The sequence below is a fragment of the Crotalus tigris genome, unplaced genomic scaffold, assembly GCF_016545835.1.
Source record: "Crotalus tigris isolate CLP2741 ecotype Arizona unplaced genomic scaffold, ASM1654583v1 scf7180000018504.2861643, whole genome shotgun sequence".
In the NCBI taxonomy this organism is placed as follows: domain Eukaryota; kingdom Metazoa; phylum Chordata; class Lepidosauria; order Squamata; family Viperidae; genus Crotalus; species Crotalus tigris.
This window is the reverse complement of record NW_024097043.1, coordinates 455,659-527,747: the sequence shown is the minus strand read 5'-3', so window position 1 is coordinate 527,747 and position 72,089 is coordinate 455,659. Positions and strand designations below refer to the sequence as shown.

Here is a 72,089-nt window from a genome sequence, read left to right as displayed (position 1 = left end):
TCTTGGAAGTTTTGGCTGGTGATTGTTTATTCAAAACTAGACAACAAATCCCATACTGATCATGCTATGAGAAATGTAATCAAAGAAAACCCTCTGTGGCCTGAAAACCAGCTTGATATATTTGGATGGCTCACTTCTTGGCTTCCAAATTTTGTATGGTTGAAAATACTCTTTTTAGCCATTCTTTTTATTGTTATAGCTATCCTAATAACTTGCCATTTGGTACATGATATGAGCCCTTCCTGTGGTATTTTCTCACAGAAAGACTCAAATTATATTGTGTGAACAGACTGCTACTTGCTTTTTAGAAGTTTAAAACCATAATTCCAGAAAATCAAAATGATGCTACATATACTCAGATGCTTTCAGCATATTCAACTAAGTAGCAAAGGGGGGAATGAAGGAAATGTCAAAAAGAACCCTTCCCCTACAAAAAAAAAATAGTATCTGTAAATATTTCTTATTTTAGTTTTGCAGACATCAGTTTTGCACATAATCATTAAAATATAAGGAGTAATGAAAATAGCTTGGGCAGTAAAACCCTCAGAAATGCTTGCTCTGGTGAAATGTAGTCATGGGATAAGATGACCACATAGAAAAAGAAGATCTGGGAGTAGCAAATGCTGGGGCAAGACCAGCTTTCTGAGATAACAGTCCTGCCCTCAAGTGCTTTGGAGGATAGGTAGATTGTCTTTTTTTTTGTGACAGCCCCTCAAGCATTGGAAGACTGCCATCATGTCCACCCCTAGTCCTTCTCTTTGCTAGGCCAGATATAGCTAATTCCTCCAACCATTCATCATACAGATTAGCCTCCAAATCATCTTCATTGCTCTTTTCTGCACTCTTTCTAGAGCGTCAACATCTTTTTGTATTGTGGTGATCAGAACTGGATGCAATATTCCAACTGTGGTCTTACTAATGTGGTATAAAACAGTACTATCACGTTGATATTATCCTTCTGTTGATGCAGCCTAGCACTGTATTGGCTTTTCTGCTGGCTCATACTTAACAGTTGCCTACTAGGACACCTAAATCCCTCTCAGAATTACTGCTGTTGAGCCAGGCACCACCTATTTTATACCTGAGCATTTGGTTTTTCTTGCCTAAGTGTAAGATCTTACTTTTCTCACCACTAAATTGCACTTTGTTGGATAGAGTCCAGGGTTCAAATCTATCGAGATCCTTCTGTATCTTCAGCCTATCTTGTAAAGTTTGGTTATTCCCCCCAAGTTGTTATCATCTACTAATTTGATTTAATGTTTTTATCTTGTTTTTACTTGATTGTAACCACCTAGAATCGCCACGTGGCAAGATGGGCAACATACAAATTTAATAAATAAATAAATAAATCTGAGAGAAGCATTGTGGCACTAGATAAATAATCCCCTGGATGTTACTAAGTAATAATTTCTGTCAATTATCTCACATTTTTTTATGAAGCAAACTAGACCTATGGAGTCAGTTTGATGTAATGGTTTTAAGGCATCAAGCTAGAAACCAAGAATCTGGGGGTCCAATCCCACTTTAGACACAAAGTCAGCTGAATAACCTTGGACTAGTCACTCTCTCTCAGCCCTTGGAAGGAGACAATGGCAAACCAGTTCTGAAAAACTGCAAGGACCTGTCCAGGCAGTCTTCAAGAATTGGACATGATTGACTGGAAGAAAAAAAGACATACATACATACTGTACATTTATTTATGATTCCTTCAAGTCATTGTTAACTCCTGGCAACTGCAGTTTTCTAAGCAAGACTTTGGAAAATATTTGCCATTCTCTGCTTCTTAAGAACTGAAAGAGAATGACTGTCCTGAGGTCATCCAGCTGGCTTTGTGTCTAAGATGGAACTAGAACCCACTGTCTGCCACGGTTTCTGTGCAAAACTATGAAAAATGAGAGCAGCTCTAAGACCAGACAGCTTTCTTTGTAGACAAAACCCTTTTATCCAACAAATCTATTTGTATTTTTATTTAATTTTGCCTCTGAGCCTTGTTATGTCTTTTGTCTGTTTCATGAAATTATCCTTGGATAAAGATTGATTAATAGTTATAGTTACAAAATAATCCCTCTTCAACCCTAAATTATGCAGCAGGGCAGAACAAATTTCCTGGGTTCAGAATTCTTTAGCTCTTACAGGTATTCATTAGCATCAGGCTCTGATTAATGGTTTCAAATCTTCTGTGTTGCAATAAAAATAAAATAAATTTGGCAATCTGAATGTTTATCCAGCCCAGCCCTATTTGCTAAGTTCTCCTAGTTGTGTCAGAGCCTTTGAACTCTGAGCAATTTTCATGTGGTTGGAAGAACATTTAATTATCAAGCCACAGGGGAGTTGTTAACCCTGAAGTTTTAAAACTTACAGTTCTCTAACTAGTACAAATAGAAACCAAATATATGCATTAATCTGAATCAGATTCTAGAACAGAATAGAATAACAGAGTTGGAAGGGACCTTGTAGGTCATCTAGTTCAACCCCCCATTCAAGGAGGAGACCCTACACCATTTCTGACAAATGGCAGTCCAGCCTCTTCTTGAAAGCTTCCAGTGATGAAGCTCGCAATCTGTTCCATTGGTTGATTATTCCCACTGTCAAAAAACTTCTCCTTATTTCTAGTCTGAATCTCTCCTTGATCGGTTTCCATCTATTATTCCTTGTCTGGCCTTCAGGTGCTTTGGAAAATAGGTTGATCCCCTCCTGTCTGTGGCAGCCCCTCAAATATTGTAACACTGCTATCATGTCTCCTCTGCACCTTCTGTTCACTAGACTAGCTATGCCCAATTCCTGTAACCGTTCTTCATATGTTTTCGCCTGCAGTCCCCTAATTGTCTTTGTTGCTCTTCTCTGCACTTTTTCTAGAGTCTCAATGTCTTTTTTATAGTGTGGTGACCAAAACTGGTTACAGTGTTCTAGGTATGGCCTTACTAAGATTTTGTAGAGTGGTATTAGTACCTCATGCGATCTTGATTGAATTCCTCTGTTAATGCAACTTAGGATTGCATTGGCTTTTTTGGCTGCTGCCACACACTGTTGGCTCATATTTAATTGATTGTCCACTAAGACTCCAAGATCCCTCTTACAGTTACTGCTATTAAGCCTGGTTCCACCCAATCTATATGTGTACTTTTGGTTTTTCTTGCCTAAGTATAAGACTTTACTTTTCTCTACATTGAATTTCATTTTGTTAGACAGGACCCAGTGTTCAAGTCTGTCAAGACCCATCTGGATCTTGAGCCTATCATCCAGGGTGTTGGCTATTCCTGCCAGCTTAATATCATCTGCAAATGTGATAAGTTCCCCTTCTATTCCCTCATCTAAGTTGTTTATGAAAATATGAAGAGTACTGGGCCTAAGACAGAACCTTGTGGCACCCCATTGCTTACTTCCCTCCGTGTAGATGTAGTACCCTTAAGGACTACTCATTGAGTACAGTTTATCAGCCAATTACAAATCCATCTGATGGTGATGCAATTTATCCCACTTTTTTCTAGCTTAGCAAGAAGTAGATTATGATCTACTTTATTGAATGCCTTGCTGAAGTCTAAGTATATTATGTCCAAAGCATTTCTCTGGTCTACTAATTTAGTCACTTTATTACAGAATGAAATAACATTGGTTTGGCCTGATCTGTTTTTTTTATTTTAATTCTATTCAAATACAAATAATACAAACTTAATACATATAAGTCTAAATAAAAAACAGTATAAAAATACAAATACTATAGTGGACCCACCCCCCTGGAGACCATTTTTATTACCTATATTTCTTCTCATATAACAACTAACAATATACAATATATTTCAATTGTGTCCTTATCCCCTCCAAAACAGTATATATTCTTGAGCAGGTTTATTCCCTTTACCTTCCAAGACTGTTTTTATAAAATCATCCCATATTTCATTATAATTATTTACTTTAATCATCCCTTTTCTAAATTTAATTTCTGTTGTTATCATTTATTGCCATATTCCATATTTCATTATACCACTCATTTCTTTGAATAACCCAATTCCATCTCCAATATTTAACCATCACTAATCTAGCTGCCATTATCAAATTTACAATCAATTCCTTTTTTGCTTCATTTATATCTTGTTTTTCTGTCAGTAATAGTAATGCAATCCTCAGTCACATATCTAAATTTACCTTCAAAAGTTCTCTAATTTCCCTTAACACCGTCCCATATCTTTTGTGCACAATCCCACCACATATGTTTATATGTTCCAATCGCTTTCTCGCACCTCCAACAAATATTTGTATATTTAACATCTATTTAATTTAATTTACGTGGTGTTAGGTACCACCTCCATATCACTTTATATCCATTTTCTTTAACTCTAACTGACATATTCTTATATACTCTTCTGTTCCAAATATTTTTCCAATCTTTATCGTTTATTTCTCCTAAATCTGTTTTCCAGATTAATTTTAAACCTTTTGCCTGAACTTCTAGTTCACTTAATATTCTGTATATTTTCCCAGTTCTTCCTTTACCTATATATTCTTCATTTTCCTCACTTTCTTTTATAATCATTTCAAATTTTGTTAACTGTCTAACTTTCACCTTGAATTTTTCTTCCATTTTTATCCATTTCTCTAATTCAACCAATTTAATTTAGTATCTGATAAAACATTCTTTAATTGAATTATATTATTTATCTTTAACGAAGAGAAGGACAAGGGGGGACATGATAGCAGTGTTCCAATATCTCAGGGGCTGCCATAAAGAAGAGGGAATTAAGCTATTCTCCAAAGCACCTGAAGGCAGGACAAGAAGCAACGGGTGGAAACTAATCAAGGAGAGAAGCAACCTAGAACTAAGGAGAAACTTCCTGACAGTGAGAACAATTAATCAGTGGAACAGCTTGCCTCCAGAAGCAGTAAATGCTCCAACACTGGAAGTTTTTAAGAAGAGACTGGACAGCCACTTGTCCGAAATGGTGTAGGGTTTCCTGCCCGAGCAGGGGGTTGGACTAGATGACCTCCAAGGTCCCTTCCAACTTTACTACTATTATTATTATTATATCTTGTTCTTCCAGTCTTCCCATTTATATATCTGACTTTTTTTTTTAATTTACTAATCCATTCTTTCAATTCAATCTTAGGGAATTTCTCCATTTCCACCACTGGTGTTAAAGGAGAAATCCCTGGCATTAACCGATATCTCCATTTATTCCATAGTTCTATCAAATTTTTTAAAAAGGGATTTTGAATTCTCTTAACAATTTTTTAATATTCTTTTTAAACCAATATGTTTCTAAAGGATCGCCTATTTCTCTTAATTCCTTCAACTCTATATCGCTCCATAATAAATCTCTATTTACTGCTATAATATCTGGGACCACCCTTAACTGATTAGCTACCCAATAATTTCTAACATTTGGAAGACCCAGCCTACCCTTTTTTAATGGTTCATACCATAATGCTTTACTTACGGTATTCTTGCTCTCCATTACAGTACACCTCCAGCAATTTCTGTATTTACTTTAATTCTTGATCTGAAAACTTAATTAGGATCATCCAAAACAAAAAAATAATTTTTAATAAAACTTTCATTTTTAATGCTGCAATTCTTCTGAACCATGATAATTTTACTTTTCCATATTTATCCATTTTATCTTTTATATCTTTCTTTAACTTTTCATAATTTATCTTCTTTAATTCTTGAATATATTTTTGGGATGTCAATACCTAAATTTTTGATACTATCTACTATTTTTAATTTATAGTTTTCTTTCAATACATCCATTTCTTCTTTACTATGGTTATATAACATCATTTCTGATTTTTCCCAGTTTATTTGCAATCCACTATATTTCCCAAATTCATTTAAATGTGAATATACCCTCTCTATAGTAGCTATGGGATTTTGAAATGTAAGTAATGTATCATCTGCAAATAAATTTATTTTAGTTTTCTTATATACACCAATTCCTTCAATCAATGAATCTTTTCTGATTGCATTTGCCAAAACCTCCATCAATAATGCAAATAGAACTGGGGATAACTGTCTCATTCCCCGGCTTAAGATTATTGTCTCTGTAACACCATCATTTATAACTATTCTTGCCTTATTCTCTGAGTATAGTTGATTTATCACCTTTCTAAAAAAATTTCCAAAGCCTAACTTCTCTATTAATATCTTCAGTGTAGGCCATTCCTAAGGTGACCAACTGTCCTCCTTTAGGGAGGACAGTCCTCCTTTTGTAAGTTCTGTCCTCCCTCAAAAAGTGTCCTCCTACATGTCCTCCTTTTCGATATTTGAAGACTAATCTGCAGGGCTTTTTTTTCCCTCATAGAACGCTCAGAACGGTGTTCCGGCACCTTTTTTTGATGGTTTTTTTTTTTTCAACTTTTGCATGAGCTGTGCTATTCCCACTATTGGCTTTCGAAAGCCAATAGGAATTGCTGCTGAGCGTGCCAAAACACCCGGCTGGCAAACTTTGCACATGCAAGCCATCTGTATTATTGTTGCAATGAATAAAATGTTTCTTTTATTTACGATATTTTTTTCTTCAATTTATTTGTGTCCTCCTTTTCATTGTAAAAAAGTTGGTCACCTTACCATTCCACACAACCAAAGGCCTTAAATACATCTAATGCTAATAAACCAGCCTTTAAATTTTTTTATTCTTTATGTAATAACCTATATTTAATACCCTTCTTATTACATCTGACATTTGTTAGCCTCTTATAAATCCACATTGATCATTTTTAATATAATTCTCCATAAATGTATTCAATCTATTTGTCAATATTGCTGTAAAAATCTTAGCATCCTGATTAATAAGGGATATTGGTCTATATGATCCTGGGTTTGTAAGATCTTTATTAAGTTTTGCTATCAATACTATCAGAGATTGCTTCCAGGAACTTGAAATAATTTCCTCTTCCATTATTTTATTAAAATTAACCTCATATTTGGCACCATTAATCCTTTAAAATCTTTATAATATTCTGCGCCTAGTCTATCTAAATCTAGTACTTTACCTACTTTCAATTTATTAATAACTTCCAGTATCTCCGTCTCTTCTATTTGTGATTCCATTATTTCTTTATTATATTCTCAAATTTTACAGTTTAAATTCTTTTCTATTGAGGGAAGTTAGCCCAGAGAAGGAAATATTAAAAAGGTAGAAAAATATTTTTTTTTCCTCAAAAGGACTTTTTAAAACCAAACCTGGCCCCAAATCTATCTCTCTGCCCCAAGCAAGACTTTAGCCCCATACAAATGCAGATGTAAAACCATCAGAAAGTTGGAGCCAGAGCAATCAAGAAGACAAAAGAGAAGATCTGCATACCCCACCCAAACTCTAGCAGTCAGCCCCATCACCTGGGAAGCAGGATATGATAATAGAATTAAACCACAGATATCAAGGCCTAGACAAACATTCAGAAGGTTCATGCCACAGCAACAGGAAACTATTCCAAACAAAAGGCTAGAGGGGGTATAAAAACCTACTACATCATGTGCTCAGCCCTTCTCTCCTATGCACTTTCCTGAAGAACCATCTTTCTGCAATAAACTGTAACCTTCTTCCCAAAGCAGTCGCCATGTTTGCTTATTTATTCCCGGCTTGGATGAACCAGGATGAAGACTTTACTTCTCACACTATATATGCCTGACTTTCATTCACATTTATTTCCTTTCCCTTAAATAACTTTTCAAAAAACTTCTGAAATATCAACAATTTTTCTCTCATCATGTTATATCTTTCTCCCTTATCGTGTTCTTTCTTGCTCCAATCAGGCTTTTTGCCTTTTTAACTTGTGTGGCTCTAGCCAACATTCTAAAATTTTTATTACTATTTTCATAAAATTCCCTATTTAAATAAACTAGATTTCTTTGAACCTGTTCTAACTCAATATTTTGCAACTCTTTTCTTTTAGCTGATAATTCTAACATAATCCTATTCTCTTTACTTTCTATATATTTATTCTCTAGTTCTTTAATTTCCTCCTCCAATCTTTTTATGTTTCTCTTTTTGTTTTTTTATATTATAAGAATATTTTATCCCTCAACCTCTTACCACTGCTTTCATTGCATCCCATATTACACCTATATAATTACCTCTTTCTTCATTTATAGTCCATATGTCTTTTAATTCTCTTTCCATTTTCTCTAAAATCTCTTTATTTTTAAAAATTCTCGAATCCATTCTCCATCTACTTCCCTGTTTATAATCACAATCTGTTTCCATTTCCATAGTTATCATTGCATGATCTGATATTTTAATTATTTTTATCTCTGCTTTCATTATTTTAGATAATGTTTCTGATGTTACAAATCTATTCTTGTAAAATTTTTATGTCTACTAGAAAAATATGTATAACTCTTTTGATTGCCAAGTAATTCTCTCCAAACATCTTTTAATCTATTTCTATCAATAAATTTTCTTAAATCTGTATTATTATACTTTATTTCCGCTTTTGATTAATTAGATTTATCAATTCCTGTATCCATAACCATATTATAATCACCTATCATTATCACATAACCTTTTTTATTTCTTCTATTTCTTTATATACCCTATTATAAAATTATCTTTGATTTGTATTAGGTGCATACAAATTTGCTAAAGTGACCTCTTGTCCATAAATCAAGCCTTGAATTATAAGAAATCTTCCCATATCATCCCTTTTTATGGCTTTTATCTTAAATTCACATCTTTTAGCTACCATGATTGCTACCCCTCTTGCTTTTGATGTACCAAATGCCTTTTATATACATCAGGCCAATATAACCTAAGTTCATTCACCTCTTCTTTCTTTTGATATGTTTCTTGTAAAAATATAATATCTATTTTCTCTTTGTTAATTGATATTTCAATTCTTGCTTGTTTATATTTCCCACCCCCCCAAGCTATGTATATTCCATGTAGCTACCTTCAATGATTTCCCCATCTATTCCTTATATTACATATTCCCTCTGATCTCCATATGTGCTCTAACATAAATCTTACAAAACTAAAACTACAAAGTAAGCATATTGTCCCAAAACATAAATAACCTCTTACCCATCCATATACATATATATTGTCCCCCTTCCCTTCTTCAACAGATCTTCCATTTCTCCGCCACTTCAGGCCTCTAGGGCGGAGGGGGGGGGGAAGAGGAGCCATCCCTGAATGACTTTGGTCGCCCATTCCACTTCCCTTGACCATCTTTATCCTTAATTTTTACACCCAAACATATATTATAACATTACAAATACTTATATACTATCTCTACAAAAAACTTGTAACTCCTGTTGCTTCATCCAGCTTCCCTTTCTCCTGTAGTTCTTCTTTACTGATGATTCCGTGCTCCCTTAATTTCTCCATCGCCTCCTCCTTTGTTTCAACTCTGAAAAACCTTCCACCGTAAGAAAATCTCAAAAAAACTGGATATCCCCAGCTGTAGCTAATGTTATTTTTCTTCAATATTTGACAAACCTGATGCATCTCTTTCCTCCATTGCAAAGTCTCATTACATAAATCTGGAAAAACGTGTATCTGATGCCCCCCAAACATTATAGATGACATGTTTCGCAATTTGCGCATCACCACAATATCTCTCGGCAATTTTCTTCCCAACCTTTTTGGGCCGGCTCTATGTATTGCATCAATATCATATCTTGTAAAGGGGACATCTGGGAGGATCGAGGTAGCCCAATCCAGTACTGCTTGAATCAATTTTGCTTCATTTTCTTCACTTTTCTCCGGATATCCATGTATACGTAAATGTGATCGGCGTTGACGATCACATATCTCAATCAAATCCTTTTTCACCTGATGCATCATAGTTGTCTGGCTTTTTAACACCTTAATATGTTCTCCCATCTGAGTCTTCGTTTCTGTAATATTTCGTGTCATATCCTGACTTTGTTTCGCCAGATCTGTTATTCTTACATCCATATTATCCATATTATCTTTTATTTGCTTCAAATCCTCCTTTATATTTGTCTTCATTTCTTTTATATTTATCTTCATTTCTCTTAACTCTTTTAAGACAATATCAAGTTTATCTGGTTGAGTCAGTGACTTCTCAGGTGATTTTTTTCCTCATATCCATTTCTAAGGCTTTTTTTCACTCAAATCAGATGTAAATCTGAAGGTCTAAGGCCTGCTTTGGGTCTTTGCCAAACACTTTTTGCACTTTGGCTGCATTTTGACATCCAACCACCAAAAAGAGCTCTTAACCTTCTAAGAATTTTTACACAGTCTATAGTCCATACACATCACTTCCTCCCTTTATCTTGTTCTTATCAACTTATCTCTGTGAAAACAACCTGATGAAAATAAATAAATCCAAAGGCAGCAACTATCTTTATTACACACGCCTTATCAAGGCTCTGTCTTAAAGGTGTTTAATATTTTCATTTTCTCCAGATCTCAACACTTCGACTGAAAGGAAGGAGTAACGGGCCTTCACACTGTACACTTATAAATCACCTATTATCTTTTCAGCTGTACTCCTTTAAACTCTCTCCAAATTTTTTCTCCTATCAATCTTCAATCGTAGGGCTCCTCCTCTCCCTATCAGCCTTCAAAGGCTTCTCAAGTCTCTTAGCCAAACATCCAAATTCAAAGCTTCTCTGAGAGAATATCCAAAAACAAATCAAATACAATCCAAATTTCAGGAGGAAAGCAAGGGAAGTAACTCACGTTTCATAATCTCTTAAATTTTCATAGTTCTTAATTGGGTGTTATATTTTCTAATCAATTCTCTGTGATGGCCCGGTGGAGGCAGAAATTCAGAGTCCCTGTCATCCATCCAAGCTAGCTCTGCCCCCAGTGTAATGTATTGAGTTGAATTTATGAAACAGGTTACTGAAGAACTGTGCAGGAACTGTTAGCATATCAGTGGCCTGCTAGCCAGACTTGCTGTCTACAAGACCAATTAATATGCATTTGAGCGGGAGAATACTATACTCTCATTGGCTGATGCTGCCCAAAGCTGAATGTATAAATAGGGGTGGAGTAATGCTTGTTAGTTTCTGTTTTGACCTTCAATAAAGAAGTACTTGTTTCTATTGCTGCCTCTTCAATGTTGGACCAAGCAGAAAACAGAACACCCAGCATGATCTGTTTTTAAAAAGCCCATGCTGACTTTTGGTTATTACTTAACTCGTTTCTAGATGTTCACAGATCTGTTTTTTTATTATTTTTTTCCAGTATCTTCCTGGGTATTGATGTTAGGCTGATGGGTCTGTAATTTCTTGGGTCTGTTTTTCTCTCTTTTTTGAAGATGGGAACCACATCAGCTCTTTTTCAGTCCTCTGGTAAGTTCCCCAGTGCTCCAGGATTTTTGAAACATATGGTACAATGGTTCAGAGATGACATTTGCAAACTCCTTTAGAACTCTGGGAGGTAATCTGTCAGGTCCCAGTGATTTATATTCATTAAGATCAGATAGGAGTTCTGCTTGGTTGGGTGGCCTGTAGTATATATCTATGGAAATTCCATTCTTTTTTTCTTTTATGTTGACCCATATGCATTTTAGGAGATTTTTGTCTTTGGTCTCATGGCATTTCTGTAGCAATATACTTGTCTTTTACATATAATGCAACTCCACCTCCTCTTTTATGGGGTCTGGGGTTTTTTGAACAGTTTGTATCCTTCTATCAGTATGTTGAGTCATGGTTTCATCCCACCAAGTTTTAGTAATTCCAATTATATCATATCTACCTTCTGTATTAGTAATTCAAGTTCACCCTGTTTGTTCCCCAAACTCTGGGCATTTGTAGGCATTTGAGATCTTTATGTTTGACTCTGGGTATGCTACCTATGTCTCCTATTTGGTGTTTGAGTTTGTCTTCCTTCCCATCCCTCCTTACCTCATTATTTGACTTGTTTTCTAGGGATTTTTGCTTGGTATTAGGTCCTGGAGTTCCTAAAGATTTGTCACCCTCCCCCCTCAATTTTAGTTTAAAGCCCTCCTGATAAGTTGAGCCAGTCATTTTCTGAAAACATTCTTCCCAGTTTTTGTGAGGTACGACCCATCCTTTTCCAAATGTCCATCATGGAGGTAGTGCAGATCATGGTCCAGGAATCCAAAATTCTTTTGGTGAAACCAACCTTTTATCCAGAAGTTCATTTCTAGAATCCTTTGTTCTCTTACTGCAGGGATGTCAAACTGCCAGCCTGTGGGCCAGGTGCGTCATGATGAAACCACGCCCACCCCATTGCCGACAATGGAAAAAAAGTTACGATACGTCGCAACAAGTCACATGACGTTGTGAGTTTGACACCCCTGTCTTATTGGATGTTGACCTTTCATTGGCAGTACAGATGAAAAAAACTACTTGTGCACCTAACTCCTTGACTTTTTTTTCCTAGTTGCTCATAATCACTCAATATTGTTTTCAGGTCCATTTTTGTGTCATTCGTTGCTATGTGTAGTAATAGAAAAGAATAGTGATCTGTGGGTTTTATAATTTTGGTTAAGTTCTCAGCCACATCTTTGATTTTTGCTCCAAGGAGACAATATACCTCTCTGGATGACTATCTAGTCTATAGATGGCTGGTTCTGTTCCCTTGAGAATTGAATTTCCCGTCATCAACACTCACCTTTTGTTTCCTAGGGAGTTTGGGAGTATGTTTCTATCTATCACAGAAGCACTTGGTGTTGCTACTATTTTAGGGACATTTGATGATGCTTCTTTTCTAGGTGTCTGCATGTCTTCTTCCAGGGACAGTCTATGAAATCGATTACTCAGCACCAGTAGGGTTGGGTTGGACAGGGGTTTTGTTCTAGGTTTGTGTTTTTTTCTATGAATGACATGTTTCCATCTCTCTTCTTCTTCTAAGGCAGGGGTGTCAAACTTGCAATGTCACGTGACATGTCGTGACATATCGTGACTTTTCCATTGCTGTCAATGGGCGCGATTTCACCATGACACATCCAGCCTCTGGGCCAGCAGTTTGTCACCCCTGTTCTATGGGGTCAATTCTTTTAGAAGTTGTTTGATCATTATTATGTTCAATTTGGGCACATTCTTCTTGCAAGGTTTGGGGTTTCTCATTTTGTAGGTTGAGTTTCAAAGTAGTTACAGTTTCTTCTAGATCTTTTACTTTTTCTTCTAATAACACCATTTGTTTACATTTGGTACATATATAGTTTGAGTGTTCTACGGGCATAAGCATATACATGGAACATGTTTTGCAGATCACAATAGTATCAGTTTCTTTTTCCCTGAGTGGATTAAAAAAAGTGAAAATGAGAATGTAGAAGGTTTTACCACCAATTTTTAAAAGGGAAAATGTCCAATTTAGAAATTTGATATTCTAACAAATCATTTAAAAATTTAAATATTTAGGGGAAAATGTCTAGTTTAAAAATTTAAAGTCCTAACAATTCATTCTGCCTGAATCAGCTTCTGTTTGCCTAAACACAAAGCTCAAGTACTTATCAAATCAAAGTACTACTTTATTAATGAAATGTATGTCAATAATTTATTCAACTTTCTATACAATCCAGATGGGATGTGGACAATACTTTGTGTTTTCCCTGGAGCCTTCAGAAAGCATAGCAGCATCTGCTTAAGATTGGCATGGGAGACAATTAGATATAGACAGTGGAAAGTTTAAAAAAAACCCAGAAGAAAGCATGCGCAAACCACTTCCATGATATTGCTAAGAAAACTTCACGGATGTGTCCGTATAATCACCAACACTCAAATCTGACCCTTGGAAACTTCAACAAGTGTTTATACATTTTGTCAAATTTAAGCCACGTTTTAAATGTCATCAAAATCCCAATAAGATGAAAAAATGCCTTCAAACCTTTCAGCCCTTCATATGCCATAGAGGCTTCCTGAGCTGTAAATGGATGCTGAAGTTCCATTTCTGATCTTTATACCGTAGTGAACATTAATTACCAGACAGCAATTGTGGGAGATGTTAAGCTATTTTTCATATCTGTTGCAATTTGCGAAACCTGCTTAGGACAGCTGCTCCTCTTTTTAAAAATGTGTTTCAAGTACCCATGTGTCCCCGAAAATAAGACCCAGTCTTATTTTTTTTCCTCCAAAAGAGGAACCAGGTCTTATTTTTGGGGGGTGGTATCTTTTTCACTTACCTCATGGCAGCAGCACTGACAGTCCTGCCCAGCTGGCTCACATCTTCTGTGGCCGAAGGAGCAGCTTCATTCTGCAGCTGAGAACAGAGCCCCGGCCTGAATTTTGCCATCAGAGGCCTTATAGAAAGGCCTCTGCAGCCAAGAACTGAGCTGCAAAATGCAGGCCAGGGGAACACAGTAGAAGAAGTGGGCCAACGAGGCGAGGCAAGTGTCAATCCGTGGGAGGCCTGGCTTCAATGGTAAGTGGGTGTGGGGAGGGCAGTTCCAACCCCCCACCCCTGCCCTAGATTGATTTTTAGGCATGCGCCTCGCCCCAAAACTAGGGCTTATTTTTGGGGTAGGGCTTATAGGCTCACCCCAAAAATCAAGGTAGGGCTTATTTTTGGGATAGGTCTTACTTTCAGGGAAACATGGTAATAATGAGTTGGTCCTCCTATGCAATGTCTGCTGAATCCCAAAAGAAGTTAGAGCTTCTTCCAGATAAAAATAAATAATTCCAAATTTATTTTAGATTAACTCTTTGTTAAGAGTTACTATCTAATAAACAACCATGGTTTTACTGCTTCTTTTATTCATTCTAATCTTTCTACACTTCTCGTCCACTCTCAAATGATTCCCAGAACTCAATCTTTTGAACACAGCCTTGCTTGCTTTCCATTCACAAATTGGAAGGAGTATTGGTAAATAATTTGTCTGTCATAACTGGATACATCTCTGTTTTCTGTCCCTGTCTGCTCCTTTTGAAACTATTTTCCAGGTGAGTCCAGCTGGATATGAAATTTGGACTAGATGTAGGATAAACTTAACTCACTACAACCTTAATCCAGCTAAAAACTACCATTTATGAACCTAGAATATCTCTTAACTTTGCTCCAACTATTCCTCAGGTGATACTGGATTGGATACTGGTAGCTGTTGCATTTGTCATTTCCTGGTTTCTGAGCAAAAACAAAACTTGGAAAAAGCTATAATGATGTATTTCATGCTATCTCTTTTTCAGATGTGTGAGTTTGTAAATTCAAGAAAAAAATTAAAGGAAACATTAATTTACGTATACTAGAAAATGAAGTGCATTTATGGATAGTTCTTTAGGTAAATCCTTTTCAGATTTTTTTTCTGGAAGAATTTTAGTAGTGTTCAAAATAATGAATGCCATATGCAGGAAGAGGAATAGACCTTCAATGAATGTGAGGGCATCTTATCCTTTTTTAGATGGTTGTGGGCGTTAACCATTGTCAGAAATCTTACTATTGCATTTGTGTAGGACCAAACAGACGATATGTTCACAAGTATTCAAGCTCTCACTAGAACTGAATCCTTTTCTCTGACTAGCAAACCTTTTTCATTCTCTTATATGCTGACAATGCTGTTATTCTATCTTTATCCACACATAAAGAAACCCATGCTGTTACACCCATGTATTAATAGTGTAGTGTATTTTTTAAAAATTCTCCTCAGTAAATGAATAAATAAAACCACTATTATTGGAAGAAAGAGATGGTCCTGATCAGTTTACTGTTTACCCCAATTAATGACTATACTGGGCCTGGACAAAGTCTGGAGAGAGCTCAACAGAGAATCTGGAGGGAGGGAGGGAGGGAGACAGAAACAGAAATAGAGACAGAGTGTTTTACTTTACTATTATAAAACACAAAGAATATATTATATTATTTGGGTTATTGTATTATTATAAAACAGAAGTAATGCAATATATTATTTGGATTCAGTGGTTTTTGTACAGTGCTGACTGGAGATTACTAACGCTCTCATGTTTAGATATTTAAACTTTTAAAGCTAAAGAAAAAGAAGCTTATATCATTATAAACTATGATTTCTAAACTATCAATGTTGATCAGCATAAACTTGTTTAAATTTTACATATAAAGCTAAGTGTGGCACTAATAAACTGTACTGTACATTACATTATTTGTTATATAATGAAAGTTTCTGTCTTAAGCTTAATATTTAATACTAAGGTCTCCACTCTACTGTTACATATTGATTGTATATATTTAAAAAAGGAAGAAAACAAAAGAAACAAAACAAAATAATAACAAAAAGAAAGACTAAGAAATAGTACTTGATTTCTAACTTCCCCTTTTGATTTTGATATATAATGAAACAAAATTAATATCAGATATCTCTGTTACAACAAACTTTCACCCTCTGCCTTGCTATTTCAACATCTACTTATCCCATCACATAGGAGAGTTTTCATACAATATATTTTTCAATAATTACCTTGTTTTTTTTCAACAGTGGTACAGGTATACTTTCAACAATGGTACTGTTGGAATCTATGTACCAAATATATCCCAATTCCTTCTTTAGAGTATTTTGCAAATTTGCTGTTTTTTTTAACAGTTTTGGAAGTTATTTTATTTTGTATACACACACACACACAAATATGGACGCATATGGTTAACAATGGGCACTCATTCAATTTCAAGGGAGCAGAAGCCATCGCCCAGGATGCCTCCAAAGGAGGACACCTGCTGAAGGAGGTCTGGCTCTCCAACATGGATTCAATCAATCGATGCATAGAATTGCCCCCGGCATACCAGACATTAAAAATACACAAGGAGCAAGTCAGGATGCAGATGGCGCTTACCAGAGGCAGAACCAGAACCGGGGAAGGCAGTCATCGCATAGCTAGGCAAAGAAAGGATTTGGAGGGAATAGGGATGATAGCGATGGATGGATGGATGGGGTGAAAAGGAGGGAGAAAGTGAGCGTGGTGAAGGGGCGCAGGGGGGAGGTGACAATGAGTGGGCATTGGGAATGCCGGACCTGACCGTACGACCCAAAACACATAAGATAGGGATACCAAACAAGACAGGGTTAGCCAAGAGGGGGAAGGAGGGGGAAAGGGATAAAAAAGGAGGGGAGGTTGGACTTAAAGAGGAGCCAGTGGATAGTCCAACTGACCATAGGCAGACGGGGCAGAGAGATGGGACACGATTGTGCGCACGCACAGCCAGGTGTGAAAGGAAATTGGGGGAGATAAGGCTAACGAGGATGAGAGGGGCTAAGCCCAAGAGCAAGCAGATTGGCATCTCCACTGGTTGTGGGCAGACAGAGCAGAAGGATGAAGCACAATGGAGTATGCGCACACCTGGGGGTGGAGGGAAATCGGAGAAAAAAAGACTGACAGGAATGGATGGCGGCAGGCAGGAACAGCGTGCAGACCAACGGGCCAGAAAGGAAGGGAGCCCTGATGGCAAGCCTTTTGGAACACTGGGTCTGAATGCGCAGCCTGGAATGACTAGGAGGGAGCGGTTAGAGAGCACACCGGCAGCAATAGTGCTGAGAGGGAGGAGATTGACAAGGATGAGAGAGGGGAAAAGTGTGGAATTGGAGTGCAAAAAAGAGAAGGCGGGGCAACCAAGGCAATTACAGTTAATCAGGAAGGATGGCCCTATCACATGGGCAATGAGTAAACCGTTAGACCAGCAAGGTGTATAAAAAGAATCTCCCCACCCCCTGAGCCCCACTCTGAGGATGCTGGCAGGGGACCAGCGAAAGCTAAGTTGTTTCTTTTAACATTGTAAATAGTTGTTTTTATTGTTTTTAAATAGCTTTTTAGCAATAAACAATTGGTTTATACCTCTCCCAGAGATCAAAGATTGTGTTGAACAAATATGCCCGGGATTCGCATTTTTGCAGCTATCAAACACATACATACAAAAATTTGTTTTCTGAGGTTTTCGCGGGTGTTTGTGTGTGTGTGTGTGTATGTGTTTGTGTGTGTGTGTGTGTTTGGTTTTGAGTATATATATATACTCAAAACCAAACAAACGTGAGCACCAGGGAATACTATAAAATTTTAATAAAATTTAGTAAAACACCAATAAAATTTCAATAAAATTTCAATAAAACGCCTAGCTTTCGTCGGCATTTGCCGACAAATGCAGTGTTGACGCATTCGGGTAGGCACTGTTGAATGGGGTGATCGAGTTGTCACAGTCAATAAGATCAGGGAGGTTACTCCCTCCCCTCCCAAATGCAGCGGGGAGTTTAGTGTTCCAGTCGATGAAGTTCCAAGTACTGGTCTCTCAACTTGATCACCCCATTCAACAGTGCCGACCCGAATGCATCAACGGGAAGCGTGGAGTGGCTCCGATGAAGACTCACGGGCAAGGAGTATTAAGAATGGAGGAGAGAGAGCAATGAAAGCCAGTACTCCCGATCGCCATACAGAGAATATCCGAAATGACTTAGTCAAAGTTGGGATGGAACTTGTAAAGATCGGAGACGTTAAAGAGAGGAGACGCCCGGGAGCAACAACTACTCGGTCATATTCAAGAAGGGGAGAAACAGCCTGAGTAACATGTTTGGCGGAGATGGTCTGCCCACCCCACCTTGTAACACCAATCCGCCCGTATCAGCGGGCAACACAGAAGAACCCCCAAGACGGCAACATACAAGCAGGAAATGAGAAGGAAATAGGGGGTATGATAGAAATCAAGTGGGATAATACCCGCGGTGACCATGATTGTGGGAGTGGGAAATATAAAGAGGAAAGGGGGCAGTGTATCGTAACGGAGCAACCTGAATGGAGCAGGGGAGGGGATGATGGAAATACACAACTAAATAAAGTGGGGGATGCAATGAAGCAAAAAAAGGGGGAAAATATTCCATCGGACCCCGAATCTATCAAAGAGAAAACACCTGATGCCATTTACATAGGCAGGAAATGCAAGAAAGGAATAATTGCTAATAAGAAACCGGCAATCGGAAAGCAGCCTATTCCATCAGGCCCGATGACGAGATCTAAGAGCCAGGTGCAGACCCTGGCCAACCTATAAAGGGGACTCTCTTACTGACCGGCATCTTCAGCCCTGATGATGTCGGCAGTCGCCGACAAAAGCTAGGTGTTTTATTGAAATTTTATTGAAATTTTATTGGTGTTTGATTTTCTAAAATCAATTTAGAAAATCAAGGAGTATATGAAATCCCATGCACCGCTTATCCCACCACATACATTGGACAAACCAACAGAAGAATAAGTGCACGCACTGAAGAACATAAGAACTCAGTCAAAAAAGAGGAATCAACATCTTCCCTGGTCCAACACCTTAAAGCCACAGGACATGAAATTGACTTTAAAAATACCAGAACTATCGCCAAAACTGAACATTTTAATAACAGAATAATCAGAGAAGCCATCGAGATAGAAAAACGCCCACACAGCATGAACAAAGGAGATGATACCTCCCGCCTACCAGCCATTTGGAAACCCGCCCTTATTGACAAACGACTCCCTAACACAAAAAATGACACCAGACCCATACTCACAAAAACCACACAGGATGTCACCACCACACATCCACGCAAAAAGCAAACCCAAAGCCACATCGGTGATGAGGCATGACCACAAACCAGAAGCCAGACCACAGCTGCATCATTAGCCACTTTAAACCACTCCAATCCATACATGAAGCAAACTGACACCCTCCATGAAGATGAGGCATGACCACGAACGCGAAGCCAAAAAATAGCAAGGCAGCCCACCATCTTAAACCCCCCTGCAACTCAGACTAACCTGAGCACAACAAAGGCCCCACCCAAACAGAACACTCCCCCATCCAATCAGAGCACAGCCAACCCCCCATCCAATCAGAGCACAGCTAAACCCCTAACCAATCAGAACACACCTCCACCCAATCAGAACACAGCCAAGCTCCCACCCAATCAGTTCATACCCCCACTGGCAGTTAAAAGGAAGAAACAGCTAAGACCACACATTGCTCCTCGAAGCACGAAGCTGAAAACACTATCCCGAAGATGACGAATGGGACTTCATCGAAACGTCGCCAAGACACTTCCAATTTTACGCAGGAGAAAACCCGAATAACCAAAGACCTACATACAAATAAATAAACATATATATATATGTGTGTGTGTGTATATATATACACACAAGTGCTAAGCTTTCGTCAGCCAACACTGCCAACATCGTCAGAGCATAAAAGCAAGGTTACAGGGAGTTCTCTTATATTACTGGTCGATTCTGCATTCGGCTTTTCGACCTGGTCATTGGTCCATTCGTCGTCTCTAGTTGTTTTATTTTTAAAGAGCACACGTTTTCTGCTATGCTAACAGTTTCCAACGTTGCTGTTCTCTTTTCCCCTTTTCTCCCCCCAAACCCTTTCCTCATTGGTGTCCGGCTGTCAAGTTGTACAGGGCACTTTCGCTCATTCTCCCCCCACGCCCAGTGGGGCTGTCGGGGGAATGCACATTTGATGTAATTCCCTTGCTCCTCTGTCTTGCTGCTCCTGCATATGTGTGAGCATCCAGGAACCAGTCCGTCAAGCGGTTCGTCCAAGGGGTCTCTGATGATCATGCTCCCGTGTGCACTCCTACACTCGGGAGTGCTGTCCCTTTTTGGGGATGTACACGGGCGTGTCGAGGATCTCCCTCTAACCACTCAATGTTTGGAAACCTCAACAGTGGCCACAGGATTGGAAAAGGTCAGTTTACATTCCAATTCCAAAGAAAGGCAATGCCAAAGAATGTTCAAACTATCGCACCATTGCACTCATTTCACATACTAGTAAAGTTATGCTTAAAATCCTACAAGCTAGACTCCAGCAGTATGTGGATCAAGAACAACAGAAGTACAGGCAGGATTTTGAAGAGGCAGAGGAACTAGAGATCAAATTGCCAACATACGCTGGATCATGGAGAAAGCTAGGGAGTTCCAGAAAAACATCTACTTCTGCTTCATTGACTATGCAAAAGCCTTTGATTGTGTGGATCACAACAAATTGTGGCAAGTTCTTAAAGAGATGGGAGTACCAGACCATCTTATTTGTCTCTTGAGAAACCTATATGCGGGTCAAGAAGCAACAGTGAGAACTGGACACGGAACCACTGATTGGTTCAAAATTGGAAAAGGAGTCCGGTAAGGCTGTATACTGTTGCCCTGCCTATTTAATTTATATGCAGAGCACATCATGAGAAAGGCAGGGCTAGATGAATCAAAAGTTGGAATTAAGATTGCCGGGAGAAATATCAACAACCTAAGATATGCAGATGATACCACTCTAATGGCAGAAAGTGAAGAGGAACTAAAGAGCCTCTTGATGCGGGTGAAGAAGGAGAGTGCAAAAGTTGGCTTGAAACTCAACATTAAGAAAACCAAAATCATGGCATCCAGCCCTCTCAATTCCTGGCAAATAGATGGGGAAGAAATGGAGGTAGTGACAGATTTTATTTTTCTGGGCTCCAAGATCACCTCAGATGGGGACTGCAGCCAAGAAATTAAAAGACGCTTGCTCCTGGGGAGGAAAGCTATGGCAAATCTAGACAGCATACTAAAAAGCAGAGACATCACCCTGCCAACACAAGTGCGTATAGGCCATGGTTTTCCCAGTTGCAATGTATGGCTGTGAAAGTTGGACCATAAGAAAGGCTGAGCGCCAAAGAGTTGAGGCCTTTGAATATGGTGCTGGAGAAGACTCCTACGAGTCCCTTGGACTGCAAGGCGTTCAAACCGGTCAGTCCTAGAAGAGATCAACCCCGACTGCTCCTTAGAAGGCCAGATCCTGAAGTTGAAACTCAAGTACTTTGGCCACATAATGAGAAGGAAAGACTCGCTGGAGAAGAGCCTAATGCTGGGAAAGATTGAGGGCAATAGAAGAAGGGACGACAGAGAATGAGGTGGCTGGATAGAGTCACTAAAGCAGTAGGTATGAACTTAAATGGACTCCAGAAGATGGTAGAGGACAGGAAGACCTGGAGGAACATTGTCCATGGGTTTGCAATGGGTCGGACACGACTTCGCAATTAACAACAACATAGAGTGCTACTTGGGGGAGAGGATTGGGCAAGGATCTAGGTATGTCTGTCTGCGAAAAATATGTCAGTATATAAGAATATTAGAGAGCAGCCTGGAAGTAAACCTGAAAAAATGAAAAATATAGTGTTTTCATAGGATCAGAAATGCTTTGGTAATTTATTCCAAAATGCCTTATATTCAGTTTCTTGTCATTTTGTTTATCTTTACATAACATTTGCTTTGTGATGCTGCTCGTGACACTTTTTAAAGTTCCAAATAATAATAATAATAATAATACAGTTGGAAGGGACCTTGGAGGTCATCTAGTCTAACCCCCTGCTCAGGCAGGAATCCCTATCATTTCGGACAGTCTCTTTTTAAAAACTTCCAGTGTTGGAGCATTCACAGCTTCTGGAGGCAGGTTGTTCCACTGGTTAATTGTTCTGTCAGGAAGTTTCTCCTTAGTTCTAGGTTGCTCCTCTCCTTGATTAGTTTCCATCCGTTGCTTCTTGTCCTGCCTTTAGGTGCTTTGGAGAATAGCTTGACTTTCTCATCTTTGTGGCAACCCCTGAGATATTGAAACACTGCTATCATGTCACCCTAGTCACTAATTTTGTCACTTGGTCAAAGAATGCAATAAGATTTGTCTGGCATGATCTGTTTTTGACAAACCCATGTTGGCTTTTAGTAATGACTTTGTTTGCCTCTAGGTCACAGGTTGGCAACCCGCAGCTCCAGAGCCGCATGCAGCTGTTTTAGACATCACCTGTGGCTCCGGAGTGCCCGGATGCCCCACCCCGTGGGAGAAGCGTGCCAGGAATTCCCTTTCCCGGGCTGGCCTCGTCCAAGGCGCACATGGCCGTGGAGCCGCATGGGGAAGCCCCGGGATCCCCACTGGGAGCGGGCCAGCCCTCCCGCAAGCCACGGCCCAAGAGAGAGCAGCCTCTGCAATCTACAGCCAGCACAACTGTTGGCCCCACCGGCACCAACCGGCACCAGCCCCCACCGCGGCTTGCCATAGCTACATCAGATGGGCAGAAGGTGAAGCTGGGCAGTGCGGAGTCCCAGCTAGGGCAGCGGCAGCAGCTTCCTCAACCCTCCTCCTCCCCTTCTTCCTCCTGCTGGCTCTCAGGTGCCTGGGCAAGAGAGGTGCCCGGGAGGGAGCAGCCAGGCCGGCAGAGGGACTGGCAGGGGCCAGTTAGGCAGAGCAGCCACAGCATCATGGCCAGGGCCAGCGGCCCACGTGGCACCAACCCCCACCACGGCCCACCCTGGCTACATCAGATGAGTGGAGGGTGAGGCTGGGCAGCACGGAGTCCCGGCGGCAGCAGCTTCCTCGCTCTCCTCCTCCCCTTCTTCCTCCTGCTGACCCCCGGATGGCAGTCCAGGCTGGGGCGGTGACCTGTGCCAGCATCGCTCCCTGGGCAGCCGAGCCAGCCACACATCTCCCCGAGCCAGTCTGGACAGCAGTCCCCGTGGGGGTGGTGGCTGGTGGGGGCATCACTCCCTGGGCCATCCCTGGGCAGCCGAGCCAGCCACGCGTGTCCCCCGAGCTGGTCCAGGTGGCAGTCCTGGCAGGGGTGGCAGCCGGCAGGGGCATCACTCCCTGGGCAGCTGAGCCAGCTACGTGTCTCCCCAGGCTGGGCTGGGCAGCAGTCACGGCTGGGGCGGTAGCTGGCGGGGGCATCGCACCCTGGGCAGCCGAGCCGGCTACGTATCTCTCCAGGCAGGGCCAGGCGGCAGTCACGGCTGGGGCGGTGGCTGGCGCGGGCATCATTCCCTGGGCAGCTGAGCCGGCTACGTGTCTCCCCAGGCCGGGCCAGGCGGCAGTCATGGCTGCGGTGGTGGCTGGCAGGGGCATCACTCCCTGGGAAGCTGAGCCGGCCACTTGTCTCGCCAGGCCGGGCAGCAGTCCCAGCTGGGGCGGCGAACGGGCAGCCACGTCAGGCTGATAGGTGAGCCCGAGCAGCCGTCTACTGCTGCCTCGGAAGATTTGCTACAGCAGCTCCTTCTCCCCATCGGCCTCCTCCTTTGCTCCCTGGGAACCTTCACGCCAAAAGGAGGAAAGAAGAAAGAAAGTTCCAGAGAGGGAGAGCGCAGGGTGGAGAGAGAGCAGTCTTTTCTGAGGGGAGAAGCCAGGACGGCAGAGCTGCCCATACTTTAAAAATTTAACATGTATGGGAGAGGATGATACACCGCAGCGCAAAGGCATTGAAGGGAAGGTGGGGGGAGGGGGTAGAAGAGGGATAGGAAGGAAAGAAAACGAAGGAAGCTCTGTAGCCACCCAAGAAAAAGCAAATTTAAACACAGTAACTGCCAGGGAAACAGGAGGGACGGGAAGCTTGGTAACGCGCTGGAAGGGACTGATTCGGGGTTTGGGTAAGGCACAAATCTTTCTGGATCAAGGCGGGGAGGGGCTTAGGGGGTTCTGGCCTCGGAGGGAAGAAAATGAAGCTGATCCAGCCTCTTCAATCAAGTTCCCTGTTCCGCACCTGCACGCACGCGTGCACGTGCACGCAAACACGCACGCACACATTTTGCGGCTCCCAGTTTTTTCTTTTCTGAGGGAAACGGGTCAAAGTAGCTCTTTCACTTTTTCAGGTTGCCGACCCCTGCTCTAGGTGTTTGCTGATTCGTTGTTTGATTATCTTTTCCAGAATCCTCCCAGGTACTGAGGTCAGGCTGATAGGTCTGTAATTTCTTGGATCCATTTTTTTCCTTTTTTGAAGGTGGGAACTACATCAGCTCTTTTCCAGTCCTCTGGTAGTTTCCCAGTGTTCCAGGATCTTAATAGATTCCATATGATTGAGATGTTCTTAAAAACAATGTATGAATCTTTAATATGCAGCAATTGAACCAAATTCATGTTAACAGTCCTTCTGATGTCAGCCCAAAGTGATGACAATAGAACATATGGGATGATATTTTATTTTATTTTTTTGTTGCATCTCCAATTGTCTTAGTTGCAAGACAATTATAACCTTCTGTATAAAATATTTTAAGGTGTCCAGCATACATGAAGCATTGACAGATGTAATCAGTGGTAGGATTCTGCCATTTCACATCACTTCAGTAGAACCGGTAGCTAATTTTTTTGTTGCCCAGGCCCAAAATGGACTTCCAGAAGCAGCATCCACACAGAGAACCAGTTGTTCAAATATTTAAATCCCACCACTGAAAGTAATTGTACTGACTTCATTTTAAGAACATATGAAACAAATTTCAAATTATTTATTGACTTTCCTTTGATTTACCAAGACAAAATAGTCAAGTTTATCATTCCATATATTCTGTACATAATTACTTGTATCAACATCCTGCAATATCCCATTCACCAAATATTTAATTCTCAAATAGAATAACAAAAACAAAAAACCACTCCACTCTAAGGCACTTTTGCAATTCTGCAAATGCTTTTAAAAAATGTTTTCTCCAAACTGACTTGATCCAAAGCAATAATACCATAGAAAGGCTACTTTGTCCTTCTCAAATAACTAACGTGCTGTTTTTTTCAACTGAGATTATTTCATAGTGTAAGTTATTCACTATGAATAGTTTGGTATAGGTCTGGTATAATAGTTAAGGCACCCATTTAGTGTAGATCCAGTTTGGTGTAACAGTTAAGACACCAGACTAGAAACCAGGAGACTTTGAGTTCTAGTTCTGCCTTAGGTACAAAGCCAACTGAGTAACCTTGGGACAGTCACTCTACCCCAGTGCTAGGAAACAAGCAATGGGAAATCATTTCTGAAATATTGCCAATAAAATTTGTCCAGTTAGGCACCGGGATTTGAATGGCACCAAAAAAAAAAAGCATCTTCCTTGTATAATGTGATTAAAAATCTGTTTGGAATGTGTAAAGCTATTAAGGTTTTTCCAGTTGCAATGTATGGCTGTGAAAGTTGGACCATAAAAAAGGCTGAGTGCCAAAGAGTTGAGGTCTTTGAATATGGTGCTGGAGAAGACTCCTGCGAGTCCCTTGAACTGCAAGGCGTTCAGACCGGTCAGTCCTAGAAGAGATCAACCCCAACTGCTCTTTAAAAGGCCAGATCCTGAAGTTGAAACTCAAGTACCTTGGCCACCTAATGAGAAGGAAGGACTCGCTGGAGAAGAGCCTAATGCTGGGAAAGATTGAGGGCAATAGAAGAAGGGGACGACAGAGAATGAGGTGGCTGGATGGAGTCACTGAAGCAGTAGGCATGAGCTTAAATGGGCTCCAGAAGATGGTAGCGGACAGGAAGACCTGGAGGAACGTTGTCCATGGGGTCGCAATGGGTCGGACTTCGCAACTAACAAAACAAAGCTATTAAGTTCAATCCATTTATTAGTGATCCACTCCCGCCCAGTTCCCCATGACAGACTAACACTACCAGTAGGACGTGAGATTTGTCACTGTAATGCTTTGACAAATGAAAAGCTTTTTTCAGATTGTGCCACTCTCCTTTTTCTGCTGCAGGTAGAAATTCTCAACCTGTGACATTCCAGGGATGAGGAGGAGGCAGAAAGAGAAGAACCAACTCTGAATCTTTTGAATCACAAGTCAGCCTATTCTCCAAAATGAACCAATACTGGCACAACTGATTTCAGCCCCATCACTACCAGTTGGGGAAGTCAAGCTTTACAGACACCCTTTCCCCCATGGATCTGGACTGCAGGAGGATTTCTGTCCCTCTTCTCCGTCCCAAACTTTTCTAAGGTGTGTGCGCATCCTCCATCCGTGGTGCGAACATGCAAAGTAAGCACAATGACATTCGGGAAGAGCTTCAAACTGAATCGCAGGCTGGCATGTGATTGAATTTCCTCCCGTGACTGCGGGGCTAAAGAAACGGGGAGATCTTGCTTCTTGGTGAAATCAGTCAAAATAGAGGCTCCACAGAGAGACTCCAAAACTTGTTTCCCAGTTTACTGAAATCAACCGAAGGGACTTTAATTCTTATCGTTTTGCTTGCGAAGAAATGGGATTTCTATGAAACCAATAAAAGGAGTTTGCTCCGCTTACTGCAAAAAAAGCTGCCAGCCGCCACCTCCTCTTTCGTACTCGAAATTCCGAACCTCCCAGGCTCGGCCGACTTGGCTTTTGCGGCACCTCCCTCTCCGCCGTTTGTTCTCCACGAGAGCTGCGCCAGTGAAACTCTGTCGGCCAATCAGAGACTGAGAAGGGGGGAATCTCCCTTGCCAGGACCCGCCCAGTCCGCCCTCCCGGTGGTGCTGAAAAGGACAGTGCCAGGTTCCCCGAAGCCTCAGTCGGGGGGGAGATGGCTTCCCAGCAAGGAGAAACCGGGGTCAGGCAGAGGAGGGAGGCTGATCCCGCGGCCGATCTGTCCGGCCCTTCGCGGTGGTTTACCTGGGACGAGATCGGGCTGCGCACTGGCCAGGGAGACCCGCCACAGGAGCGCTGGCTGGTGATCGACAGGAAAGTCTATGACGTCAGCCGCTTCTACAGGAGGCACCCAGGGGGTTCTCGGACCATCGCAAGCTTCGCAGGGCAGGACGCCACGGTAAGGCGCGCGGCAGGGGGCGAGACGGAGAATCGGGTGTTTCCAATCCCTTGCAGCAGTGAATCTTTTTTACGTTTCGTGTCAACGCTGGATTCCTTTTTCTTGCTGTTGTTACTTCTTTTTTAGCTTATTTCATTTATATTGCACTAAGATATATGTAAGGATAAATCCATCTATGAGATGATAAAGAGAGAGAGAGGAAAGAGAGAGAGAGAGAGGAAAGAGAAAGAGAGAAAGAGAGAGGGAGAGAAAGAGAGAGAGGGAGAAGAAAGAGAGAGGGAGAGAAAGAGAGCGAGGGAGAGGAAAGAGAGAGAGAGAAAGAGGGAGGGGGAGTGGAAAGAGAAGGAGAAAGAGAGAGGGGGGAGAGAGAGAAAGAGAGAAAGAGAAAGAGAGAGAAAGAAAGAGAGAGAGAGGGAGAGGAAAGAGAGAAAGAGAGAGGGAGGGGGGAGAGAAAGAGAGAGAGAGAGAGAGACGAAAGAGAGAGAGAAAGAGAGGGGGAGGAAAGAGAGAGAGAAAGAAAGGGGGAGGAAAGAGAGAGAGAAAGAGAGAGAGAGGAAGAGGAAAGAGAGAGAGAAAGAAAGGGGGAGGAAAGAGAGAGAGAAAGAGAGAGAGAGGAAGAGGAAAGAGAGAGAGAAAGAAAGGAGGAAAGAGAGAGAAAAAGAGAGACAGGAAGAGGAAAGAGAGAGAGAGAGAGAGAGAGAGAGAGAGGAAAGAGAGGGAGAAAGAGAGAGAGAGAGAGAAAGAGAGAGAAAAAAAGAGAGAAAGAGAAAGAGAGAGAGAGAGAGAGAGAGAGAGGGAGGGAGAGAAGAAAAGAAAGAGAGAGAGAGAGGGAGAGGGAGAGAGAGAGAATATGAATATATGTTGTCCTTACTGGACTTTTAGTAAAGAACATTTAATGAAATATTTTGAATTTTTTTAATTAAGAGATGAGGTATGGGGATAATTATGGTGTATTTAAAGATGGTAGATAAGCTACAAAATTATTTTCACCTATTGGGATGAAGGAGAAAGTTTTTTTTTCCCTCTTTCTCCGGCATAAAAATGTGTTTTCTTTGTAGCAGTTCATTGATTTCATAAATGCAACACACCATAGTTTTTTCATACATCACATAAAGGTAAAAAAGGATATATGCAGTGTTATCTTTATTTTAGATGTCAAAAAGGTTTTGTGGTTCCCAATCTTTTCTTTTCTGTGAGAAACGGGTCCTAGTGGCTCTTTGAGTGTTTAATGTTGCCGACCCCTGACCTCTACTATACTTGTACATTTGGTTTTTCTTGCCTAAATGTAGAACCTTACTTTTTTCACCATTGAATTTCATTTTGTTAGATAGTGCCCAGTGTTCAAGTCTGTTCAGATTCTCCTGTATCTTAAGCCTATCTTCTGGAGTGTTGGCTATTCCTGCCAGCTTGGTATTGTCTGCAAATTTTATGAGTTCCCCATCTATTCCCTCGTCCAAATCGTTGATGAAGATGTTGAAGAGCACTGGGCCCAGAACAGCCCTGGGGCACCCTACTACACACTTCCCTCCATGTAGATGCAGTTCCATTGAGGACAACACACTCATTATAGCCGGTCAGACAGCTACGAATCCATCTGGTGGTGATGCTGTCTAACCCACATTTTTCTATCTTATCAAGTAGTAGGTGGTGATCTACTTTATCAAATGCCTCACTGAAGTCCAAGTAAATTATATCCACAGCATTTCTCTGGTCCACTAATTTTGTCACTTGGTCAAAGAATGCAATAAGATTTGTCTGGCATGATCTGTTTTTGACAAACGCATGTTGGCTGTTAGTAATGACTTTGTTTGCCTCTAGGTGTTCGCTGATTCGTTGTTTGATTATCTTTTCCAGAATCCTCCCAGGTATTGAGGTCAGGCTGATAAGTCTGTAATTTCCTGGATCCATTTTTTTTTTCCTTTTCTGAAGATGGGAACTACATCAGCTCTTTTCCAGTCCTCTGGTAGTTCCTCAATGCTCCAGGATCTTTGAAAAATATAGTTCAGTGGTTCTGAAATCACATCTGCAAATCCCTTGAGAATCTTGGGATGTAATCCATCTGGTCCTGGTGTTTTGAACTGGACAGGTGCTCACTTACCATTTTCTTGCCTATCTTATCTTGTGTTTCTAATCTGTTTTTATGGTACTGTTTTTGATAGGTTGGGCTGTTTTTTCTCTTTGTGTAAAGACAGATGCAAAAACCGAGTTAAATAGTTCTGCTTTCTCCCTGTTTCTTGTCACCTTCTTGCCATTTTCCCCCACTAATGGACCAATCATTTCCTTAACTTTTTTCTTGATTTCTTCCTTTCCTTTTGGAAACAGACTTTTTTTTTTCAATTCCTTCTTTCTAACATACTCTAATCCAATTTAATCTAATCACTGATTTTCTCCATGACATTCTGTCCCTAATCTGATGTTCCAATGTAACTGGAAGATTGCTGCTGGCCTTGTTCTAGTTCCTTCCACTTTTCCCAACATTAGAACCTTCACCGTAGAGCAGAGTCTGCATAAAGTGTTCAAAGTAGGATACCTTTAGCCTGGTTATTTGTCCTCAAGTGAGAACTCTGGGTTTAATGGTCCAATGAACGATCGATTTGTTTTCTTGGCTGCCCATGGCATTCTCAGGAGTCTTCTCCAATACTAAAGTTCAAAAGCATCAATACTCTTCTTATCCTGCTTCTTCAAAACCCAACTTTCATTTCCATAAAGTGTCACAGGAAATATCATATCTTGCACAATTCTGATATTTATAGACATAGACATATCATAGCATTTGAATAACTTTTCCAAGGCCTTCATGGCTGCTCTACTAAGTACTAATCTGTGGCTGATTTCTTATTGCTTGTTCCTGTACTGTTGATGGTTGATCCTAAAAGACGTAAGCTGTCTAACACTTCAATGCCTTCATTATCAGTTCTAAGGCTGGTTCTTCTATCTTTCTTCTATTCATTTGGTCTTCTTTATATGTTATTTTAGTCTCGTTTTTTTCTCATTGTACTCCGTGTCTTTTATTATTAGAGCTTGCAGATCCTCTGCATTTTCAGCTATTAGGATAGTGTCATCAGTCGGGCCCAGATTCTTGATGTTTGTTCTCCAATTGTACAACCATGGAGATCTTCCAAATCAGTTTCCCTTAATATACAATATAGTATATACAGCATATAGATTGAATAAATAAGGGAGCGTATACTGTATAGCCTTGTTGCACTCCTTTGCCATCCTGGAGCCAGCCTGTTCTGTTCATGTTGACCCTTCTTTGCTAGTATATAAGCTTTTCATAAGAACAGTGAGATATTCTGGGATTCCCATTTTTGTAAGCTTATTCAACAGCTTAATGTGATTGACAAAATTAAAAGCCATTCTATGATAAAAGAAACATATATTGATGTCTTAGTATTTTTTTTCTCTATTATCCATCATGCATCAGCTATAATGTCTCATGTTCCTCAGCCTTTTCTAAACCCTGCTTGAACATTTGGCATCTCTTTTTCTATGTAGGGCTCTCATCTGCATTGGATGATCCCTGTACTAATCACTAACCTGAAAGGAATGACTAATGGATATGACCAAAGCATAAGAATTAGTTCTAAAATAATACATTCAAGATGAATTGCAGAGGGAAAAAAACCTGTATATTAATTGTTCAATAAAGGTAGTAAAGAAAGAACAGGCATGAAAGAAGATAAAGGAAAAACATTTTCTCAACTCCTGTTTTGGCTCAGAATTTTCAGAGAAGAGGATATTTATTTCACTGGGTAATTCAGAAGAGCAGGTTAAAGAATCTATTTTCCTGAAAGGAAAAGGCAGAAACTGAATCTCCAGGTCAAACTGATTGATTGATTCCAATTGTATCATGCCACTATCCAAGTAAAATTCTTGAGAGTTTACATATATAAACTGTAAACCATTCATGATAAATATTAAAATAAAATAATTACAACAGAAACCAACATAATCATACACACACACAAACACAAAAAAATCAGATAAATCAAACTTTTATTTAAAAAAACAAATAAAATATGGTAAGTCAGAATAGAATGCTTTGTGGAACAATTCAGTTTTCTACATCCTCCCAAATATGATCATTCTGATTTCTACTGAAAAACTCTATCACAGAACTGGCACTGCTGCTTACAGTGGGGAACTAGAAGTAGCTTCTTCAGGGATGATCTTGTAGGCCAGACCAATTCTGTAAACCATAGCATGACTCAATGTCTCTTGACTCTGAAAAATCCTGGAGAAAGGAATGGAGAAGGCTAATATTTCATGATTGTTGTCAAGATAAAGGATAGGGAAGACTTCATAGAACTACAAAAAAGTCAGCTAGAAATAGTTTAGAACAAGTTGCAAAATAATCAGTAGTTAATAACTTAAAGACAATGCAAACATGACAAGAAACCAGTATGGAATCATTAAGAACAACTCCTCTTAAACTAATCTCTGTTATTCTTAATATTATATAATTCCTTAGTAGATTTTGGAAGTGTAATAGGCAAATACTTAGCAAAAAATCCTATCACAAGAGTGTATCTATTTGATGAATCCAGAATTGGCTTCCAAATCATTCTAAATTTTATCATCTTTATTCATTATGTGAATTAATAGGTGCTAGCAATGATTATCCAATTGCAGGTGTTTCACAATTGGCAATTATATTCTAGAAATTAGAAATAAAATCATAATGATTTTGAAAACATTAGAGAAGTTGAATGAAGAAAAAAACCCAGAATGAAATTTAATAGAAACAAATGCAAATGTTTCATTTAGAAAACAGAAATCAAAAACCCAGGTAGATAATACATGTGAAAAAGATTTTGGAATTATAAGCAATTATATATTGAATATCATCAGAAAGTCTGAGTCATGGTCTGGTTTTGGGTTGTTTGGATGGATGGCTGTTCTTGAAATGTGGTCTGGTTTCTTGTAGGGGGCTGTGATTTTTGCTGTGTGGTGGGATGCCTGTTTGTTGCACTCAATGCTTCTCAATGCTTTTCCCCCCTCACGTTTATCATCTTAATGACAACTTAATATTTTAAGAACGATGGTGCAACTGGAAGTAAGCCTGTAAAAGGATTAGTGATCATCTTGCAATTTGTATGTGTCATCTTCACATATGCATCTTTCCTTTCAACAGGGCAGCAGTGAAATGTGTGAAGGTAAAAATCTTCTGCATGAAAAGGAATTTTTGAGAGATGACTGGCTGAAATATTCCTTGAAAAAAAAAAATTGGGGGGGTGAGGAAGAGAGGTATCTGGGGGAATGTCAAAAGAATCAAGATGACAGTCAGGACAGCATAATCAAAACCCTGCCCCTTTTTACATGAATCACTATGTATGTAAAACAGACTGGGGTTCGATCATGCAGCCAGAGTCACTAAGATGATCAAGCGCCTGGAGACAAAAACACATGAAGAACAGTTGCAAGATTTGGGAATGGCCAGTCTAGAGAAAAGAAGGACTAGGGGTGACATGATAGCAATATTCCAGTATTTGAGGGGCTGCCACAAAAAAGAGGGGGGTCAACTTATTTTCCAAAGTACCAAAAGGCAAGACAAGAAACAATGGATGGAAAATAAGAATGGAGAGAAGCCACCATGAATTAAGGAGAAACTTCCTAACCATGAGGACAATTAACCAGTGGAACAGCTTGCCTTCAGTTGTTGTGGGTGCTTCATCACTGGAGGTTTTTAAGAAAAGACTGGATGTCTGAAATGGTATAGGGTCTCCTGCTTGAGCAGGGGATTGGACAATCGGTATCTTGTATTATTCCAGTTGATTAAAATCCCTTCTGGCATTAACCACCTAAAATTTATGCCTTTTGCAATCAGCTTTTTGGTTAGGAAATGATAATGTCTTCGGGTATCTCTTACTTTCTTGGGTATCTGCTTTAGGACCACAGTTTCTTTGTTTTTGTATTGTAATGGCTCATCTCTAACTTTTCTCAGTATTTCATCTCTTGTTGTTTTCTTTATAAATCTCACATGCACTTCGCTGGGTAGTTTATATCTCCTCGCGTAGCTGGAGTTTATTCGAAATATTTCATCTATCTCCATTTGCATCTCTGCTCTGTCTGCTTTCAAAGCCTCTGCCAGAAGCTCAGTAATCACAACTGCTATGTTTTCTTCTCTATCTTCAGGGATATTTTGGAATCTTAAGTAGTGTTCCACCTTCTCCATTTCTAAGGTCGCCACCGCTCCTTCTAGATTTTGGTTTGCTTGTTCTAATTTTTCATTTTCTTGCAATAATATTTCCTTTTTTATCAATATCATCTGATTTATTTTCCATTTTCTGAATTCTTTGTTCACTCTTGACAATCATTTGGTGGTGAACTTCAAATTGTGTCTTTATAGCCAAGATTTCTTTGCTTAATTTATCAGAGTTACTTTTTGTCTCTTCATAGTTTTTTCGCATTGATTCTTGAATCAATTTTAATATAGTTGGCATCTCATTTTGGGTGGTGCTTATTTTCTCATGCTGCAAGATTGTTTCAATGGATCCCTGGGTTGTTGGACTAGGTGTTCCAACAGAGGGTGCAGAAGAGGTTTTTTCATAAGTCTAGTGATGTTTGATGTACTCATCTTTCCAGCCAACTATCTTAAGGTAAAATCCAAACTGTAAAAGGAGCCAACTACTTTAGGCTAAATCCAATATCTCAAGGAGAAAAAACAAAATGCAGCAAGAAAAAAGAAAAAAGCCAACTATCTTAGGCTAAAATCCAACCCAAAAAACCTGGGCCAATACTTTAGACCAAATCAACTCCTCCAATCGAGTCTCCGATGTAAAACGTTCACTGTCTCCAAGTAATTCCTATTTTAGTTATATCCAGAGTCAAGAAATATAGTTATACGAAGTCTTTTCACTTGTAAACTCACACAAGGCACTTTGTTTACACCAGGTGTTGTCTCAAGGTCAAATATTTTCAAATTCCTTTATTATTTAATAATACTGTATTTTTTCTTTCACCACTAGATGTCCTCATACACTGTTTTATCAATATCTGGTTTTAAAAGATTGTTACAAAGTTTTTCTTTTAAACTTCTTTATACGTTATTTACCTTTGAAATTACACCTAAAACCTTTTTCCACCTCTTGTAGATTAAATGGTCTTTCTTTAAATCAATCTGTGTTCAATTTTTGAAAATTCTTTTGTATTCCTTAAAAATCTTCCCCCTTTGTAGTTGCTCACCGCCTTTAAATCTTAGTCCTTCTGGGGTTTTTTACTTTTTAGCTCTTCCCAGTCAGGGGATCAACGTTTTTAAATCCAAAAGGAAAGGAAAAAGAACTGGCTCACCTAGTTTCAGCACGCTGTTGACAGTCAGCTCTTTGGCGGAGCACCATGGCTCCTCGCTTTTCTTCTGGCTAGTGATGACTTGGGCTGCCTGGGCTCACCCGGCAGCCTTTCCTCCATCCTTTCAGATGGTTTCTTCAGTCCGCCTGGACCGACCACCAGGCGGACTGAAGAAACATCCCTCCTTCGTTACCCCTCCAGAGCAACTTTCTGACCCTTTGGGGTCGCCAGGCAGAACAAAACCGGGCTGGGAAGCCGGAGCCCTGGCTTCTTCCACCCGTCTTATCACCCACCAAACCGGAATTCAATAACAAAAGTCTTTTATTCTCTTTCATATACAGCCAAATTCACATAACTGTCCATCTTTGATTCCATTGCAAGCCATGCTAACTCAAGGCAGCAATCAACATTATTTGCATACCCACTGCAAACTGCCATGCCAAGTCTCACTATTAATCTAACTAGTACAGAATATTCTACTTTAGGGATGAGCAATTTAAAGCCTTCCAGAATTCCACAACTTCCGGGATCCATCCAGTGTGATCAGAACTGAGATACTGAGAGTTGGTGTTATCATCTCAATGGACCCTGCTTCCCTGCTCATCAACACTAACTGACAGCTGCTCCCTGCAGCTTCATAAAGGATATCCAGCTCTGTTGGGAGAAGACAAAGAACGAACCTGCCATCCAGCTAAGGCCTCTTTCAAATTGAACATAGTTCTGTACTATATTAAGTGTCAGGTTATAGTTGTTTGTGTAAAGATATCCTTAATATGATTGAATCTGGAGAATTGCAAAATAAAATACAACATTTTTCCTTTTTTGCCCTTGCCTCTCTTCTTTAAAGAAATAAACAATAGCAATCAATCTATCATATATAACAAACAATCTTTCCCTTCTGATTTTCTGTTGAATTTTAGAGCAGCCAAAGCACATTTCTTCCACTGGTTATGCTGAGGTTTGGTCTACATTTTGGGAAGGTTTTTTTTTTTTTTTGATGGAACTATAACTAATTTTCTGGACAGTTAAGGATAAAGAAAAAGGCTGTTGATTATATACAATTTTTCATTTAACTAATTAAAATTATGAATAATAAAAATCCAATTCTATGCATATCAAATATATTTTATTCCAAGATTATTGGAATAAATATGAACAGAATTGCAGGGGTTTTTTTACCAGATTTATACAGTAATTGATAGAAGCTGAGGATCATGACGAAACTAGTTGCTTTGACGGTGACAAATGAAATGATTGTACTCCACAGTTAAACCTCATGGAATGACACAGGAGTGTAATCTCGTTACCAGGCTTTTTTTTCTGGATTTTTAGTTAAATCAGGAGTCCCCAGACTCTTCAGCCCATCACCCCCTTCATGCAGTTTCAGATTACTCATTAATTCCCAAAACATTTGTTGTAGGAAACTAATTTAATAAATACTACTCTAACTAATATACCACCAATAATAACAATGACTCCAACCCCTTGGATAATGCCATCAACACTGGTGGATCAGTATTGATCACTCAGGAAACCCTGAGTTAAACACTCTCTCTGATCAGCACAGACTCTTTTTTTTTTTCTTCATCTTAGAGCAAATAAAGTTGTTGAACTGCTGTAATGAAGTTAAGGGTTTTTTTAAAAACCTATTTATACATTTTTATTCATTGAAATAATAGATAATACTTGTAGCTCAGGTTTTAGATTTTGGCAATGGTTTGCTCTCTGAGCTTGCCATTTAGCTCCCAAACGTTTCGTTACCAGGCTAAGTCATCAGCAGGACTTTTTATTCATTTTTTAAAAAACAAAATACCCTGATTAAGGCACTCTCAAGGATTTATTCCTGACAAACAAAGACTGGACAAGCTGTTGCAGAAAAGTTCAATATATTAAAGAATTGAGAGGAAAAGCAAAGAAAAATATGCACAAGATGAAATGAGGATGAAAGCTGAATGGCATCTGTTGTTAGTCTTATCCATGGGAACAAGCTGAGATCATTCAGAGACTGAAGAAACTAAAAAAACTCAGGGACAGTTATTTCTACTGTCGCAAAACTCTTCAAAATAAGCATGACTACTGATCCACAAAAACTATTTTTAAGGATTTATTCTTTGACCACAAGAGGGAGCTAAAGAATAAAAGAAGATGAAGCAGCACCAGGTATCTAAGTGAGTCAGAGAGGCAAAAGTTATTTTAGAAAAAGTATTTAAACATAATATTTCACTTTTTAGATCAACTATGTTCTAAGGATGTCACAAGAGAAGAGCAAGAGGAACAAATTACTCAAGAAATTGGAAGAAAGATGAATGACCAAGAGATGCAACTTTAGGATAGGATAGGATAGGATAGGATAGGATAGGATAGGATCGGATAGGATAGGATAGGATAGGATAGGTAATTCTTGATCAATGACATTCTGTAGACTCTGTTTATGATTTTTGCTGGCATGAGAAATCAGTGCAATCTTGCGATAGTTGGAGCAGTCGCTGGCATCACCTTTCTTTACTAGTGGGATTAAAACATATTTTTTTTCCAGTCCTGAGGCCATTAACATGTAGTCCATGTCTCTTGACACAGGCTGTGAAATATCTTTTTTTCACCTTGCAGAATTTGAGCTTCAGTTTAGCCACTAATAGCTGATGGTCTAAGCTACAACCAGCTACAATCAGCCCCAGGAAGTGTTTTAACAGATGCAACTGAACTTTTCCGGTGTCTATCTGATTTCGAATGTTGTCCATTTGGTGCTGTCCATTTATATAAATGTTGCTTGTGTTGAATAAACCGTGTGTTCATTATGCTGAGATGGTTTTCCTGGCAAAATTGCACTAGGCAATCATCAGCTTCATTCCATTCTCCCAGCCCAAATTTACCTACTATTCTTGCAACTTCTCCTTGGGCTAGTTTTGTATTGAAATTGCCCATAATACACAAAAGATCCTTTTTGGTATTTGCTTGACAGCACATTGAAGCTCACTTTTAAAGAGTTCTTGAAGGAAAATAATTTCATCCTGGGTCAAACACCTCCTGGGAATTATGTCTGTGATGCCTTGAATTGGAAAGAAGAAAAGTAAGAATCAAGTATAATCACTTAGGCTAAACATGTTTCTTCCAGGTTGCCTTTAAACTGGTTCTTTATTATAATATTTTTTCTTTCTTTTTTCTTTATGCTTTAGGATCCTTTCACAGCCTTTCATGTTGACAAGACTCTAGTAAGGAAGCACATGGCGTCACTTTTGATTGGGGAATTGGCATCTGATCAGCCCAGCTTTGAACCTAGTAAAAATGTAAGTTTGGAGACAGAAAATTGAGGTAGTGGCTTATGGTGTTAAAATGCAAAGCCTTAAATATTATAAGGCTTGACTCAAAGATCACTTTTGTCATTAAAACTGATCTGCTATTAAGGTCAACAAAGAAATTTTTATAAGGTATTCCTCAATCTTTCTGCATTGCCCTTGTACTTCACCCCAATCTCTTGGCATTTATAAAAACAGTAAAAGTCCATTTCCTTCAGCAGACTTTTAATTATGAAGTGATCTTCATATCTGCCATTTCATTCCCTTCCACTCTCCACCTCATTGCCCTGAAGCCCCACTTGATCCTCCCCAAATACATCTGAAGGATATCTTCACTACCACTCACACTCAGCTTCCTCTCATCCCCCTGTCTGCTTCCACTAAGCAAGCAGGACTTGGATCCACCAGTGACAATAACACGGAGAGAACCCTGTTTGCTTCTTTAGGCTCCACAGATTCAATCTGAGCCCAAATAACTCCACAAGATGAGGCTTCTGTCATCTCAACGTCATATCCAGGTAGCATCCAATGTACACAGTTTTCTCCTCTTCATGCTCCGGATGCAGAGTTAACTCATTTCATGTCACATCAGATGATCTTCCATCTGATTTTGCCAAACAAGATCTAAGGTACTTTTAAAAATGCAGCTGGGCAATAAGGTTGGGTAAGTAAACCCGGTTCTTTCAGGTTGCCTTCCTCAGCCTCTACCTAATCAATCCCAGCCTTAAAATTATTAAGCAGGTGGTTGCAATGCAGCTATCATGCCATCCGTTGTCATCCAGGAGAACAAAAGCCAGGAACGCAGGTACAAGGTGCAAGCAAGGTTTTATTCCTTAAGAAACAAAAAGTCAGCACTGGGAGTGGATTGCTCCCAGTGCCTTATATAACTGTGCCATGCCCCATAACCCCATCCCCAGCTGCTAACCACCATCCGCCCAACAGCCATAAAAGTCTCTTCTGTCTGGCCACGCCTTTCCCCTGGAGTAGTCCCGCCCTGCTGTCTCTCAACTCAGCCGCCCAGGTTCGGCTTCATGTTTCCAGCGTCTTCCAGGCCTCTGCGGCTCAACACCCTTTCCTCGACTGCCGGAGGCCTCCCGCGGCCCTCTGTGACAGGCAGCAATTGGCCACGCCACTCAGCTGCTCCACTAATGGCCGCGGGCTTCGCTGGCTTCCTGCAGCATTCATCAGTCAACAGCGGCTTTCCTGGAGGTTTGTTGGCAACTGGCTGCCCCCCCCCCAGCCCAGCGGTTCCATCAGCGACAGTGGGTTTCCCGCTCCGGGAATGGCAGGCCGTTGAGGTACAAACGGAGGGGGAGATAGAGGGCCGTACCTGACGGCCTACGGGCCCGTTCTGGTGCCTGGGGCAGCATTGGCGACTTCCCGGATCCGTGGCGGCATCCGGTGTTGGAGCGGCGGCTGGCAGCTGCGGGTTGTGTCCCGTGTCACCCCCCACACACACACCTGTGAATGGCAAGCCCCATGGAGCTTGACAGCAGCCTCAGAAAGTCTGGAGAAAATGGTTTATCTGGATCCTTTTCAGTCAGGTTTCAGGCCTGGGCAGAGCAATGAAACAGCACTGATCATACCTGTGGATGGCCTGTGGTGGGACATCTGGCCAATGGGCATCAAATGATGTGACTCTGATGAAAGTAGTAATATAGGAAATAAATAATATAGTGGATTCATAGATGGTACTATCCACCAGTAACAGTTTTATAACTATTTAATAATAAATATTTAATATTAATTAATAATCCATATTAACTACATATTTTATAACAGTAATAAAATACTACATTTAAGTGAATTTGGAATATATTACAAATGCACTCTATAAATGAATTTAATGAACAAATATATACTACAATAAATATATGTCCCATGATCATCTTTGCTGCTCTTCTTCTCTGTACTCTTTCTAATGTGTCAACATCTTTTTTACATCATGGTGACCAAAACTGGATGCAGTATTTCAAGTATGGCCTTACCAAGGCATTGTAAAGTGGTATTAACACTTCACATGATCTTGATTCTATCCCTCTGTTAATGCAGCTGTGTTGGCTTTTTTGGCAGCTGCAGCACATTGCTGGCTCATATTTAAGTGATTGTCTACTAGGACTCCAAGATCCCTCTCACAGTTGCTACTATTGAGCAAGGTACCCCCTATACTATACCTGTGTATTTAGTTTTTCTTGCCTAAATGTAGAACCTTACTTTTTTTACCATTGAATTTCATTGGTGAAAAAAGTAAGGTTCTACATTTAGGCAAGAAAACCCAGTTATCACCAGTTATTTCTTTCTCTGTGTGTGTCAGTTTCTCCATTACACGTAGACCTTGGTTTATGACCACAACTGAGACCAACATTTCTGTTTCTAAGCTAGATAGTTGTTAAGTGAATTTTGCTCCGTTTTACAATCTTTCTTGCCACGGTTGTTAAGTTAATCACTGCAGTTGTTAAATTAGTAACACGGTTGTTAAGTGAATCTGGCTTCCCCATTGACTTTCCTTGACCGAAAGTTGCAAAAAGTGATCACATGATCCCCGGGACATTGCAACCATCATGAATATGAGCCAGTTGCCAAGTTTCTAAATTTTGATCACATGACCAAGGGGGATGCTGCAACAATCCTAAGTGTGAAACATGGTCATAAGTCACTTTGAATGGCCATTAATTGAATGATGAATGATGATCCATATGTCCCCAAAGTGGCTTGTAAATTGTCTAGCAGTTTCCTCTTAATTCCTCTATAAAAATTTTGGCAGGAAAAGGATAGTTCAGACGGCAATTCCACCAAGAGTTCTTGATGTTAACTGTTGGGGTCACTGGCTAGCTATACAGGATTCATGGAGTCAAAATACCTGCAAATTTGTTGCGTTTTTTTCCCATAGAAATTATTAGTAGAAGATTTTCGGGAGCTGGTGTCCACTGTTGAAAAGATGGGACTCTTCAAGCCAAACCAATTCTTCTTTTTCCTGATGTTTCTGCATATTTTACTGCTGGATGCTGCTGGCTGGTTTGTGATGTGGTATTTTGGGACATCTATAACACCTTTTCTTCTTGCGACACTTTGTTTGACCCTTGCACAGGTAATTTGCTTGGTTTTATTTTTAGACAAAATTAAATTTCTCATTAGATAGGATTCCTACAGCACAAGATCTCTTAACTAAATTTAAAAAAAAAATTCTCTGTAAGGAAAATAACGCCTATTCCATTGATATTAGCCTTCAGAAGTTTCCTCTGAACTGTTTGGAAGAACGAAGGTTGAGGAAGACTAAGCAATTCAGTTAGAGAAAAAACTACTTTTATTTTGCCCAACAAATGAATCTGCCAACAATTTTATTTTATTCAAAAGGTTAAAATACAAAAAAAATAAAATAAACAGTGACAAAACTAAACAAAAACATTGAAAAAAATAGGAATTTTTAAAAAAGGATAAAAACACATATTATGGTTAAACACTGACAAAACTATTGCAACAAAAATAGCTTCCCCCACTTTCAAAGCAGGTCCAAAATTTATAAGCTTGTACATCTATTTGCAACCCAGCTGACCTGTCATACCTTACATATATGAAAGAAAAAATAGTAAACAGGTTAAGCAAAATTAATGTTCAAAGCACTCTATTAACAGTCTATTGTTGTAATTTACTCATAGAAAGTCTACACAGTTTCTTATTTACCATAAATTGCTCCAATCGTTATCTCTGAGCCCAGGATCAAATACCTTTCTTTGATGAAACCTTTGCTTGGGTTTTTAATTGGGAACTTTCCCAACAATTACATCTCACTTTCAAAGTTAATAATTGTAAATAATTCTGCAACATCCATTGTTGAATAATTCTCTTTGACAACACAACATTCTTCTTGCCAAGAAAGTCCAGTCCATCTTTCATCGTATCCATTATCTCAGAATTTCTTATATTCCAATTATTTTCAATCTTTTCTGGAAATTCTATATTTTTCAAACCAAACACTTTCTTTTTCACACACAGCAACAGATCAGATTCCAATTCCTCAAATTGGAAATCCGGTTCAGCTATTATTTCCTGTCTTTGGATATCATCTTGACTTTGCCAAACTGTTACTGACTCATCAATTTTTTTGTTTATATTTTCAAATAAAGCCTGTAAGTTGGAGAACATTCTTTTTCAGTTGCTTCCCAAACTATTTTGTCTCCTTTTAAAGGCATGAGAAACACTTTTATTTTCAAGGACAGGAGAAGCAAATAAATCATAACAGCTTCCACAGGGAAAGGGTCTCCTACCCCCCCTTAAAGAAAGGGAAATTTTCCCATCAAAATTTAAGAGATAAATATCACTATTTTTAAAAAGAAAAAGAAAAGAAAAAGAAAAATGCTAGAAGGAACAAAATTTATAGTATCATCCTGTGTAAATGTAAGTCCCACCACAATTTCTTTATGGTTAAAAACAAATAGTTTAAAATTTGATAATAAGCAATGAAAGAACAGGAAAAAAAATTCTAAAAGTCCAACAAGGAGTTATAAAATAGGTCAGAAATCAACTAGTCATAAATCAAGAGGTTGTGAAGCTTCAAAAATTGCAATTAAAACCAGGCATACTTAAGAAAAATGAGCAACTAAAGGGAAAATGTGGGAAGAGACCAGACCTTCTGATCACACCTTACCAAGAATTGAAGATATCCAGACTCCCTGTTCTCCATTGGTGCACAATCGTCCTAAGTTCTTCTTGGGTCCTTCCTAGTCTCACGTTGAAAGAATGGAGGGCAAAGCTACAAAAAAAAAAAAAAAAAAAAAAAAAAACAGCTGTGGTGTCAAAATCAGCTGTTCGTTGGTGGGAGAAAAGAATTTTCATCTATTAAGCATGCCATCATGGGGGAGGGGCCTGCTCAACAAATGATTTGTTAGAAAAGAAGGATATTGGGTCCATCTCACCTTATATCTCAAATCTCCCATTCTGAAGAACAGTAAGAGCAATAGCCATAGCACTTAGATTTATATACCGCTTCACAGTCCTTTACAGCCTTCTCTAAGCTGTTTACTGAGTCAGCATATTGCCCCCAACAATCTGGGTCCTCATTTTACCGACCTAAGAAGGATGGAAGACTGAGTCAACCTTGAGCCGGAGAGACTCGAACTGCTGAACTGCTGGTAGCTGGCAATCAGCAGAAGTAGCCTGCACTACTGCATTCTAACTACTGTGCCACCACGGCTCTTGATGGAACACGAATAGGAATAGATCATTAAAAAAACAACCATGTCTTCCCACTATCTACCACGTTTGTGGAAGATGGTTTATATCAAAGATGGCGAACCTTTTAGAGACCAGGTGCCCAAAAACTGGCCCCGCCCTCTGCTCCATCCCCTGCCCCACCCCCACCCCACCTGCCCGCAGGGCCACTCACCGCCTCCAGGGCCCGCTGCAGATTCCCACTGTCTATCATGTTTGTGGAAGATGGTTTATATCTATGATTATATTGTAGAAAAGCTTTCTTGTGCACACCCTGTTTGGAATGTTTCTCTGAGTGGCTGCACCTTTTTTAAAAAACACATTTTATTGGTTTTTTAATTCTTAAGAAAAAGTACTCAGGACACACCGTGGTGTTTGAGTAATCAAACATTCAAAAGTGAAAATATATATAAACAACTCAACTCAAAACATTCACTGTCCCCTCTCTATTTCCCTCAAATAGCATAATACATTTAAAATATTCCATTTCTAATTAAAATTTCTATTACTGCTAAACCTGTTTTAAAACTTTGTCAGTTTACAATTACCATAATCAAATTTAACTTTAAATCAACAAGTTATCAATTCAGGTATCCCTTCCAAATATATTCTAATTCTTAATCTCTCACATCCCTCTTTTTATCACCAATCTCATTTATTTCTTCTTCCGCTACACAATAGATATCCTAATTAAAATAAAATATTAATCTACCCTATACATATATAATCCCACAATCGATCAGTCTCTTTAAGATAACAAAGTAATATTAAACCTTAAATCATTTCAATTCATTAAACAAAATTCAAATTTCATCCAATTGATTGTCATGCCTTATCACATCTATGTTATCATACAGAAAGGTCATCTTACTAATTTAAAACACTCAATTAATTATTGAAACCATGCAAATCTAAAAAGCTGACATTTTTTCAATTCCAATGCATAATAATTTTCATCAAAATAAACCTATTATTCCAAAAGGTACATTCTTAATCTATTTAAAATATCTATTCTAATAATCACCCTCCTATATTATTTCTTTTTCTTTCTTCTAACTCTAAATCTTAATCCTTAAAACAGTCCATAAATTCAACATTGCCTTTTAATCCATTACACAATTTTAAATTTCTCTTTTCAGTCTGATTCTGGCTTTTTTTCTATGCCAGGCAGGTTTCCATAACCAAACTTCCCTTTCAGCCAGTAAATCTATTTTTGTTGCTTGCAGTGGCCTTTGAAAGGATAGGAGTCCCATCCTCTGCATTAGGCATTTATTTCTCTCATCCTTAAAGCATCGTTCCTTTGTAGTTTCAAATCTCAGTCTTTGCTTCTTCTGTTCCTCAAAGTTACAGATGGAAAGTTTATAAGATAGAATAAGTTCCTCTTTTATTTCTGTTGATTCCTCTTCTAGTATATTTTGATTTATAGAATAGTCAGCTGTAGTCTGGACATCAGTTTGAATGTTTGAAGTGAGATTTCTGGATCTTAATTCTGTAGTAAACTCTTTCATTGTAGCACATATTTCTGCAGTAGCCTCATAAATTTTTTCCAATATAAGTTTACAGTTCAATTGTAACTGAGGTTTCTCCATTTTGATAGTAATTAAAAGAGTCTCTTTTTTCTTTTTTGTGGATGCTGTATTTAATAAAAGTTAGGCAGTATCCACCCCCACAATTCCCACAGCTGCACAGCTTATCTTTTCTCTTCAAAAATAATTTGAAGGTCAGGTCTTCCATCTTCAAAGAGTAGCCAGAAGTTGCAGTATTAGGTTTTCGCCACTAGATGTCCTCAGTAGGTTAAAAAAAAGATCTTTTCCAGACACCATTTCCTTTTTTTCTGTCTTTTAAAGTATAATGTGAACAAAGAAATAATCTTCCAGCATAAGATGGTAGTACAGTTCTTAGAAAGAGAAAAAAAATTTCTGTACCCCAAAAAATATAGAAATAAAATATAGTCTTTAAAATTTTGTTTTATTTTTATACAACGCCTTTCTTCCCAAACATGTAGAAGCTGCTTTTTCAAGCCAGGGAAATAATTCCAACAAGGCTCTTACAGGCACAAAAAACAAGATAGAGTAGAGAGAGTAGCAAGGAAAAGTCTCACCTGGATTCACTACGGGGGTTCTTACAGCTTAGATGTTCTTTGACTTGTTGTTTGAAGCGGCAGGGTGATCAGCCATTTTAATGGCCGATCTTCTCCATCGGCCCTCAGAGACAGTTTGGACAACTGGAGGAGCCGCTGCTCCTCCTCAGCCAAGCAAAGCCTCTTCAACAGAAGTCTCACCCTCCAGGGCAACTTTCGACCCGCATAAGGGTCTACCGGTGGAGGGAAGCTAGCCGACGAGGAGACAAGTCTTTTCGTACAGCTAGAGTCACCGCAATCCGGAACCGGAAGTCATGAGTGGCTGCACCTTTGACTGAAAAAAAAATCCTAGAATGAACTTTTATTTTAGCTATCCTAGCAATTCTTTCATAGCTATTACAAAGACCATTGGATATAGTGGGAAAGCTCCAATTCAGGAGATGTAAGAGTGAGACAAAAGGTGGCCCTTCTGTTGTGTATCACCCTTTCCTTTTAGTCTCAAGCAGGCTGGCTGCAACATGATTTGGGACATCTTTCAGTCTTCAGCACTCCAAAATGGAACCATCTTTTTCATGAATTTGTGATGTGCCATTTAAAGGTAAGTAAGTTATATTATTCTTAGAATGTTCCATAGAATTGAAGAGAAGGAATATGGAATATTGCAAATACACCTGAAAAAGTTTCATCAGTAAGTATCAAATGTGTTGTGTTATTTATAACAGATGTGTCAAATGGGATTCCCATTTTCCCATTCCCACTAAACGAACATAGAAAGCTCTCTTACATTAAATCGAACTATTTGTTCATCTATCTCATTACTAACTGCAGACCAAGAATGGAATTTCACTTGTAATAAACAATATGAATATGCAAATTAACTGAGAGCCAATCCAAATTTAAGATCTGAAGATGACAAGACCTGGTTCATATAGGACAGTGTTTCCCAACCTTCCTGGCTCCACAGAATGGCATTGGCGGCCAGGGTGGTGGGGAGGGAGGGAATGGTTTCACGTGTGCAAACTAATTCCCCGCATGCAAAAATGAAGCTTTGCGAGCTCACTCGCCACTTACATGGCCCAATTCCCAACAGGCCGTACTCTGGTACCAGTCCATGGCCTATGGCCTATGCTTGATTGATTTTAATAACAAACTATTTTTAACTATTAAAATCTTTGTATCAACATTAGCAAGGAAATCAGATGAGAAATAGCATACCAGGTGTTATCTTCACCTGCTTTTGGTACAACTGTAAGATAAGCCTGATTAAATCCCGGTGATAAAATTCCCTGATCAATAAGCCTGATTAAATGCCAGTGATAAATAAGGAAGGAAAATACTGGACACAAATCTAACAGGGACACAAATCTACAGGTGAGTCAAAAAAGAATAATGATAAAATGGTGTGGAGGCAAGGAAGAGCAAGATTCATTAAAAACGAGACAAATAAACTTAGTCCTCGATTTTGTATTCTGTTTTTTTCCCCCCAGAAAAATCTCTCTAAATACACAAATGGCAGAGCAGCACATCTTCCAGGGCTTTGATAGACAGGGTTTGAAAAGGTGATAAAACTCCTTTGCCACCTACTTAAAGTTAATATCAGAGAACTCAGTACAGTACTCAAATTCCCCCAGCTTTGTCCATATATGCAACGAATGCTTGAGATTCTTCAAAGCTGAAAAGCGCATTTAATCTTCAAACTGTTTTTGAACCTCTACAAGATAATTCGGAGTCAGCTGATTCAACCCCTCAAACTTATTTGAAAATCTGATTCAAAGGTTCAGTGGAATGTCCTCTATAATATATTGCCTCTTCAAAGCAGAATAGTGCTATAGTAAATAGTCAAGTAATCTTTTAAAAGTGCCTGAATGCTTTCTTTCATTCTTCCTCTACAGGGACTTTCAGCTCATTGGTGGTCTTTGTACCATTCCCAGCATCATGCTAAACCCAACTGTTTCCAGAAGGACCCAGATGTTTCTATTCATCCCGTTTTTTTTTCATTAGGGGAACCTCTTTCTTTGGAGGTAAGAAGCAACAGATTTTACTGAACCCTGGCCTTTCAGATCAGAACAGAACCTATTTAGCCACAAATCTCTGATTGTTAAGGATGTGGGGGTCAGTAAAAATCTCAAAATGAAGAAGTTGCCTCTTTAGCTAAGATTCTGGATTCCCTTTTTGTTGTTAATTCACCCCTACTGACACCTGTCAGCACATTAATTGTGCCAGAGATAGGATGGTGGGGCTGAAGAGCTGATATTGGGACAATGGAGCACTTTGAACTCAGAAGATCCTGGTCCATCAGTAATGCTTTTCTTTGGGGCCTTCTATTAATGGAAAGATTAGTAAAAGTTTATCTAGTTTTTTTGCTACCAAAAAACTTCCTGTCCTGGCTAAAAAATATAAAATTAAGAATGCTCTTTCCGTATTTATATTGTAGGACTTAGCTCAAAAGCTACCTCACTCTGCTGTGTGTATCTGCATCTCGAAACTTTGAAAATAAAGACTACAATCTACTCTAACTACCACAATTACAATCTATTATTGTGACAGTTGTGTGCATCTCACTTTTCTTCTCTTTTTCTTGCTTGAGTATTTATTTCACAGAGCAGCTGAAAAAGATGTTATAAAAATGGAGCCTTAAAGTATCATTATCTAGTGAAAGTTATTTGTTTTTTCATGGCTTTCTTTCTTTTACAGTTCGGTTTGCAGAAAAAGAAATACATGCCTTATAACTATCAGCACAAATATTTTTTCTTTAGTGAGTATCTGATTTTTCCCCTACCTCTAACTAAGTGTAAATGAAAGTTTTTTTGTGTAAAAAAACAACTTTCACAAAAAAGTTGTGGATTATCTTTGGACTCTTATCTTTTCCACCATGAGCTAATGGACAGATTATATATGCATTCTACATAATGCCCAGCCCAGTGCAGATTAATAACAACTCTTATTACGTATTAGTGATAAGTGTCTATGGCGATTTTCAGTCATGCAGCTCCTGGTTGTCACAAAGGTGCTTTTTCAAAAGGCAACTGGACTTTGTTTTCCCCTGAAGACATTTCACTTCTCACCCAAGAAGCTTTTTCTATTCTGACTGAATGGTGGAGAAGGAAAGAATTTATATTCTTTGCAGTCTTATTAGTAATAAGATAAAGAGGAGGAAGAGGGGAGAACAAAAGCAGTGGCGGCAACTGCAGAACATTGCAGAGAATGAGGAGGAATTCTTTTCTTTCTCAGAGCAAACAGACACCACTGTGCATTTAAGGTGGATGGAGGCGTCCTGATTCTAAGTCCACGTCTTCAAAAGCAGGCTAGGCCTAAGCAGTGCAAAGAGAGCTGGAGGGGCTACCACACTTTCTCTTGCAGCTGCTCAATTATTTGGTGCTCTAAACTATAGGCAGGACCGAGGACTATCCATAATCAAATTAGGAAGAAAGCTGCCATGGAAGAGAGACTGGAAAATAATGCAAAAGATGCTCCATCCTCTTGGCCAGCAGTTGCTTTTCTTTTTGAAACTACTTTATTCATAAGAGCATCAATGGTGCCTGCTGGATCCCACCTCTGGCCCAACAGGTTCAGGAGGCCATTCTCACAATGACCTACCAAGAAAACCCACTGGCCTCCCTTCAGACAGGCAGACTGCCATCCAGGCTAATAGCCATTGGTTCTCATGGCTTCCATGAATTGGTCCAACCCTTTTTTGAAGCCAACCAAGCTAGTGGCCACCACCGATAATTGCTTACAGCAGTTCAGAGGGGATCTCTGACATATGCTTTTTTTTTTTTTACCTGTCTCCAATTAAATTGACTCTTGAGTCTGAGTCTCAAGAACCACAAAAGCCCTGGACTCTGAACAAGTGGGGTTTTTTTTCTTTAAAATATTTTCCTATAAGGGTTAGGGAGATATTTTATTTTTGAAAGAAATCCAAGATATAAAAGTGAAATGTGAAACTTACAAGTTTATCTGTGTGTTTCTATTGCCTCTATTTTATATTTTATTCTATTGCTATTTCTATACTGTTACATTAATTACAGTTATTATAATGATTGCAATTATTATACTTTATTACCAGACTCGATAGTAATATTGTATAACAATGTTTTCTTCTTACAAACATTGTTCTCCCTTAATTCCTCTCTCTAGAATTTCTTCTCCTTTTTTTCTTCTCTGATTTTGGCCAGCAACTAGAGCACTTGCAACTTTTCTTATTGTGCCTCTATGCTTCTTTTCCTTTGACTATCCCCCCCCCCCCCGCCTTGCAGGAAAATCACCTTTTATTTAGCTGATTCCAATAGAAGAGAATATTTGTAGCTCAGGTTGGAACTGTGGGGTCCTTGATGCTCTCTGAGGTTGGTAGTTTTCTTGCAGACATTTCATTACCCAGTTAGGTAACATCATCAGTGCTAGAAAGTAGTGGGGTTTGCTCTCTTTATATATACTAATAGTGGCTTGCCCTGTCTCTTGCTTTAGGTTTTATATTTTTATAAATTTCTCAGAGCTATGTTTTACAAGATGGACAGCTGTGCCCTTTATAAATGAATACATAAACTTAAAAGCAGGTCTCACTAGATTTACCAGGGCTTTCTTCTAAATAAACCTGAGTAGATTAAGATAGTATTGTCCACTTATCACCAGGAATAACAAGAGATTCTTTTCATTCATTCAAGTGTATTTTAGTCAATTGGTTCTAATGGAGTCAACACAATTTGAGTGGCACAATTCAGGCAGTGTCTGCCATGTACACATTTTGGGGTTTGGTTTATGATGAGATTCCCAAATACAATGATAATGTTTCCAAAATGTTAAATACAAAACATTTGAGGAGTGTGGTTGATACTTCCTGTTTCTATATATCTCCTCTGTGTTTGAAAAGAACAATTAATGGCTATATGCATCTTGTTTCCTTCTACAGCATTGCCACTGCTTATAGGGCCAGTTTTTCATGTTTACTCATTGTACTTTATATTCCAGCGCAAACTCTGGAGGGTGAGTATACAAATAATCCATACCAAATATTAAAATACTGAGATTCCCCCCTCCCCCGTGGTAACTTTCTAGGTTTAGAATTTTATTTCCTTAAGAGGGAATGAAAAAGCTAAACCATTTTAGGACCATATAAAAACTGACACGGGGATATTGTTAATAGGAAAATCAATGCCATCCAATTCTAAAGTGCTTCCAGATGAACTATTGCTGGCTATCAAAAGGCCTTTTATGAAGAAGACATTAAATTTTTGTCTAAGGAAACAAACATGTAGAAGGCATAGGGAAAGATGGAGGCATAGAGTTGGACAATGACATCGGTTGAACTAAGAATGTACAAGAATTACAATCCAGTTTTCTCAAGTAGTGATTTTGAGGGCTTTGATTCAGGAATTATTTATGGTGGCTTGAACACAAAAGTAAAGTTATGGTTCATTTTTCTTTTTAAAAACAATCTAGAGGGATTGGAAATCGGGTTGGACTTATTTTTTTTCTAATAGAGGTGATGGAAAAAGAGACTTTTCCAGCCGTATTTTAAAGTGGGGATCTGCCATGCACTATTGACAAGCACCCTAATTAAAAATGGCTGAAATTTTGTGACATAACCAAAGCTAAAAAAAACTCTACATTTTCACCTGATATCACATAAACATATCAGTTACTGAAAATAACAAGGGTGGAGGTTCATTCTCTGAGCTTGTGGGCTGGTTTCTGAACGTTTCATTACCAGGGTAGGTAACATCTTCAGCAGAGTTTAGGGATGGCATTGTTGATGTTCTTCTGCTTGTTTTCAGGTGGTCAGTAGATTTTGTGATGGTGAAGTCATGTCAACTGAAAGTCACATCAGGTTGACCCTAACCCTAACCCTACTTGGAACAAGGGAAGATGCTATTCTAATGTCTGTTCCTTTTCTTCTCTTCTGCAGGAAATGGCATGGACTTTTGCATATTTTATCCGATTCTTTATTGCCTTCTACCCCATAATGGGATTCAAGGGTGTTCTGGGATACCTTCTTCTTTTGAAGTACTGTTCATCATATGTACTATTTTTCTTTGTGTTTACCATTCCTTCACAGACCCTGACTATTCTCTAGATCAGGGGTCTTCAAATTTGGCTCTTTTATGACTTGTGGACTTCAACTCCCAGAATTCCTCAGCCAGCGTGCCTGGCTGAGGAATTCTGGGAGTTGAAGTCCACAAGTCATAAAAGGGCCAAGTCTGAAGACCCCTGCTCTAGATTATCCTTTCCCAAACTTGCCCACTTCCATATGTGTGACTTCAGTTCTACCATTGGCAGTAATGGCTTTGTTGGCTAGGGAATTCTGGGAGTTGAGTTGAGTGCCCAGGCTGTGAAAGGCTGTTCTGAACTAACCCCAAAACATCCCCCCTATTTTTAGGACACACACACTCATTTTCTCCCTGTTGAAGACTGGTGCACATGCATTCATCAGCAGCATACATTTTTTTTACAATCTGCATATGTGAATCAATCATCACATATATGCAAAGCATGAAAGCGGTTCTTCATTTTGACTGAACCTTAGATGAAGTGCCACTTTGATGTAACTCCATGAGGTGAAGCAGTCCTCAATTCTAAGTGCCATATTGAATTGTCTACTTCACAGGACAGTGATTTTCCACAGGCTTGAGTACTCGGAGACAACAAGACTAGCCACCTTTCTCCCAATAGCAGGAGAGATTTTCAAAGAATACGAAGTTTGCAAAGAGCACTTTCTAATCACTTTCAGAAATTGCTGATTAACTACTTCTAAGCTGTTAGAATGACAAGTTTGAAAATGCAGGATAAATTTGCCTTTCAGCCTAGAACAGAAGAAAGTTTTGATTATTAAGCTTAAGAATCTGAAATAATCAGCAAAAAGTTAAATATGATTTTGATCTTAGAAAGTAACACGTAGGCTAAAGGTCCACATAAAATTGGAATAGTAAAACTTTTATAATAAGATTTTGGAATTAATTATAAAGTACAAAGAGCTTCTTATGGGAAATAGATCCTGTTTTGGTTTTTGTAGAACATGATACAGGTAAATAATTTCATGATTTCAAAAACTGGACACAAGAGGGGATTAAAGATTTTAAGTAGAGGAAAGATATACAGGCCTGCAAGATAGTACAAAATGTTATGAAAATAAAAACACTGAAGGAGAAGAACTGAATTCCATCATATCAATATTTTCATAATGATGGTGCTTTAATGGATAAACTATGTCCAAAGGATGTTATCAAAGAAATGTCATTTTTAGAACAAATTTTGATAAGATGGAGATAGTATTGAAACTGGATTTACAACTGATAGACCAAAAGAATTAGTTAGAAAAGGATGTTTCACTGGATCTTCAAAAGAAACTGGTTGAGGTTTTAAAACTTAAAAATGAAATGCAAATGACAAACCAACTGGAATTTAACAAAAGTCTTGTTAAAGCCTTGAATTGTCATTCGGGTTGTTTCAGTTGGAGAGGTATTGGTTTCCACAGAAAGGCATCATGAGGTCTAGTGCAGCAGTCCCCAACCTCTTTGGCTGACCAGTGATGGTGCCTGGCGGCTATGTGTGGCAGCAGTGGCGGTGGGAGGAGAGGGGATGGGTTCATGCGCTCAACTTAATCCTGCACATGTGCAAATGAAGCTTCGCACTCTCACATGCCACTTGCTTGGGCTGGTTCCCAACAGGCCACGAACTAGTATCGGCCCACAGCCCAGGGGATAGGGACCCTGAGTCTAGTGAATGATTTGCATTGTAAGCCTAGCAAACAAGCCAATAAATTGTCCCACTGTTCTATTTAATGGTTGATTTGTGTAGATATAGTTTCACTTCCTGACTTTTCCCCATTTCTGTCTCTCAGTGTTCTTGAGAGTATCCTATTTACATGGATATCGCAGACAAATCATCTTCCTATGCACATTGATCATGATAAAAACATGGATTGGTTCTCTACACAGGTAAGAGAGATCTCAAAGACAAAATTAATGACTGCACACAATTAAACTTTAGCTTGTCTGTGTAATTTTATTATATGCACAATAACTCAGAGAACCATAATAATCCAATTACCACAGCATCAAACTATAATTTGCATAGGTGAAAACTGAATTCCTTTTTGGAAGTTATTTTTACCTATTTTTTTTGATAATGCTTTTCCCATCATAGAAAAGTTTGAAGTGTGTTTAGAAAAATACCATGCCTTTTCTTATAGGTTATGATTGCCCTCACATTTGTTCGGATTTTATAAACATGGAAATGAGATGAGCAGAACAAATAACTTTTTTGGGCTCATTTTAAGATGACAGCACCAAAGAGAAACCGGCCAGTGCAGAAATCATTTCTTTCTTTTCCATTCCCAGCATCAGGTTTTCATCAAGATCAGGACATACTTTTTAGAAAAGGAGGCTTGTCAGTTCGAATCTTACCAGACAACCTGGTTCAGTCTGGAATAAATAAGGAGAAGATTTGAAAGTAACTGTTGAAAAGAAATGTTTCACAAAATGAAAAATGAACATATTAGTAGAATTACATTTTAATTTTCCATGTTTTCAAAACTGTGCAATGGGGATTATCAGATTTGATACCAAATGAGTATTTAAACTAATATAATTTCCAAAATTCAATATATTTATCTAGAAATACAAATTATATACCGATACATACATACACACATACATGAATATAAATCATGGACATTTGCCTGAAAATTGTTCTTCCATCATTCACAGTATGTCTGGACTAAAATCTCTCTTTCTCTCTTCTCCCAGCTTCAGGCAACATGCAATGTGAATCAATCTTTTTTCAATGACTGGGTAACGGGGCACCTGAATTGTCAAATTGAGCACCAGTGAGTACACCTTTAGGGCAATGAGAAACATTTTAAGGTATCAGTGAAAAATTGCTTCATAGTTCGTATAGGATCGCCAACATGATCACCAACGTCTGATAACGGATATGGCACAAGAAGAAGAAGAAGTAAAGAGATCATAATTCTTTGCCTTCCTTTCTGCCTATAGTCTCTTCCCTACGATGCCTCGGCACAACTTTTGGAAGGCGACTCCTTTGGTGAAATCCATGTGTGCCAAACATGGAATTGAATATCAATCAAAACCCCTCTTTATTGCCTTGGCTGACGTTGTGCAGTAAGTATCAGACTGCAAAGACTATCAGCTCAGAAGAAGATTTGGGCATCTAGGAAACATTCAATATATAAAGGTTAGCCAAACAGCAAATCAAATGAAGAATCTGCATGGTTGTCCCAAAGGTGCTTTTTCAGGAGGCAACTGGACTTTCTTGTTTGTCTTTGAAGACGTTTTGCTTCTCACCCATTCCATTCCCCACCATCCAGTCAGAGCTGAAGAAGCTTCTTAGATGAGAAGTGAAACATTTTCAAAGAAAAACAAGAAAGTCCGGTTGCCTTTTGAAAAAGCACCTTTGGGATAATCATGACTTGGATGACTGAGAATCTCCCTAGACAAATCTGCATGGTTTTGCTCTTAAGGACATGAGAAAGGTGAACTTGCAATGATATAGACATATATATAAGTGTGAAGATGTCAATTGAACACTAAGTCCATTGGGTAGAGGCTTCAAAAGCAATCTATTGTGCAAAGTATTAAACTGTTAATGAGAATAAAGATTTTGAATGTAGATCCTTTAATAAAAAAACAAGTCTAGTATCAGAAAGAGAGAAATGCTAATCATTAAGCATGTGCTCTATTATATGCTTCTTTCATAAAGTTAGTTATAATTAAAAATTAGTTATCAGTTAACATCAAAGAGCCTTTCATATGTGGTAGCTCTCAACAATACTTGGGTGATCTTGAAAAAAGATAAGCAGCATCTAAGTTGGTAGTATTTTGATAGGAGCCATCAAAAAAAAGATGTAAACTAGATTGGGGTCCCCAACCCCCAGTCCATGGACCGCACCTGGTTGGAGCATGCCAGCAACCAGTCTGCACAAACAAGCAAAGCCCCATCCACGAGATGCAGGTAGCATGCGAAACCACACACCTCCAATCCACGGAAAAACCTTTCACCATGGAACCAGTCCCTGGTGCCCAAAAGGTTAGGAGCAGCTGAGCTAGACTGTAAAGTTGCAAAAAAAACCATCCTCTAGAAGCAGGCAATGGCAAACTATTTCCATATGGCTAGCATGAAAATTACATGCCCAGGTGGCTCCTGAAGATGTGCAGAGTCTGCCTTCTCCCTATCACTATGACCTTTCAATTTGGGTGCTTGGATAAAGTGCTACTTTATGATAATGCTATATAAGTCCATAAAGCATCAATGCAAGCTAGAGATAACTGTCAAGACATGTCAAATACCTAAAAGAAGATGTAGCAGTCACTGAGAGATTTTTGTGCTGCTCACTCTGTCCTCAATGTACTGCACTTGTTCTGAATTCAAGCATGATTTTTCTGAATAGGTCTTAATTCTCATAGCAATGAAGCAGGACTTACTTTCTGTTTTGTTTTTTTTTCAGTTCCTTGAAGGTTGCAGGGGAAATCTGGTTCAAAGCATATCATTGTGAACAGAAAATACCAAATTCTAAAATCTGCCTTCAACAAGGGAAGGCGGGTGAAGAGACATGAATGGATCTGAGATGGACCTGACAGGCTTCAGGGATAGAAAACCTAAAGTAATTTGTGGATGAAACAGAATGCTTGGAGCGACTTTGGGTCTCAGCTGAACTTTTGGCATGTTTCCTAATGAATATAAACATTGCAAGCAACACATTTTTTTTTCTTTCCTGCTTTTGGGTCTTGAATGCATCATAAAGATGCAGGCTTCTCAAAAATGTTCATTGAATTGCTTTGTTGCTGTTTTTACACTTCATGCCTCTTTTGCAATGGTCAGGAAAATAAACCTAATGGCTGTTATAATGGATCTTGGATTAGGGAATGAGACTAGGCCACATCAACAGATACAAAACATACCTCCCATTTTGTCTTCATCATTTGGAGATTCCGTGTAAGGATCTGCCCCAGCTGGTCCCCCAGGAAAGTAAAACACTTGAATCCATGCAATTGACTCAAAAGAACTTTTACTGAGAGAAAGTGGTTACAAGAAAGTCAGGCGGAATCTGAAGATCCTACTCAATGCACACAGCTATTCTTTTGTTTTCCCCAACTCCCAACACACACACACCCTGACCAGTCCACCTGCAGCCAATATGATGTTGTGAATATGTTTTGAGAACACTGATGGGCAGATAGGTGGAATTCCACATTCAACAGCTGAGATTGGGCTTTCCCCCAAAAAATGTGCCATGAATTCCGAAGCCTTTGAGAAAAAAGTGCTTTTCAATTACAAGTTCAAATTGAAAATTTAGATAAGAAGTTTGATAAAATAACAATGGTTTTAAAACAACCCAAAGATGATGCTCAGATACAAGTAACAGCAGCTAAGCAGATTTACAGTGGGACAGATTGGAATCTAATTTATTGCTGATGGATTTGAAAGAGAAGAAGTTTGATTTGAAACTTATTAGGCTTGTTGGAGAAGGCTAAAGGAGGAATGGATTCTAAAGACTTAAAGAGCTGACAGAACTGATGGTAATGAACTGGACTTTCTTAAGAAGATTGATAGAAACTGGGGAATGAACTTATTATATCCAAGTAGAAAAAAAATTGAACAGCAAGTGCTGCAGATATATCTACAACAGAGACTTATGATTTTGGGGAATGAGATCCAATTGTTGGGAAAGATCCCAGTTAAAATTAAGAATCAGATGAGGATATTTGATTCTGGATGGACCAGAGATAAAAATTATAGAATAAATAGAATTATTTTTTTTTATTGAAAAGTTTTACAAAAAATTACAAAATATACCCCAAACCCACCCACACTACCTCCCCTACCCCCCTACCCCACTTCCCAGAGCTGAATACAGGATAATAAATATAATAATCATAATCTAACTAACATTGACCAACTATATAGATAAACAAATATAATGTGCTTTAACTCTCTTTTAACACAAAGTAAACAATTTAAGAATAAACTTAATCATATAAACAAATTAAAATCCCAATTTATAAACAACACAATATCATAAAATTTCCACTATACTAAACTAATAATAATAATAACAATTCTAAAATTTATTCATAAAATAAATGGAACTTTTTAGTCCCATATTTATTAGAATAGAATTATTTATTGACCAAGTGTGATTGGACACACAAGAACTTTGTCTCTGGTGCATAAGCTTTCACTGTACATACAAACAACAAAGTGATAATTCATAGATCTTAAATCATAAGATACAATCATGAATTGTAAGATGCAAACAATTGATAAATCATAATATACCAATTGGAGAAGGTAGAAGGAAAGATGAAAGATAAGAAAGATGACAAGGATAACAGGTCACTCTCAGGGCATGACTGCCTTGGAACCAGGCTGGAACCGGCTGGGAGGGAATCTGCTTCATCTCCAAAGGCCATCCCCCCACTCTAATTCCCAAGCATTAAAGCAAAGCAAAAGCATCCCAGATATGTCATTGTTTCTCCCCCCCCCCAACAGAATGGCAGGACATGAAGGTGGACCTAACATTCCATATGATTTACCTGATGTTTATCTTGCCCAGAGCTTCCAGTACTAATATAAATAGTAGTATCTCTTCCACATTCATTAATAAAAAGAGAAATAAAAAAGTATATTGGACCAACATATACATTATATATCTCACAAAGTTGACCATGCATGACTATATTTCTGTGCATTTCTTCATTCTAGGGCAGCAGTTCTCAACCTGTGGGTCATGACCCTTTTGGGGGGGGTCGCATGAGCCTTTCACAGGGGTAGCCTAAGACCATCGGAAAACACATATTTCCAATGGTCTTAGGCAGGGCTTGTCAACCACCTTCTCTCCCCCCCCCCTCCACTCCACCTCACTTGTTTGTGGAAAATATGCTGTTTGGCGCCAGTCTGCACAAACTCTACCAAATGTGCTCTGCAGGAGGCGCATGAAGAGTGCAGGTGCAGAGCAAGGCCCCGCCCTCCCCAGAGACTCATTATGCAGCAACCAGATTGATTTCTTCTCGTGCACGCAGGTCAGCGAAAGTGAGGCTGACCTGTGTGCACGCACCCAACTCCTGCGCCTGTCAGCTGGCAACCCCCGAACTTGCGCTTGTCAACCGGGAGGTCTGGCGATGGTCGCCAGTCTCCTTTGCCACCCTGCCCATCCTCGTCTCCTCCTCTGCCCATTCATGTCGAGCCTGCCAGGGCTTGACAGAGAGAGAGGGAGGGAAGGAGAAAGGGACTCTCCTAAGTTTCAAAGCACGATCAGCTTCCCAAGGGTGCCACAATCCTCACGAAAGCAAGGGGGAGAAGCAAAGGGGGTAAGAAAGCTCGCGGCAGGCTTGAAGGAGCACCTGTCAGCATTGGTGATGAGAAATTCCTCACAAACCCTGGGAAGGGGTGGAGAAAAGGAGCCCCCTTTGGGAGGAAACCACCACCTTCTTCTCCTTGGCTTTGCGCTCTTCTGTTCCTCAGCAGCCAGGCTGCCAAGCCTCTGCTGGCTGGAACTTCCTTTCCTTCCCTCCCTCTTGGTCTCTTACTCCTTTCCTCCTTCTCCCATTGTCCCTTCCTTCCTTCTTTCCTTCCTTCCCTCCTTCCACCTCCCTCTTTGTCCCTCCTTCCCTCCCTCTTTCCCCTTGTCCCTCCCATCCTTCCTTCCTTCCCTCTTGTCCAGGATCAGGGCAAGCCTCTTCAGTTGATCCACGCTTCTGCAGAGCAGCCCAGAAGCGCAGATCAGCTGTAGCTGCTCTCCTTGGCTCCTGCCCAGCAAACTTGCTTGAGCTTTGCTAGAAAACATGCCGCTTGCTAATTTAGCAGAAGCATGAATCAGCTGTAGCCCAGTGCTGATCCTGGAGCTTCTTCTAACTTAGCAAGCAGCATGTCTTCCAGTGAAGCTGAGCAAGTGAGATGGGTGGAGCTCTCCTCTGCCTGTGTACAGGCAGGTTTGGCATGTTGCTATGGCCACTGACAGCAAAGCCCTCAGCCACACTGGCAGCCTATCCCCCTCCCCTTGTCCCTTCTTGGGCATGGAGGGGGAGAGGAAGGAAGGGACAAAGAGGGAGGGAAGGAAGGGACAATGAGAGAGGAAAGGAAGGAAGGAACAATAGAAGGGAGGGAAGGAAGGAAGAAAGGGACAAAGGGAAGGAAGGAAGGAAGGAAGGAAGGAAGGAAAAGAAGGAAGGAAGTGACAATGGAAGAGAGGGAGGGAAGGAGGAAGAAACTAAGAAGGAGGGGAAGGAAAGGAAGGAAAGAAGGAAGGAAGGGACAATGGGAGAGAGGGAGGGAAGGAGGAAGAGACTAAGAAGGAGGTGAAGGAAAGGAAGGAAAGAAGGAAGGAAGGGACAATGCGAGAGGGAGGGAAGGACGAAGAGACTAAGGGAGGGAAAGGAAAGGAAGGAAAGAAGGAAGGAAGAGACATTGGGAGAGGGAGGGAAGGAGGAAGAGACTAAGAAGGAAAGGAAGGAAAGAAGGAAGGAAGGGACAGGGGAGAGAGGAAGGGAAGGAGGAAGAGACTAAGAGGGAGGTGAAGGAAAGGAAGGAAAGAAGGAAGGAAGGGACAAGGAGAGAGAGGGAGGGAAGAAGGAAAAGACTAAGGAGGAGATGAAGGAAAGGAAGGAAAGAAGGAAGGGACAATGGGAAAGAGGGAGGGAAAGAGGAAGAGACTAAGGGAGGTGAAGGAAAGGAAGAAAAGAAGGAAGGAAGGGACAATGGGAGAGGGAGGGAAGGAGGAAGAGACTAAGAGGGAGGTGAAGGAAAGGAAGAAAAGAAGGAAGGGACAAGGGAAGAGAAGGGAGGGAAGGAAGGCAGGCACCCACCCCAGTCCCATCCCAGAGACCCACAGATTTCCCCCCACAGGCACTCTACAACCTGAGTGATCAGCTGGCCACACTCCCTGGCCATTGATCACGTGACCCTGAGACACTGTGAACATCAGAAGTATGAATCAATTGTCAAGCTCCGAATGTAAATCACATGACTGGGGATGCTGCAACAATCATAAGTGTGAAAAATGATCATAATTCGCTTTTTCAGTGCTGTTGTAACTTCAAACAGTCACTAAGCGAATTGTTGTAAGTTGAGGACTACCTATACTTTCCCATTTTTTCCTCTTTTTTTGGTCAGGTTTTTGATATCCCCCCGGCCAGCTGGATGGGGGCTTGGGGGTCACCACAACATGAGGAACTGTATTAAAGGGTCGCGGCATTAGGAAGGTTGAGAACCACTGTTCTAGAAGCTTCTCCTTGCGCTGGGAAGGGTGACAGAAATACTGTACAAGCTGAGAAATGGGGACATGGTAGGCAGTTTTGCTGATGGAAATCCAGCACATAGGGGAAATGTGTGTTCAAGTCAGTGCTGGAATGAAAAGAGAAAAAGAAGCTGATTTTATGAGAGTGCAAAGGAAGTATTGTTTTTCAGTGTTTGCAACATGCTAGCATGCCAGTACTCTGCTTCACAGCTGGCATAATGAAAGGGCCAGGGATATGTCCAACAGAAAATGCAAGGAACAATCATGGTTGTGAATAGCTTATAATAAACAAAGGATTATGGTTTTTCAAATGTCCAGCCAGAACTAGAAAAAATGGTACATTAGAAGTAAGAAAAGAAATCAATTAAGAAAAAAACCTGAAATCAAGCTAATCTGAAAAGTACTAACAGGGTGAATAGAGCATATTCTAATTTATTTTGGATTAAGAGTAAATCAATACACTAAGACACCAAAGATACAAAGAATTTGTATTTTGTGTACCCATCTGGAGCACTTTTTGGAAATTATATAATAGTTATTAAAATTGATAACAGAAAATAATTAAAAGCACAATCCTATGCACTTATGGAAAAGTAGGACAATTCAATGAAGGTTATTCCTAGAGAGACCAGAGGCTGGGTGAATCTGCTGCGGATTTCATCACTGTCCTAAGACAAGCAGCCAGGCCTTGTGAGTTCAAGGACCTGGAAGAGAGGCTGTGAGATTGTTTCGTTTGTGGCCTACGAAATAGAGAACTGCAACAGAAGATCTTTGCCAAAGAAGAAGTATCGTTCCAAGATACCTTAAGAGAAGTTGCAACTGAAGAAGCAGCAGGTGGCGCTGTGAAGGTTTTGCAGTTCACCAGAAACCCTCCAGCCACCATGACCGTCCATCAAGAGGTCGTTCGAGAAGATCCAGAATCGGATCATGAAGAGGAGGTGGACAGACTTCACCAGCCAGCAGAGAGAAGGCTGACGGGGTGTCCAGACAAGGCCACAGCATCTCCTCAGTGCTTCAGGTGTGGAGGACGCCACAAGCGAGCTGACTGCAGATTCCGCTCCGCCATTTGCCGGGCATGTGGCAGGCAAGGCCACATTGCCTCCATCTGTTTGGGTCGCCAGAAGGTCCAACCTCAGGAAGAATTGCTTCAGAAAGGTACCAGGGTCCCCAGCCAACACAGGGTGGGTGTCTGCGCATCGAGCAGGAGTATTCTGAGGACAGGGACACACAAGCCCCTTAAGAAAAAGTTTTGCATTGACGTGAAGTTGCAAGGGGTTCCCTTATCGATGGAGTTGGACACAGGGTCCGCTCTATCAATCATTTCACATGACACCTTCAAAAGGATTTGCAGCAGTAGTGGCCTTCGAGTCAAACTCAGGCCATTGAACTTAATCCTCACTGACTTCCAGAATTCTAGAGTCAATGTGAAGGGGGAGGCTACGCTCGAGGTGCAGCATAAGGCCTTTGAAGGCCTACTAGATGTGGTGGTAGTTGGGGGTTATCTCACGAGCCTTATTGGCCTCGATTGGGAATCCAAGTGACTGGGCTGTAAAGCTTGCAAATGCCAGGCCTTGCAGAAGTCTGCAAGGAGTTTGCTGATGTGTTTAGCCCAGAGCTTGGTTCTTACAAGGGGCCTCCCATTTCCTTACACTTAGACTCAACTATCACACCCATGAGGATTAAGCCTAGAAGGGTGCCTTTTGCTCTCAAAAGCAAAATCGATACAGAGCTGGACAAGCTGCTCCAGCAGGGAATCTTAGAGCCTGTGGATTCTAGCCCATGGGAAACCCTCATTGTGACGCCTCTAAAGGCTAATGGAGAAGTCCAAATTTACATGGACTATAAGTGTGTCAACGCTGCAGATATTGTATATTCTTGCTTTTGACAATATGCAGAACTGTTTGGTATTTTTAGAGTTTATTCAGAAGCCAAAAAAAAGGAACAGAAGTGAATCTCTGCCCTCTGGGCTAATTGGAAGATGTGACTTGTGACTGCAAGATAAGGGAGGGGTTTAGCAAGAAAAGTTAGATGCCAGCAAGAGGAATTCAGATTCTGGCAAAAAAAACCTCCATTGTGCCTGTGCCGACATTTTGTAACAATAAAAGACTTTTGGGAAAATAAATGCCTGGAAGTTCTTTGGAATGTTTCATTAGTCGGAACCATGACAAAGTGCACACTAAAAAAAATTTCTGCTTATTTAAAGGACCATTCACAAGAGAGATATTTTAACATATGGAGAAGATGGATAGAATATGTTCAGAAGAAATATGGAACTACAAAGTTTCACTTATTCTATGAGTAATGATTTTGTTTATAAACTTATGATGTTAAAGTTTGAAGAGAGTTAAGGGTTTTTATGATTTTGTTCATTGTATAATTAGTAAACTTAAATAGATTATGTTTAATATGTTTGCATAATCCTGTATTTTGCTCTGGGAAGTCGGGGGGGGAGGGGGAGTGGATGGGTTGAAGTTTAAGTAGTTCAGATAAAGTAGAAATAGTCTTATTGTATATAATATTAATGTTTTAATTTTGAGAGAAGAACTGCTCGGGCATTTCCCCTGGACCGCATCAAGAGGGAGGAGAAGAAGGTGAGAAGTAAGTAGGAAGGTTGAGGTGAAGGAGGAGAGGGGGTGAGTGAAGAAAAAGAGGGAAAGAAGTAAGTTGGTTTGAGGTGGGATGCGGTTTGGGGGGAAATGGGCGGACAAGACCGAATGTGGTGTGTATCATTTGTTTTATTTTTTATCTGAAGTATTTGTAAGATTGTTATGTATTGTAAAGTTGAAAATAAAAAATTTTACAAAAAAAAAGTGCACACTGAATAAAGCGCTGCAGCAGCATGCATATCCATTGCCTATGGTAAGCCACATCCTGGCCTCCTTCAAGGGGGGGGGGCGTCTCTTTGCAAAGCTTGATTTGGCTAAGGCCTACCAACAGTTACCTGTTGATGAGGCAATAGCTGAGGTTCAAACCATTGTAACACACAGAGGAGCCTTCAAGGTTAAAAGACTACAGTTTAGGGTTAATGTAGCTCCTGGCATCTTCCAAAGCATGATGGAGCACACGCTTCAGGGTATTACTGGAGTTTGTCCCTACTTTGATGACATCCTCATTGCTGGGGAGTCATCTCAAAATCTAGCTGAAAGACTAAGAGCTGTTTTGCTTCGTTTCCGCCAAGCAGGCCTGAAATTGAAGCAAGACAAATGTAAAATAGGAGTCAATTCTATTGACTTTCTAGGATTCAGAATTGATGCTCAAGACATCCACCCTGCTGAATCCAAGCTTCAAGCAATTCAGCAGGCCCCAAGTCCCAAGTCCAAGAGTGAGCTGCAAGCTTTCTTGGGGGTCTTAAATTTCTATCACACATTTCTTCCAGATAAGGCTGCAGTGGCAGAGCCATTACATCGGCTCTTGGACAAACAGGTTCCATGGCAGTGGACTAACGTCCATGAAAGGAGTTTCAATGAGGTTAAGGCCTTGCTCTCTTCAAATGCTGTATTAGCGCATTTCAATGAGCTGTGATGCATCTCCTTATGGGGTGGGAGCAATACTTAGACACCTGAAGACTGATGGGACACAAGTCCCTGTGGCCTACTACTCAAGGACTCTGTCATCTGCAGAGCGGAATTACGCTCAGATTGACAGAGAAGCCTTGATTTCTTATATGGCCACCACTTCACAGTCTACACAGACCATAAGCCTAAACAGACACCACATATTATTTCTCCACGTATGCTGAGATGGTCCATTTTCCTGTCAGCATATGACTACACACTAATTCACAAACCTGGAAAAGAGATAGGCCATGCATATGGCTTCAGCAGATTACCTCTAAAACAGATAGAGGCAGATCCTGCTCCTGCTATTAATATTCTTTCCATTCAGGAGTTGCCTGAATCTCCCCTCAATACTAGGGAAGTGGCTGCTGAAACAGCCACTGATTACATGCTTACACGCATGCTGACATGGGTGTTGTCAGGATGGCTTGACACGTGTCCAAATACTGAGTTTTAAAGCTTCTGGCAAAGGAAGCACGAGCTTTTCACGTTCAAAGGATGCCTGTTATGGGGTAGTAGGGTAGTCATCCCAGCCTCATTGAGGTCTAGAGTCTTGCTTACTCTGCATGAGGGACATCTAGGAATAGTAAGGATGAAAGCACTTGTGCGCAGCCATCTCTGGTGGCCTGGGCTCGATAAAGATATCGAGGCCCAGGTGCATGAGTGCCAAGTGTGCCAACAGTCACTAGTTATACTTCGAGCAGAGGGATCAGAGGCCTGGTGAGTCTGCTGCGGACTTTGTTGCTGTCTTAAGACAAGCAGCTAGGCCTTGTGCATTCAAGGATCTAGAAGAGATGCTCCGGGATCGTTTAGTTTGTGGGCTTCGGAGTCATGAGCTGCAACAAAAACTTTTTGCAAAAGAAGATGTGTCATTCCAAGATGTGTTAAGAGAAATTGCAGCTGAAGAAGCAGCAGGCAGAGCAGTGAAGGCCTTGAGGCTTGCCAAGAACCCCCCAACACCTAGTACCGTCCATCAAGAGATTGCTCGGGAGGATTCTGAAGAGGATCCAGAGATAGAGGTAGACAGGCTTCAGCAGCAAGCAGGAAGAAGGCCTCAGGAAGGTAGAGAGCAGACAACCTTAGTCCCTTGGTGTTTCGGGTATGGAGGTCACCACAAATGCTGTGACTGCCAGTTCCGCTCTGCTATCTGCCATGCATGTGGCAGGCAAGGCCACATTGCTTCCATCTGTTTGGGTCGCCAGAAGGAACGGTCTCCAGAAGAATTGCCTCTGAAAGGTACCAAGGTCCCCAGCCAAACAGGGTGGGCTTCTACGCGTCCCGTAGGGCCATTTTCAAAACCAGGGTTCACAGGCCACTTAAAAAGAAGCTTCACATTGATGTGAAGTTGCAAGGGGTTCCCTTGTCAATGGAGTTGGACACAGGGTCTGCTCTATCTATCATTTCCTTAGACACCTTTAATAAGGTTTGCAGGAAAAGTGGCCTACGAGTTAAACTCAGGCCTTCACATTTAATCCTTACTGACTTCCAGAATTCCAGAGTCAGTGTGAAGGGGGAGGCCACACTCAAGGTGCAGCGTAGGAGTTTTGAAGGACTGCTAGATGTGGTGGTAGTTGGTGGTGATCGTACGAGTCAATTGGTTTGAGGCCCTTGGGATTCAAGTGACTGGACTTCACAATCTGCAAACGTCAGGCCTTGCAGAAGTTTTCAAGGAGTTTGCTGATGTGTTCAGTTCAGAGCTTGGCTCGTTCAAGGGGCCTCCCATTGCTTTACGTTTAGACCCAGCCATCACACCCATCAGGATCAAGCCCCGAAGAGTGCCTTTTGCCCTAAAGAAGAAAATAGATGCAGAGCTGGACAAGCTGCTCCAGCAGGGCATATTAGAACCTGTGGACTCTAGTCCATGGGAAACCCCTATAGTCACGCCACTGAAGGCCAATGGAGAAGTCTGAATTTGTGCGGACTATAAATGTACACTAAATAAGGCATTGCAGCAGCATGCCTACCCAGTGCCTGTGGTGAGCCACATTCTGGCCTCACTCAAGGCCTATCAATAGCTACCTGTTGATGAGGCAACAGCAGAGGCCCAAACAATTGTGACGCACCGGGGAGCCTTTAAAGTAAAAAGGCTGCAGTTTGGGGTTAATGTGCCCCCTGGAATATTTCAGAGTGTGATGGAGTGAACACTCTGTGGTATTCCTGGGGTCTGTCCCTACTCTGATGACGTCCTCATTGCTGAGGAGTCATCTGTGAACTTAGCTGAAAGGCTGAGGGCTGTCTTGCTGCGTTTCCGCCAAGCTCTGGCCAGTCAGTACGATGGAGGGTCGCCGGATTCAAGGGGGCATCTACATCCTGGTCTGCCAAGCCTGGCAGATAAGCTCGCAGGCCAGGTGCCCACAACAGCTCTAAGAAGATCAGAGCGAGCAAGGGGTCCCCCCAAGCATTTATAAAACTATGTAAGGTTCTTGTCAATTCCAGGACAGGCCTAATAGTCTTGTGAAAAAAATAGAATGTATGTAAGGGAGGCTTAATAGTTCTCTTGAACTCAGGGCACACTCAGAGTTGGGGTATGTTGTTTGATAGTGTTAAACAATATGTGGTATTCATATAAATATGAGAAATGTAATGACTGGGTCTGCCTGCATGCAGGCATAACTGTGTTTAGAAATAACAACATGCTTAATTGAACATATGTATATGTATGCTGCTATAAAACAGTAAGTATCACTTATTGTTTTATCCAAGGGGGGAGGGGTGTTATGTCCTGGTCCTACTGAATGACTCAGCAGGCTCAGGAGGCTGCAGAAGGCCCATGCAGACCATGTGGTTGCCCGGGACCAGACAGGCTGTCTCCAGCCTTGTGAGCATGTGCAAGGTGGGAGACTAGCCTTGCATTGATAGGCTGATGCTGTCCCTGCAAGGGAAGTATAAAAGAGCCAGCGCCATTTTGTTTGCTGTTCTGTTCTTTTGTGATCTCAATAAAGAAGCTGTGTTTGTTACTCTTGTCTCGCTTCGATGTCTCTGATTCTAAAACAGAACAATTAATATTAATGATTAACAATGATTAATATTTATATGTTACTTATATGTAAAGGTATAGGTCTACACATATGTTGTATATTGTTGTTGTTGTTAGTTGCGAAGTCGTGTCCGACCTATCGCAACTCCATGGATAACGTTCTTCCAGGCCTTCCTGTCCTCTACCATCTTCTGGAGTCCATTTAAGCTCACGCCTACTGCTTTAGTGACTCCATCCAGCCACCTCATTCTCTGTTGTCCCCTTCTTCTATTGCCCTCAATCTTTCCCAGCATTAGGCTCTTTTCCAGTGAGTCCTTCCTTCACATTAGGTGGCCAAATACATTAATATTTGAGTTTCAACTTCAGGATCTGGCCTTCTAAAGAGCAGTCAGAGTTGATCTCCTCTAGGACTGACTGGTTTGATTGCCTTGCAGTCCAGGGGACTTGCAGGAGTCTTCTCCAGCACCATAGATCAAAGGCCTCAATTCTTTGGCGCTCAGCCATTCTTATGGTCCAACTTTCACAGCCATACATTGCAACTGGGAAAACCATGGCCTTGATTATACGTACTTTTGTTGGCAGGGTGATATCTCTGCTTTTTAGTATGCTGTCTAAATTTGCCATAGCTTTCCTCCCCAGGAGCAAGCATCTTCTAATTTCTTGGCTGCAGTCCCCATCTGCCGTGATCTTGGAGCCCAGGAAGATAAAATCTGTCACTACCTCCATTTCTTCCCCATCTATTTGCCAGGATGTTGTATATAGTATGTTTAAATGTGTGTTATGTATGTGTATACTTTGAGAGAAAGCAACTGAATTTCATTTTAATGTGTGCCATTGTGCCCACAGTAAAATATAACAATAAAGGGTATCTATCTATCTATCTATCTATCTATCTATCTATCTATCTATCTATCTATCTATCTATAAATCCTGGAGCACCTGGAAGTACCTAAGGATTGGAAAAGGGCTGCTGTGGTTCCCATCTTCAAGAAAGAGAAAAAAAATAGACCCAGGAAACTACAGACCAATCAGTTTAACATCAATACCTGAGAAGATCCTAGAAAAGATAATCAAAAAACAAATCTGCAAACAACTAGAAGCAAACAAATTTATAACTAGTAGCCAGCACGGGTTTGTTAAAAACAGATCATGCCAAACCAATCTTATTTCATTCTTCAGTAAAGTGACTAAACTAGTAGACCAGTGAAATGCTGTGGATGTAGTATATTTAGATTTCAGTAAGGCATTTGATAAAGTAGACCACAACCTACTTTTTGGTAAGCTAGAAAAAGGTGGAATAGACAACATCACCATCAGATGGATCTGTAGCTGGCTGACAAACTGTACTCAACGAGTAGTCCTCAATGGCACCACATTCACATGGAGAGAAGAAAGCAGTGGGATACCATAAGGTTCTGTCTTAGGCTCAGTACTCTTCAATGTCTTCATAAATGACTTAGATGAGGGAATTGAATGGGAACTCACCAAATTTGCAGATGACACCAAACTGACAGGAGTAGCCAACACCCCAGAAGACAAACTCTGGATCCAAAAAGATCTTGACAAACTTGAACAATGGGCCCTAGCCAACAAAATGAGTTTCAATGTGGAAAAGCAAAGTTTTATATTTAGGCAGGAAAAACCAAAGGTACAAGTACAGATTGGGCGAGACCTGGTTTAAAAACAGTATCTGTGAGAGGGGCTTTGGAGTCCAACTGGATGATCACTTGACTATGATCCAGCAGTGTGCAGCAGCAACCAAAAAAGCTAATACAATCCTTGGTTGTATAAACAGAAGCATAGAATCAAAATCACACAAAGTATTAGTACCGCTTTATAAAACCCTAGTAAGACCACACCTGGAATACTGCAGCCAATTTTGGTCACCATATCACAAAAAATGTTGAGAGTTTGGAAAAAAATTCAGAGAAGAGCAACTGAGATGATCAAAGGCCTGGAGACTAAAACATATGAAGAATGGCTGTGGGACTTGGGTTTGGCTAGTCTAAAGAAAAGAAATAGTGGGGACGTGATAGCAGTATTCCAGTATTTGAGGCTGCCACAAAGAAGAAGGAGTCACGTTATTCAGCAAAGCACCAGAGGGAAGGATGAGAAACAATGGTTGGAAACTGATCAAAGAGAGAAGCAACCTGGAATTAAGGAGAAATGTTCTGACAGTGAGGACAATTAATCAGTGGAACAGCTTGCCTCCAGAAATCGTGGATTGCTCCATCATTGGATATTTTAAGAGACTAGACAGTCACTTGTCCAAGATGGTATAGGTTCTCCTGCTTGAACAGGAAGCTGGACTAGAAGACCTCCAAGGTCCCTTCCAGCTCCATTCTATTCTATAACCATGCACTACCAACTTTCTAATCTTGATTGAGTCTCAGTTTCTTGGCTCTGATACTATCTATTATTGCAATTAGGCACTGGTTAAGGACTTTCATGAATATGATGAAGAGGCAAGATAGTGTTATGTGCCATTGGCATAATGATGACTCTATTTTAACAGTCTGAATGATCTCACGCCATAGTTTCCTGTCTCATTTAAAACTAGATGGGGGATAAATAGCATGGAGAAAGCTATACATATGAACAAAAGAAGGACAAATACGGTCACCTACACTTAATCCAGACCTGCCTGAAAAATTGTCTGTATTAAAAGCCACTGAAAGGTCCAGGAGAATCAATAGGATTGTGTTCCCTTATATTGACTTGAGTGACAGAGAATTTCCGTATTAAAACCAGAAATAAATCCTGCCTCAGATGAATTTAGAAAATCATTTTCATGAAGAATATCTAGATTTGCCATCATTTGCTTTAGCATTTAGCCCAACTTAGTGTCCTCTCTGTAATTTAGATTTAGTTTTCATATTTCTATCCAACAAAACCAAAAACATGTCTAGGAGTTATAGAAGTTCAACATACTGTATCTAGAGGACTTCAAGTGGCGATAATTACCTCAGTTTATAACTATATGTATTCTACTGTATGGTAGTCGGAAGATAGAGTGCCTTCCATAAATTTATTTAATAATGATTGGAATCACGGAAATTGATACCTTTCACAATTCCTTCATTTCTTCTTTTGGCTCTACATATCTACAACATCTTTTTTAATATTATGCCTAGTGTATTATCTTGCATGCATTTGAATTTGCTGTCTTTGCTATGAAATCATCCAAGGAGTAATTCTGTCAAACAGCAACATATTTGGATAATTCAATATATTTCACCCCATTGTTTACTTATAGCATTTGGGCTCAAATACACATATAATCACTGTATGCTACAGACTTAAATGTATTTAGTAACCATATTAAATAGTCCTGAAAAATTCTACAAAGAGCTTTTTAGGCTGACGGATATGTTTGGAATTTTGTTATGGTTATGTGTACAAAATGGCTGCTGTATGGCTAAAGCACTTGTAATCTGGAAGCATACTGGCAAGATTGCTCTCTATCACTCCCCAGCAGCCTCTCCTTGTTTTTTTCTTTTTCTGGACAAGCACACTCTCACCTACTTTGGTACTTTCTCAGGATGCCTTTTGAAATTTATATGGAGCAAAAGCATTATTCTACTAAATAAAATTGAGGCCAAATTATGTGTGATTGCTTAAATCCCTAATCAAGTAGGATTGCTTCAATTTGATTCATGTAATTTTTCTATGTCTCACAATGTCAAAAGAAATCTAAATTCAAATATTAAAAAAAACTTTGTGGGAAAAATTTTACATTTCCTAGTGATGGATAGCTAAAATAACCTAATAGCCAAAAATGCAAAGGATCTACAAACTCTAGTAATAAAAGTTAAGGAGCAAAATGAACAAATGGAACTAAAATTAAATATAAAGTAAATCGCATTAGTGACAACAGTTAGAACAACCAAACTTAGAATTGGCAATGAAGATATCAAAGTGGCGGATAGCTTCTGCTTTTTAGAATCAATTATTAACAGTAGAGGAACAAGCAGTCAAATAGGTTGCAGATAAGAATTTTGTGGAGCAGACATGAAGGCCTTGGAAAAAATAATCAAATGCCACGAAGTGTCAATACCTACAAAGATCAGAATTATGCAAGCCATAGTATTCCTGTGACACTCTATGGAAGCAAAGTTGGCCTTTGAAGGAGCAAGATAGAAAGAGTCTTGAACTCTGATCTCTGGAACCCCTGAGAATATGATGGACAGTTAAGAAAACAAAGGACCAAGCTCAAATCATTCTACTTTGAACATATTATGTAAAGACCTAGCTCTTTGGAAAAGGCTCTAAGGGAGGGATAGATAGGAGAGAGAAGAGGATGATGCCATGTCTTTGTTGTTTTTAATGTTTTTTAACTTTTGATTGGAGCCACCCATAGTTGATTAGAAAATGGGCAGCTTTATAAATATTTTAAATAAATCAGCGAGAATTAGGCCGGGTTAGTACTAGGATGGGATTCTTTCAAGGAATAGTGATCTGAAAGACCAACCCCAACCTACACCTAGTTTTTTTTCCCCCAGAGAATATCCCAAATATTTACTGAAAAAAGAGCAAGCAAGAGACATAGAAAATTTCCAAGTGGTGTGCTATTAGAGTTTGTAAATATCTGGGAGCTGCTTTGCCATTAATTTTAATAGCAGATAAGAACTCTGAGCAGAAGCAAAAACTATGTCAAATGCTTCAGACTTGTCATTACATGCTAAGATCTCATACAGCTGAGAATGCATCATTGTATTTCAGCAGATTTATATATGCCTATAACAGTGTATCATAAACCAAATAGCTGTGAAGTATTTAATCTTTTTAATGACAGTAGGCTACAAGTCATTTTATAAGTGAAACGTTCTTTGTTTGAACAGATATGCACACATGATTCCTCAGAAAGAAGAAGTATCAGAATGAGTATCATATTTGTCAACAATAAGCAATTTTATATTTATATATTTTAAGATTTGGATAGGAAATGGAATATATGCTCTTTTATTATTTGATAGAAGTGTGACATTGGATTCATTAAGCAGGCTTATTATGGATTTAACAGTTTAAAACAGTACTATTGCCTCAAAGGCACACACAATTGATCTTGGGCTTTATATTAATTATGTTTAAAAATAAG

At 39.9% G+C, this 72,089-nt stretch overlaps 1 protein-coding gene across 3 annotated transcripts; it reads left to right on the top strand.

Moving 5' to 3' along the window:
• Nucleotides 1-27,022: 27,022 nt before the first annotated feature.
• LOC120312436 (acyl-CoA (8-3)-desaturase-like) lies at nucleotides 27,023-56,882 on the top strand. 3 transcript variants are annotated; one of them, XM_039353160.1, is made up of 12 exons: nucleotides 27,024-27,339; nucleotides 37,803-37,913; nucleotides 40,813-41,010; nucleotides 45,707-45,808; nucleotides 47,103-47,231; nucleotides 47,905-47,965; nucleotides 50,117-50,190; nucleotides 51,113-51,210; nucleotides 53,045-53,141; nucleotides 53,952-54,031; nucleotides 54,201-54,326; nucleotides 55,670-56,877. In XM_039353160.1, the coding sequence occupies exons 1-12, from the start codon at nucleotides 27,097-27,099 to the stop codon at nucleotides 55,776-55,778; spliced, it is 1,428 nt and encodes a 475-aa protein (XP_039209094.1). In that variant the 5' UTR covers nucleotides 27,024-27,096; the 3' UTR covers nucleotides 55,779-56,877. The 3 variants fall into 3 exon arrangements, 2 of the variants coding, with proteins under 2 accessions (XP_039209095.1, XP_039209094.1); XM_039353161.1 differs by lacking the exon at nucleotides 37,803-37,913 and having other exon boundaries at nucleotides 27,023-27,339; nucleotides 55,670-56,882; XR_005557895.1 differs by lacking the exon at nucleotides 55,670-56,877 and having other exon boundaries at nucleotides 53,544-54,031; nucleotides 54,201-54,268.
• Nucleotides 56,883-72,089: the final 15,207 nt, after the last annotated feature.

Excerpts from the sequence above, each read along its gene's own strand:
- LOC120312436 (XM_039353160.1), top strand. The coding sequence starts at position 27,097 with ATGGCTTCCCAGCAAGGAGAAACCGGGGTCAGGCAGAGGAGGGAGGCT. Across the intron at positions 27,340-37,802 it reads TCGCAGGGCAGGACGCCACG|GATCCTTTCACAGCCTTTCA; the intron begins GTAAGGCGCGCG and ends TTTATGCTTTAG. Across the intron at positions 37,914-40,812 it reads GCTTTGAACCTAGTAAAAAT|AAATTATTAGTAGAAGATTT; the intron begins GTAAGTTTGGAG and ends TTTTTCCCATAG.